General features: G+C 44.8%; 2 protein-coding genes across 4 annotated transcripts; both read left to right on the top strand.

Annotated features, from left to right (window-relative positions):
- The first annotated feature begins 13,028 nt into the window (after positions 1-13,028).
- On the top strand, positions 13,029-32,427 carry RAC2 (Rac family small GTPase 2). 3 transcript variants are annotated; one of them, XR_008597648.1, is made up of 8 exons: positions 13,051-13,182; positions 17,364-17,435; positions 18,902-19,019; positions 22,887-22,949; positions 24,622-24,781; positions 29,258-29,390; positions 30,509-30,559; positions 31,929-32,427. XR_008597648.1 is itself a non-coding variant. In XM_054989014.1 (7 exons), exons 1-6 carry the CDS (start codon positions 13,148-13,150, stop codon positions 29,386-29,388), a joined length of 579 nt encoding a protein of 192 aa, XP_054844989.1. In that variant the 5' UTR covers positions 13,029-13,147; the 3' UTR covers positions 29,389-29,390; positions 31,929-32,427. The 3 variants fall into 3 exon arrangements, 2 of the variants coding, with proteins under 2 accessions (XP_054844989.1, XP_054844988.1); XM_054989014.1 differs by lacking the exon at positions 30,509-30,559 and having other exon boundaries at positions 13,029-13,182; XM_054989013.1 differs by lacking the exon at positions 30,509-30,559 and having other exon boundaries at positions 31,933-32,427.
- Positions 32,428-50,813: 18,386 nt separating this feature from the next.
- Positions 50,814-52,043, top strand: SSTR3 (somatostatin receptor 3). Its single transcript, XM_054989158.1, has one exon. The coding sequence runs from the start codon at positions 50,814-50,816 to the stop codon at positions 52,041-52,043; it is 1,230 nt and encodes a 409-aa protein (XP_054845133.1).
- The last annotated feature ends 12,865 nt before the right edge of the window (positions 52,044-64,908 follow it).

The following is a 64,908-nucleotide window of genomic DNA, read 5'->3' as shown; positions in this document are numbered from 1 at the left end:
GTATCTCTGGGTCCATTGAACCAACGTTTCTCTGGGTCCACTGATAAAGACTACCAGAACAAGGAATGGCTTAACTCAGCTTTAAAATGCAATGCAACTAAACCATCTAATACAGCAGTCTCATACGGAGCAATCCGAAGCAAAGTGACATCCTCCAAAGCCCATTGTGAGTTTAGAAGGGTATAACTCTTCTTAGGATTATACTGTAAACCTTGTTCTAGAACTAATAACTATGATCATGTTTGAACTTAGGGCAAGCCAGTAAACTACTAGTTTCTTAACACTGTTAAACCTAAGGGAATATCTCTAAATTATCACTACAGAAAGTACATCCATGGCCTGCTCACGCATCTCTGAGGCTGGGTCCAAGTTGTCCAGTGGTGGCATGGGTCTAGGAGGCAATGGCTCTTGCCTCCTGTGCTGCCGGTGCTTGGGACCTAGCAGGACCCCCTGCAGTGTGTTGATGTCCTCCTTGTTGGGCTGGCCCAAACAGTGGCTTGGCCAGAGATCTTAAGCATATCTCCTCATGTCCTACTGCTTAAGATTGCCACTGTAGTTTTCTACAGTTTTATTTAGCATGCTGTGGGAGAAAGAATCAAGGGAACTTGGAATCCAAGAGCAACTGCTTATTAAGGAGACAGTTGCCGGGGACTGGGGCAAGGAAAGTGTGGAGGACACTGCTGTATGGAAGTTCAATTGCAATGGAAGGAACGCCGAAATTCGTTGCTGTCTGAATGCAGCCGTGGATCTCTATTTCTCTATGTTGCCAGTTAAGCAACTTGGAACGTGTATGAATAACTCACTTCTGCTTCTGCAATGCAGCAGGAAACAGGAGGAGGAGCTATGGAGAGATGACGGCGTGGAACAGAGATCCCAAGCTTATGTTGTTCCAACTTCTGTATAGATCCAGAGGAGTTAGCCGTGTTACTCTGTAGTTGCAAAATAGTAGAGTCCAGTAGCACCTTTAAGACTAACCAACTGTATTGAGGCATAAGCTTTCAAGAACTACAGTTTGCATCTGACAAAGAAAGCTGTAGTTCTCGAAAGCTTATGCTACAATAAAGTTGGCTAGTCTTAAAGGTGCTACTGGACTCTTTACTATTTGGCAACTTCTGTATATGAGACCGCAATGCAATTGCAACAGCTGTTCTGTTGTCTGGCTCCTCCATGGGCTGTTCTGTTGTCTGGTTCCCTGATGGGGAACCAGCATATATTTTCAATCCCTTGTAACGCTTCTGTAGTTAATGTCCTTTTTTCATTTCCCATGCAACATTGGGGAGATGCACATCACACATTAATCCCACAGTACATGCATTTGGCTCCATAGGTACATAAGCAGGAAGTCGAGGCCAATCCCAGCTCCCTTATGCACGTTTCTGAATGGTTGAACATGAGAACATAAGGAGTACCTTTTACCAGTTTCGACTGGTTAATCAGCTGTGCCTCTCCTAGACAGAAAAGACCTGGACCCTGGTTTGCGCACCCTTGTTAACACCACATGCTCAGACATGTCAAATCCACAGAATTCTGCGGCCAGTATGTTGACGGGAGTGGGTTTCAGGGACCATATCATTCCTGTGTGGATTCCAGTTTGCTTCCAGGCTCAGTTTGAGGGGCTGGTATTGACCTTTAAAGCCTGATATTGCTTGGGACTAGCATACCTGAAAGATCGCCTATTCCCTTACGAATCTACCCACCTGCTAAAGCCATCTTCTCTTGGTCTCGAGTCCGAGGGACCCTGTCTCTGAACATGATAGCCATTGATAGACCTATCCTCATTTATTGTATGTGCATATTTGTTTTTAGGTATATACGCAGAGCATTTTATATGTACATTTTATATGTACACTTTTACTGTGTGTGAAGTGGTCCTGAATAGGAAAGCAGGTTGAACGAGTCATCAGGATTATAAATTCTACCCTTGTCATTCTGAAGAGGGCCTTTCCATGGGTAATGGGAAAAATAAATAAATAATGTACATGGCTTTGTCTCTCATGGCAGTAATAAGCAGAGGGCTTTGGGTTCTCTTAAGGTTTGTCAGAAGCAGCTTTTCTGTTTTCTTTCTCCAGCTAGCAACATTTAACCTCTAGAAATGTTTGCACTTCAGTCTGTCTGGAAGCAGTATGTTCAGATCTGGAAGGCTTGTTGTATAGCTATAGCTGTTTTCACACTGCTTACTGGCCATGGAACATCGCACCAAGCTCCTGGAATGACAGCGTCCTCCTGGTGCAATTTTGCGTGAGAACTGCAGTTACACACAGCATCTCAGGAAGACGCTATCATTCCAGGAGCTTGGCATGATGTTCCATGGCTGGTAAGCAGTGTGAAAACGGCGTATGTGTGAGGACATTCTCTCTACTTTGAAGATCAGGTTCAGATGCGACAAGCCACACTGCAAAGCCAACCCTGAGAATGACAGAACCTGAGGAAGAAACCCTATACCAACTGATCTCTATTATTTGCAGAAAAGCATCTTAATACATCCCAGTCCTAAACAGGTTTATTTCCCCTTCTGTTTGTTGAAGGAATTGAGGCAAAATAATTGTTTAATAATTTGATTTGATTGGCATGTTTAATAATTGTTTAATAATTTGATTTGACTGGCATGTTTACCCAGAAGTAACATCTGTAGATGTTAGTGGGTCTTACTTCTAGGTAAGTGTAGGAAAGTCAAAAGCCTTACAAGAAAAAAATCTGGGGTGAGAATGCCAACTAATAAGGAAAAGTATGCTGGCTAGCTTTTGAGCTTTTAACTGGCTTAATGTGCAGAAATCAATAGATGAAGCTTTCTGTCATATATTACTGATTGTATATCAGATTGCTATTAAAGATGTGGCTATAACATAGTCAAAAACGGGCAATCCTAACCTGAAATTACTACTACATGAAGACTGGAGCTGGATTATGACATACTGAGGCCCTAAAATACGTCAAATTTAAGTGACATGTAGCATTCTAAAAAAAAGGGCGGGAGTCAATAATTTTTAGTTAATTTTTTATTTAGAGGCTGCTAATAACCTGGGATCCCTTAACTGTAGTTCACTTAGCCTGTGTGCAAAAAATTCAGCTCTGATTAACCCTCTCTCATGTGTCTCTTCTGTTCTTTTGCCCCTTTGATCCATCAGCTCCATTTCACCAGAGACTTCAAGAGGCTGTTGCAGTATCTCCTCTGATGGATTGATGGCTTGACGAGCTTTGCATTTAATTCCCCATACTTCTGGTTCTTTCCCTTTCTCTCCCCCTTCCCCAGTCTCCAAAGTTACACACAGCATCAACTTTATTTCCTGTGGGTCACAAGGCATGGTCAAGTGTCCCAAAGTGGAACCAGCGCATCAAGAATTCCTCTTCTACTTCCTGTTACTATCTTCCGCAAACTGCGGAGAAGAGAAATAGGAAATGCTAAAAATCAGCACCAGTCTTTCTGCCATCTCTTTGTTATAGGATGGTGAAACCAGAGCAACAGTGCCGCCAGCTGGAAAAACTAGTGGTTATTATTATTGCACACAATACTTGCAATATAATAATATTATAGATCTGCAACATTTAATCACCTAATCAATTATCAAAATAATTTGATCTACTAAAAAAGTGCCCCTGATTAATTAGCAGGCAGATTAGTTATTTGAGTACAGACCATAAAAACCGCAGATAGCATACAAACACCATCCTTGAAAGAGGTATGTCCTCAGAGTGCTAGCAAAGAGGGAATACCTCCTTTGAAATGATGCCTTCTGTAAGTCTAGGATTGCCAGAAGCCTGGAAAACATGTCCTGTCCCTTTAACAGAGGCTTCATGGGATGTTAATTTACTAGGTGATGTTATTTACCAGGTGATCCATAGGTCACCTTGGGGACCTTATTTGGGTGGAAAGGTGGCACATAAATGTTTTAAATAAATAAATAAATTTACCTCCGTACTATAGGTGGGTGAAGCTACCTGCCCATTTCCACACATCGAGCTTCTAGTAAGGGGATGGGGCATTCTTGGCAACTCGAATAACTTCGTACTGCATTGTTTTCTAATTTTTATATCTCAGTACCTGCATTGTTTATCATCATATATTTTATTCTTCATTATATTGCTTTTTATCATCTGCCTTGACTTTCAGTAAGAAAGGAAGAGTATAAATAAATAAATGTATGCAGGTTTAACCAATTAAAGGACTAAAATCCCTACAATGTTTTATGATTTCCTAAGCTGGGCAGCAACTATCTAATATAGTAATTTGCATGCCTACTGGCAAATAAATATTATGTGAATGAGATAAATATGAAGCGCCATACAGCCAGGGCCTGCGGCAGCCAAGCCAACATGTTTCCCACAATCCTGTGCACTTTCAGTGTATAAAGCTTGTCATTGGCTAAGAAAGCTTCATTCTGGTTCCTGTGCTCAGATTCACCATCTCTACCTATTGCATATTTAGTTCTTGATAAGCAGGAAGCATGTTTGCACTGGAGAAGTGGCAACTGGCAGGAAATCGGTACACCCACTTCTTGCATAATACAGGACAGACCAGACACCAGCCTCTTAAATTCTCTTGTGAATTCATATGAACTTAAGCTAGACAAGCAGAACAAACTGTTTCTGATCCTAAAAAGATGCTTGCCAATGTTCATTCAGGAATATATATCCTATTGCAGAGGCTCTGATTCTGGCAGTTCTAGAGACAACAGGCTCATAGCTGTGGGAGCAAATAGGGGCAATACCCCTCCAGAAATATGTCACACACACACACACACCAAAAAGCCTGGCTTTCATTTTAAAAAGTAAATCTCTAGCCCTTTTCGTTACAGAGGTGCAAGGGAAAACATGCAAGCAGATTTTGTCTGAATTCCCTGGGAAGGAATAGGGGAAGGGGAGCCACAAAATGAGTGGAGCTGAGTCCATTAACCCCTTCCTAACCCAAATCATCATCTTCTGCTGTGTCCACACATCTTTTCTGCCAGTCCTCTTTCTTGTTTTTCAGGTCTTTTATGTGATAAGTGAGAATGCTGGGCAGAGAACTTAAATGAGATTTATTTGGCACTTGACTTCTCTCTTTGCAGGGGGAAATTTGGTTATGGAGTAGGTGTGGCCATGGAAGGAGAAAGGAGAATTACAATGTCCACTCAGCCTGGTCTGTTTTTCATTAATTGCAAACAACCTTGCTGTAATTTGCCTGTGTGAAAGAATGCATACCTCTGAACCGATGCAGAATGCTTTTAACTCCCCAATCACCAGTATATAATCACTGTCAAGTTCTTGTCCTCTTACCTCCTCCAAAGACTACCTAGAGGACTGAAGAGGCAGACCACTCAGGCAGGTTTAAGTTCTACAAGTTACAACTTCTTGCTATGGAAATTTTCCTCTGCAGAGGGTTGTAAGTTGTAACATCCAGGCAGTTTTAAGCCCAACTGTCTCACACTATAGAAAAATAAGGATCTGGGGAGGTTCTAAATAAACTTGAGTAAAAAATAATCCCCTCTCTGAATGCTGAGTCTCCAAACACTCTGCACATGTGCAGAGGGCTTTCCCCCACACATTTATCTAACTGGTATTATGGAATGAATTTCTAGGAGGAGGAGAAGCAAGATCCGGGTCCAATGGCACCTTAAAGACCAACTAGATTCCTAAGAGGGATGGTGATTTGCAGGTAGGTATGACTTTGGAATCTCCCATTTTAATAATTAACAATGCCATCCTTTGAAGTCAATGGACTTAGAAGAGTGTTGCTGTGCTTAGTCTTGTACTGTAGGCTCTACTTCATTGCTGTGTCCCCCGCCCCCTCAGCGTTCCTAACCATTTTTAATCCCCCCCCCGCCCCCCGCCACATGCACATACTGCTTAATGCTCTGCATCAGATCTTAAGGGGATAATATATTGGGATACAAATCAAATTAACAAAGGACTCAGAATGTGATTACAACCAAACCACTTTTCCCTGGATAGCAAACAGTGTGCCGCATAACTGACATATGGCTTCTTCTAAAACTTCTGCCTGCTTGTGCAACTACAGCACATGTAAATTGAATATGGGAGGTAATAAATGGCATTTAAGCCTCAACTACATTTTATGCTTAGCACATGGTTAATTTCCATGATTTTTAAAAAGAAGTCTGGTAAAGAGCCCATCTCTTCAAAGTAACATGATTCTGATTACACACAGATACTGTGGGGTACATACTTAGAGGTATATGGAACACTGTACCCTAGTTAATGTGACATCCCCATGTCCCACCCCTTTGCTGAACTTCACATGCGACATCATCAGGCCCCACTCAATGATTCTCAATGACAGGGGCCCAGCAATCCAACCCCCCCCCATGTAATCATGGCCCCTCACCATAACATTTTAAGCTATTGGCTTGTTTCACTGACACCAGGCCTGAATGTTTCACCTCAACATATGCCCAGAAAGGTTCTGGGCATACATGTAGGGCATTAGCTGGAGTGGGGCAGGCATGAGAGCCAGTTTGGTGTAGTGGCTAAGAGCGCAGGACTCTAATCTGGAGGACCCGGTTTGATCCCTCACTCCTCCACTTGAAGCCAGCTGGGTGACCTTGAGCTAGCCACAGCTCTCTGGAGCTCTCTCAGCCCCACCCACCTCACAGGGTGTTTTGTTGTGGGGATAATAATGACATACTTTGTAAACCGCTCTGAGTGGGTATTAAGTTGTCCTGAAGGGCGGTATATAAATCAAAAGTTGTTGTTGTTGTTGTTGTTGTTGTTGTTGTTGTTGTTGTTGTTGTTGTTGTTATGCTGTTTACCTGCCTTGGGCAAATGATCTCCTGGCAGTCTGGCCCTCCCACCTACCCTTGTGTACAAATGACATTGCACAGTGTGTCAGTGTCACGTCCATGGCAAAACCCAGATGTGACATCAGCATATCAGTCTGCATTCTGTTTCCAGAATGTCAACCATGCACTGTTGTCACATCCACCCTTTGTCCCACCCCTAAAGCTCCTGAGAGTGCCAGGTGGTGGCCTGGCATCTCTAGGGCAGGACCAATGTGTGCTCCACCTCATCTGGAGAACTGATTCACTCCCCTAAGAAAGTATTGTGCTTTTTAAAAACATGGCATGTAAAATGTAATGAACAAGAGCCTCTTCTCAGAACAGGAAAATTTCCTCCCAAAAAAGTGGCAACTGGTGTCCCCCCTTCCCAAACAAAAGTGGTACTGCTCCAAACTCCTCCCACCCCCTGTGGGGGGTTTTTTGGGAGATAACTCACCGTAAGTGATCCGGTGGGGGGGCCTTTTATTTATTTATTTATTTTATTCATTTATGTCATTTGTAGTCTCTCTTTCTCACTGGGAGTCAAGGCAGATGACATAGTATGAGATTAGTACAGTCCATTTCAAGGACATTCCTTTTTTTTTTTTTGAAAAATTTTTTATTGGGTTAGAATCCATTATTTTTACATTTACATTCAATTTTCCCCAATTTTTCATCTCTAACCCCCTCCCTTCCCCCCCCCTTTTGTTGACTTCCAACAGCTTTCCGACCCTTTGTCCCCTTTCTCTTACTTCTATTAGATTCCTCTATCTAAAACAAATATATATTCTCCATTAATCTAAGCAGTACACCCTTAGCTATTTTTAACTTTGTATACCCAAACTGTAAGTCTTTGTTTCCATCTTAGATAAACAATTTATCCCATTTTTCAATTTCAAATATTTCTATATATCATGAACCATGTAAATCATACATTCATTTAAATCAAACAATTTGACTTATTCTCTATATATTACTCATTCCATCTTTTTGTAATAATTCTGTATACCTCTCATCACATAGTCAATCACTTTAACTCATCTATATCTTCAGACATTCAGTTTGGTACATTTTACAGATCTTACCAAAAAAAGAAAATATTGTTAGTTAATCAATCCTTATATTTAATCCTTATAGTTAATTATTTTCTATCTATATTCTGATTGTTGACCTATATATATCTATATATATATCAATCTATTAGTCTAACTGCTTATTAATTCACATTTATCACTTCTCCCCCCGGTAAAGTCCCCCCCCTCTACTTCAGTACTTCAGTAGCTCTCAAACTGCCACAGTTTTCCCCCCACCTCCCATTTCTTCTCCAGGTATTGTTTCAGCTTCTCCCAGTCTGTGTTAAACTGCCCTGAGTCCAGATCTCTCAGTTTTCTTGTCATCTTATCCATTTCAGCCATGTACAGCAATTTGTAAATCCAGTCTTCAATAGTTGGCACTTCTTGCACTTTCCATTTTTGCGCATACAAAAGTCTAGCTGCTGCTGTCATGTAAAATATCAACGTCCTGTGTTGAGCTGGAATTCCCTCCATTCCCAAATTCAGTAGCAGGAGTTCTGGGTTCTTATTAATTTGAAATTGTAAAATTTCACTCATTTCTCTTATTATTTCCCCCCAGTACTGCCTGGCTACCTCACACGACCACCACATATGATAGAGGGAGCCCTCATGCTTCTTACATTTCCAGCATTTATTAGAAGTGTTCAAACATTTCAAGGACATTCCAATTAAAAATGCCATAGGGTATATAAACGCCAATTTACAAAGATATAACATCAACAAAAATCCAATACAGAGTTGAAGAAATGCTGAAACAGAGCATAAGCAATCCCAAGACTGACATAAAACAACATGGAACTACCCAGTAGGGTCATACTTGAAGCAACAGATAGAACATACTGGTGAAGTCTATGGCCCCTATATCTTTTTGAAGACCACTTCCCTACAGTAAAGCCCTCCTATCTAAGTAAAAAGGTCCTCTTGGATAATTCAGTTGTGCATAGTTTGCAGAAGGCCAGGAGAGTGGGAGCTTTCCTGACCTCTTCAGGCAGGCCATTCCGCAGGGCAGGGGCCATCACAGAGGATGCCCGTGTACAGGGTGGCACCTGCAGGAGACCCTGTTCAGATGAGAGAAGCTACCGTGGAGGAACATAGGGAGAGAAGCTGTCCTGTAGGTATGCTGGACCAAGGTCATGAAGAGCTTTGTATGTGATAGCCAATATCTTGAACTGAGCCAGTAACGGATAGATAGCCAACGGAGTGATTGCAGGATGGAAGTAATATTTGTGCTCCTGCTCAATCCCAATAACAGCCAAGCTGCAGCATTGCACACCAACCGGAGTCCCCTCATTGACTTAGATAGGAGATCTATGTATAGTGCATTACAATAGTCAAGTCTTACTGTTACCATAGCATGGATCTAAGTGGCCAAATCAGCTGTCAAGGTAGGAAGCCTTCTTCCAGGCTAGAGTAAGTATGTTATTATCCCCACACGATTGCCCTGTGAGGTGGGTGGGGCTGAGAGAGCTTCTAGAAGCTGTGACTGACCCAAGGCCACCCAGCTGGCTTCAAGCAGAAGAGTGGGGAATCAAACCTGGCTCTCCGGATTAGAGTCCCTCGCTCTTCCGCTACACCAAACTGGCTCTGAAGCAGCATCTGCCCATTAGCAAGTGTAAGCAAAACCTTTGCCTCTTTCTCGTCTATCTAATACTTCCCTGAATATCTGCTTTTTCTCCCTTATTTCCCCACTGCCATTGTAGCCCAAGAAATCAGACAGCGAGGTGCCAAAATAAATGATCAAATGGGAAGGTTTCCAACCATTCCAAAATGCTGAACGTAATTTGGTAGAGATTGCAGCATTTACCATATTTATGAAAGAGTGTTTGGGGAGGTGGGGGCGGGGATCTTGGGTATTAAATTTCCAGTTGCACATCTCTGGTACCCACTGAGTGCCATGGTAACAAAAAACACTCATCTTACAGTTCTGCAGCTGATGGACTAGAGGAAGTTCTAAAGTGGAGTGGTATGCATATTTTTATTTTATTTATTTATAGTCTGCCTTTCTTGCTGAGACTCAAGGTACAAGTCGCTATGATCGATGGCTGGGACATTTAGGGAGACATACAATAGGGTAAGGCTTGCAGAAATTTGAAAAGAAACAGAGATCCGATGTACAGCTGAATACAATGCCGAACCAAAATGTAAAGAGATTGACAGGCCGTATTACATGATGCGGAACAGTTCACTCAACATACTGTAAGGATCTGCCAAGCAACTTTTAAAAAGACTCCACTGTAAGGAGTCAAAGCACTTTATTGAAAAGCTGCTAGTATCAGGCACTTACTCCATCATTGCCAGGAATGACATTCACATACAAGCATCAAACATATATAGGATTTCAGAGCGCGGGCAAATGAGCGCAGGCAAATTCTAAGATCCTACCCCACCCCCCCACCCCCCCGCCGGATCTAATGGCCAGCTAAGTTGAAAGGGAAAACAGCTAAGCAGGAAAACAGCAGAACTGATGCACGGGACTGTCATGGTCATGGCAGCTGGGTAGCTGGGCAGGCGCCTTTTCCCAGACTAAGGAGAGAGGCCCTGGTGCATTTCAGAGGATCAACGTGATAGCGGCAGGAACAAATGCCTCCCTTGCATAGTTTCACATCGCGGGTTCAAGAGACAAAGCGAGTCAAGTTTGCAGGCCAGTAAGAGAATAACATTCAACCATAGCTATAACCCGAAGCATTTAACTACAAGCATGATGGCAGGGGGTTGCTGGGTATGACAGGTGATGTACCTGACACATACCTGCAACAACAGAGAGTGTTGCCAGCTCCAGTTTGGGAAAGTACTGGAGATTTGGAGGGTAGAGCCAGGGGAGGGTGGGGTTTGGGGAGGGGAGAGACCTCAGAAGGGTATAATGCCATATATTTCACCCTCCAATGCAGCCATTTTCTCCAGAGTAACTGATCTCTGTGGCCTGGGGATCAGTTGTAATTCTGGGAGATCTTCAGCCACCACCTGGAGGTTGGCAACCCTGGCAGTAGACAGTACACCGTAGTATAGTCTACAGTCCCATCCCTTTACTAAAGCATCTCTCTGAACCTTCTCCTTACAGCATAAACCTATTACCTCTGTAAAAAAAAGCCCTGCTGAATAATTCGGTTTTGCATAATTTAGTTTGACAAAGATAAATAAATGAAGGCTGATGGAAAACACCTTTTGAGAAGAGACTCAGAGAAAAACTGTAGGTGAAAGATCTTGACAGCTCACAGGAAGAGAGATCTGCAGTCAGAGAATATAGATATCACAATGATACGGGCAATTTAGCAATTACTTTTTGTGAGGTGTAATAATAGTGATTACAGAGCCTTCTTCTGAGAAGCTGAGGATATTGTGGAAAGAGACGTCACCCTCAGGTTGTCTAGGGACACTCAGCCCTCCACAGGTGCAAAATTACCTGCATTCAGTTCTGTAGCCAACACCTGCTAGACCTGTAACCCCCTGTATTAACTCCCATTGTCTGATAATTACTTGGTATGATAAGAGGCAACTGTTATAATTAATCATACAATAATTTAATGTTGGCAGAGCTGAGTAATGAGTAACAGAGCAGTTCTTTGAATTATCAGATGATAGCTGCAATTATCACAAGAATAATTAATTCCTTGTTAAATAGATAGGCAGATTTTTGCTCTTAAAAGAGAGAAGTGGCACGCTTCAACCTGGGCAAGGAAGGCCTGGTTTCAACACAGTGTGGGCCTGGTGAGGCTAGAGAGCTGACCCATGGGCCTTTGCCCTCACACAGTGACTCCTTTAAACTGGGCGGGAGCACTTTGTGTGCCACACAGCTATTTTGCACAAGTGGGGCGACCTTGGTTAGTAATTATATGGGAGACCTCCAATGAAGACCAGGGTTGCAGCGGCTGGCAATGGCAAAGCACCTCTGAACATCTCTTGTTCAGTCAGTCTTGGGGAGTCAAACTAGCAGAGTGTTAATTTGTATCCCAACCACACAGCTTATCAGGGTAGATTTTAAAATGTGTTTTATTAATTAAAATATTTATATCCTGCCATTCCTTGTGGCTCAAGATGGCTTACAAATCTTAATTTAAAACATTACAATTTAAAAGCAATAAACCAATCCCCCCCCATAACCCTCCTCCTTTGCGTAGTGAGAGCAACAGAGAAAGGCTTGCAGGGATCCTACCATTTCCTTTGGTCTAATTACTCCCTATTAATTATCTGGTACATTCGGCCGTAAAATCACAAAGAGTGCCCCTGCTGATGTGTCAGGAAATGATAAAAGGAAGAGTTGTGCTGTTTGTCCTGGTTAGAATGGAGGTGTTTTATTATGGAACCTGCTAATTGAAGGATGCACCTAAAGAGTGTGTGATAGGGATGGGTGGAATGAGTCAGTTTTAATGTGCTCTTCCCTTGCCTCCAGATTCACTTCTGATAATAGATCCAGAGGACTTCGCCATGTTAGTCTGTAGTTGCAAAATAGTAGAGTCCAGTAGCATCTTTAAGACTCATCAACTTTATTGTAGCATAAGCTTTCGAGAACTACAGCTCTCTTCATCAGGGCATCTTCACTACTTCTGATAATGGCATAGTATTCATTGTGATAGTTATGAGATGTTGAAGGACAGAGTTAAGGTGCATAAGTGGTGTAAATCGAGAGAGAGAGGGTCACTCTGGATCTGAGAGAGATAAGAGCATTCAATTATGGGTTCCTCAGATGGTTCAAGAGGAAAAGGAAAATTATTCTTTTTCTTAAGAATATAAATTAAAATGTATAAACTTTCACTCCTTTTCAGTCTCCTTTTCATGGGAAATCCGTGTTCTGTGTTAGAAGGAAATGCCTCTTTTGTAAATCTTCACTGTGGCATCCGAGAGGGTACGAAGCCAAAGCCATAACTCCCCCAAGCATTATTTTCTCACTCAACTGAAGCGCCAGGAAAGAGGAGAGCCCCTTCATTCTGTGCCCCCCTCCCATCTGCTCTTCTCGTGGTGCTTCCTGGGTGGAAGCTGCATAGCCAGCTCCTTCCAAACTGTCCAAACCCTTGGAGTCACAGAATGTGATGAAAGGAAATGCTTAGCCATCTGGGGCATGCAAAGATAGAAATATCTCTCAAACCGCACGCTTGCATGCCCCTCCCCTCCAGCAAACAGTCAGGGCTGCCTGGGGGTGGGGGAAGGGACTGGTGAACGGGTTGAGAAACATGCTCTCTTCCCTTTCCTCCCAGCCCACAACCTGCTGTTCAATTCAGCTTCGGTTTTGACATAACTGTACCGCACTTTCCACCATCCGCTTTCGTGAGCCGTCATTTTTTCCCCCCAAGACTTGCTGGACCCCCTCTGCCCCGCCAGGCCGCAGACATGCAAGCCATCAAATGTGTGGTGGTGGGAGATGGGTACGTACCGTTCATTTGAGGGGAAAGGGGGAACTCTTTCTTACAAGACCTTCTTCTGATGCCCCATCAACTCTATGTTCAGAAAGGATGTACAAGTGTGAGAGGGAACTGGCTCGCATCAAGGGTGGGGACGTTAGGTTTTTTAGTATGCAGCATGAACTTAGCCATTTTCAGCTAGACAAATTCTAGCCCAGATGGGTTGTTATTTCTGTGTTGCATCTTCCGGCATAGCTATTGATGATGGAGTCAGGGACTTTGTGTATAAGAGTGTAAACTGCCAGCTGCTGAGTTGGAGATGGTGTCTTTCTTTAAGACTTCTTGGGCAGGGTGTGTGCAGTATCAGTTGTGTGGAATGCTTCCCTGATCCAGAACATTTAGAAAATGGATGCAGTCAATGTGCTGATGGGTGACAGTCCTAGGATTATGCAGCCTTTTCTCAAATTAATTTGGCTTGAAGACATGACTTTTGTGCTTGTGGTCTCATGTTTGGGTCATGCTTTCTCTGCATTGATTATTTGAGGGAAGGAATGCATGTGACTATTCCCAGATAAAGCTTTGTATGGGAAGGTCAGAAAATATTTACTTTCAAGAGGCCCGGATCTTTTGAGCCACAGAGGTCCAAGACACCTGTGATCTCTGGGATGTAAGGAGAGTGATCTTTGTAACCTTCAATAAATGAGGGATTGGCAACTAGAGGCTAAGCGTGCCCATCAGAGCGATGGCATTTAGCCCCACAGCTCAGGAGAGAAAGGGGGGCATGGAGTGGCTTTTAGAGTTGCCAAGACACTGCCATGTAGGGAAAGGAGAAGAAGGTTTTGGCTCACCACTCAGATACCCGCCAGTATGGTGTAATGGTGAGAGTGTCAGACTAGGATCTGGGAGACCCAGGTTTGAATCCCTGCTCTGCCGTGGAAGCTTGCTGGGTAACCCTGGGCCAGTCTCAGCCTAGTCTACCTCACAGGGTTGTCATGAGGATGAGATGGTGGAGAGGAAAACATTATAAGTCACTTTGGGGATCCGTTGGAAAGAAAGCGAGAGAATCATTTTCTTAAAATGGCCACCCAGTTGATGACATACGCAGATGTCACCAACCATAGCTCATTGACTAAAGCACTACAAAATGGGAGCCGTCTTTGGCTGGAGTTATTTATACGGAGCTTAAGAACAAGCAAACTTTTGCGATGCCAAGCTCTCTTGCACAAAGTACCGTCTGCCCCCTTCTTCCTGAGGAAGAGCTCTGGGTAGCTCAAAATAGTATTTATTTTCCATAAATAGAATATGGCATTAGAAAACCCTGCTATGGGCAAGACTTGCAGTCCTTTGTGTGAGTTTACATACATGTAAGAAGAACTATGAGTCTGATGAGGCTCGTTTTTTAGTAAATATGCATAGGGCTGCAGACGTACCTTTAGGTCAGGGTCTGTACAGGAAAATGCCGAAGGCAGCACTGCAACAGCGAGGAGGAGAAGGAGAAGCAAGAAGGCTGGCTTTGAGCTGAGCCTCCAGGGGTTAAGTTGGTCCCCTTTGTTCTGCAACGGTGTCACAAGGGCCAGTCAGTATCTGAAGAGCAGATGATGGCGTTGGGAGACTCTGAACCCTGGCAGGCCCTTCTTCTTAAATGTGGCCAGGGAAGAAGTCTATAAGCATGTGTAAATGTGCATGCACACGCACACACACACACACACTCACAATTCAAATAAGAGGAAGCACCACGGGAGCATTATTTCATGCAGGTGGAAGTGGGCAGGGAGAAGAAGCAAAACAACACCTACCCAAATCAATTTCTGTTATTTGCCGGAAAAGTATAATATGCATCTGAATGGCAGCCCAATAGGCTTGCCCACCTATTAACTGTGTTCACCCACCCTCCGTGAATCTTCCTGATTTGACTGGCATGTTTACCTGATGCTGTTGGGTCATACTTGCAGGTGTTTAGGAGGCAAGAACTGAAACTGGACCGCCAGCTCATCAGAAACAATGTCCTAGCCTGCTCTTGTGCTTTTTGCAGGAGTTTAATGTGCAATAATCATTAGGTGAAACTTTTTATTCCCTGCTAAGATCTGCATATCAAACTGCTAACGTTCAGGGCCCTGCTGAAAAGGTGCCTTTCATAATTTGAAGTGGCTTGTACTTGATATGTAATCTTTAATCCCACCCTTCCTCCAAAGAGCTCAGGTAGCACACATTGTTCTTCTCTTCTGTTTTATCTTCACAACAGTCCTGTGAGAGAGTGACTGACCTTATTTAATGAGCTTCAAAGCTAAGTGGTAGAAAAGAGCAAGAGTCCAGTAGCACCTATTAGACTAACCAAATTTGTGGTAGGGTATGAGCTTTCGTGAGTCACAGCTCACTTCTTCAGATACTAGATAGCTAAGCGGGGATTTGAACCTGGATCTCCCAGCTCCTATGTGATGCTCAGGCCACTATACCACATTGGCTCTCTAATGGAATCTTACCATTGTCATACGTCTTCCATCCATCCCTGCCAATTCCACTGTGCTGTTCCGGTCATTGTTTAATTTGTTTTTAATGATGGAAGCAGAGAGGCTCTTCAGGACTTCAACAAGCTTACAAATTCTCCTATACAGCCACCTGGTCTATTTGTGGGCAGAACTTAGTCGTCCATTAGACATTTGCAAATTACTGCAGTGCTGACCACTTTCTAATATCAACTTACCAAAAATAAAGGGAATATGATTGCTTTCCCCAACATTCGTTTTGAATGATAGCACTTACCGAAGGTGCTCCCAGGGGATGGGGAGATGGGAACTACTTTTAATTGTAGCTTCTTGATAACAGCAGCTACCACATGGCTATCCATCACAGATCACAATGGCTAATTTCATGGGATGAAACGCTGTCTGAATTGGGGCCTGACTTGCTTTCATCCATCACAGGACACAATGACACAGGGTTACACAGCACTAGTATAATTTGATTGGCAATTTTCTGTTTCTCTGAGTGTGGCCATTTGGGTGGTGGCCAATATCAGGCAATCAAGGCTATCAAATAGACACAGGAGGACAGTCTCTTCCCCTCTCTGTGTCTTCATGATGACCTGTCAGGAATGAGTCCAGCCTGACAGGGGATAAGATGCAGAGGTTAACTTATCACCTGTCATGTGACAGCTACCTGTTAAAACTCATCATGTGACTTCACCCTCACGTTACAAGCTTGTCATGTCTGCTGTGTGCCACAAGAGAGGTGAGGGTGACTTGAGAAACTACCCAGAGAAAAGTGAAGGATGATGAAACTTGGAATTCCTGTTTGGAAATGCCAAAATTGGTGTCATCTAAAATTGAAAAAAAAAATCCTTTGAGCAGTGTTGCTCTTGGGTGACGTTCCAGCCAACTTAACTGAGAAAGAGGAGTATTATGAACAGTTCTTGACATGTTGGTTTAAGCATCCTTTTCATATATGACTGCAGTGGCTCAGGAGGAGGTGCTTCCCTTTGGCCTCGTCCCATGTTGTCATGATAATAACTGCAAGTTCAGAACCACGCAGGTGAGGCCAACTGCATGAGCACTTGCTGTCAGATTGGTGCCCTCTCTTCCAGTTGCAATCAGGTGGAAGGGATTTGCACATGGTTCTGGGCTTGCAAATATTTAATGGGGAAGCATGGGAAGAACTCATGGGAAATTGGCATCCACCATTCTGCTCTAACAGCATAAGGTATGTCTGGATTTAGGAATGTCATCTCTGGTCACTTTGGGGGGTTCCTGCCACAGGCTATCTACTCAACAGCATACAAGCCCGGTGATAATTCAAGATGTGTAGCCATGTTAATCTGCGCAGCAAAATAAAGCAAGAATCCAGTGGATCTTCAGATCTGATGAAGTGTTCTGAACTTCTGATTCATGAAAGCTTAAGTGGAAGAAATTCTGTTAAACCTCTAAGATGCCACTGGATTCGTGCTTTGTTTTAGTTTAAAACTAGGACATTTTCACTTGTAAAGCTGGTAACACTGGCCAGCATTGTGTTTGTGTTTGGGGAAAACACTGATTTTCTTAGGAAAAGATGACTGATAAATACAGTGAGCAAAAGAATGAATGAAGATGATGTCTTTTCTTGCTCTCTTGCTAGCACTGGGTACCTAGAACTTGTGGGAGATTCCTGCTTTCATTCTGTCCTTCCATCCTGTTGTACCTGAGCAGTACCATGTGTCTTTCTCTTTTCTTCAGAGCTGTGGGTAAAACCTGCCTCCTAATCAGCTATACCACCAATGCCTTCCCAGGAGAATACATCCCCACTGTGTGAGTATGATGCAAGGAAGAGTAGAGGATTTTGAGCATGTGAATGAATGAATTGATTTGACAACCTATTTTTTCCCAAACAGAATTTACCTTTGTTGTATAAAGAATTAGGGTGATGGCGAGGCCTGATAAGACAAGAAAATGCAGTCTTGTTCTCCTTATGTGAACCCCAATGGGAAATACATGGATTGGGATAAGCAAGAAAGTTCTGTCTATGCTGCAGTCTATGCCTATTGTAATGATATAGTTAGATATGCAACTGTGATCAGGGAAATGATTTAATGTAAATTAGGTGTATCCCTAGGTGTGCTGGCTTACTACATGCTGGGGGCTTTTATGTGGGGAGGGGGCAGTAAAAATATAAGTTATACCCAGTTTACCTGCAAAGAGTTGCAGCTCAGTATTCTACCACCTCAGTCTGAATTCTACATAAGTGTGTACAGCAACTACGGGCCAAACCACAAGTGACAAAAGGCACAGGTTGGACACTTGTCAGCTTCTCTCAAGTTTTGATGGGAAATGTAGGCAGCTTGGCGGAATGTTGGACAAGTGACAGTTGAAAAGTCCATTGGACAGCAGTTGGAGAGCCAAGCTGCAAGATCAGGATGCCTACATTTCCCATCAAAACTTGAGGGAAGCTGACAAGTGTCCAACCTGTGTCATTCGTCACTTGTAGCTTGGCCCTGAGAGATATTAGTACTGAATCACAGGGATATTACTGCAAACACTACAATCTGAGAGGCTCTTTGTGATCACAGGACAGTTATTTCTGTCCATTTTAGAGAGCAACTAGTGTAGACATGTGACTACAGTCAGATTTGCAGAGGTGAAAGGGCGCAGAAAGTTATCAAGCCAATTTCCAAGCCAGAAGCAGGGACAGCTTGTGGCCAAGAAACAAGCCTAGCTGCCCAGCTTGGACTAGGCCACAGTGAAGATGATGACAGGCACAAGATTGCTCATTATAACGTCCTCTCCCCTCACTGGCACCTGGGTCTGAGCTGAGAATCCCCTGCAGGGATGTCAGTGCTTATGAGACTCGGCTCAACTTGCTCCTGGCTACCGTTGTCCCACTGGGAATTTTCAGAGTAAGTTAAAGGGCCAGTCTGGCCTTGGGCAGAAGCTTCTGCACTTTACTTTCTCCCTCCCTGCATACATATGGTAAGAACATATAACCAAGACCCAGTACTATTCTGGAAGATGGCTCAGGATGTCAGCATCACTGCAGAAATCACGTGCTGAACTAGAAATGGTATACCCACACACACCCGGCAATAACTGAGTGGACATGCCCTTGATCAACAGTTATTTGCCATTTAAAGGGCATAGAAATATAATGTAAATGTGCCATTTAAAGGGTATTTATCCTTCCTTCTACTGTGTGTGAGGAAAACAGTGTGTGACAGAGAGGCTTCCATCCATATGCCTCATATTCAGATTTTAGGAACTGACACTTACCTGTATTACAGATTTGATAATTACTCCGCCAATGTGATGGTTGACAGCAAACCTGTAAATCTTGGGTTATGGGATACAGCTGGCCAGGAGGATTATGACCGCTTGAGGCCACTCTCCTATCCTCAGACGGTGGGTCCCTTAATTTGAGGAATTTCCTTTTTGGCTGCTTGTACGTGTTTTTCATGGGATTTTGACTCCTGTCTACATGTTCAGTGTACTGTGTACTATGATGGGATGTAAGAGCTGTTTGGTTCATTTATCCATCTCTAATATGCCTAGAGACCACCCCTGCCCCCCAGTTCCTCATCTCCACTTCATAAATTATATTGGAACAACTTCTCTTCCTCGGAAAAGCTATTCTCATGTTAGAGATTCATTACCCTTGACTGTGGGGACTAGAAAGTATCTGGACTTCAATTTTATTTAACAATAGAGAACCGAGAGAAAAAAACCACAAGAAGAGCAAAAAGACAGGATCCCAAGTTGATTGCCTTTGAACAGTGATGGCTGGCAACAATTTTATGCCCAAGGCAAAGAAAAAGGCACCTTCCATGATGGTAAAAACATACATTAAATAATCAGTAATTTGCTGCCCTTTAATGGTATCCCAAACTCTGCCTCCATAGGCAACCTGCTTCACCCTACCAAAAAGTAGGGCCAGCCCTGCCTTTGAAGAGCAATAACATCAGCCTCTATTGCCCCAAGCAAGATGTTGATCAAAATGCCTCGGGCTTTTCAGGATTTTTATTCTGCACGAACAACACTTATTCAAGAACAACATGAGTCTTGGCTCATGTTTTTCATTTTGGGGTGCTGTCACCTTTTCCCCTCTGCAGATGCAGAGGAGGCCAGAACATCTCTGCTTTTAACCACAGAGCGGAAGAGACAATTTCAGTGGGCGTAGCTCTTTTTTTTTTTTCATGACAAGCTCCACTAGTTAAAAGTTTCGACTGTGAATGGCATAGTGCTAAGGCCAGCAGGAATCAGAGGACAAGAAAAAAGGGAAGTTGTCAGTTCTTCAGACTGAGATCTAATGTTAGGGGATTTCATGTGTACTCAGAAATACCAAGTGAGGAAACAGAGACATCTTGCATTAATAAAGCAAAGTATCATTTCTTACAGTTAGTATCATTTCTTACAGATTATCTTAAATCGGAATCCACAGTTCGGAAAGGAGAAGTAGAAAGTGACAAACATGTTAGTGTGTGTGTATTTAAAAATCACACAGAATCCCATGTGTTCAGTATAAATACGTGTGTAGAAATAGCTCAGGTTACAACTTTTAAGTACACTGACAAAAGGCTGAAACTGCTTCTACCTGTTCCTACCCTGGTCCTACATTAGGACAAACATGGAATCCTGTCCGCTAACATAAGGGTAGGAGGAGGATAGAAAAAAGGACAAAAGCAGAGATGAAATGAGAGTGACTTCCAATGCAAACCTAAGCTACTTCACTCTAAACCCATTGAAATCAATGGGCTTACTCTGGAGTAGACATGAGCACGAACAGAAATAAAACAAACATGGTGTTTGTTGTTCATTGCCATCCACGAACAATGAACAACGAACATTGACGAACATGACCTGTTAATGAACATGTTCATTGTTCGTGGGGTCCAGCAGGCCCTCCTCCAGCCATCAAGATCCCTACCACACCACTCCCAGAAACCCTACCTGAGCAGGCAGCAGGAAAGGTACCAATAATAAATAATAGCTTGGCTCCAGAGCCAAGCAGTAGCTCTGGAACTTGAAGAGGTAGATCCCTATCCCACCACACACAAAGAAAATTCAAGCTCCAATGCACTCTCCCTCTCTCTCTCTCAAAATGCCATCAGCAACTGTCTGTCCTTCACTGTCTGCAAAACCAGAGCTGGGAGTCCCCCTCCCCCCTGCTCTTTGCTTCCTTGTAACAAATTTGGAGCTCCATACTTGAAAGGAAGACGTGCCTATCAAGCTAAATTGGGCTTAGATTGGGGTTTCCAGGGCAACAGCAGAAGTTCAGACAGAGTTCAGGCAGTCCCTGCCTCTGGTTGCCAAGGGAATTAATTGCAGGTGCCAGATTGTCTGGCTTGATGAACAGCAACGAACAATGCTTGCAACAACCACCTGTTTGTTTAGAATGGGGCCTCATGAACAGCTTGTTCGCGAACAGCTGATTGGGCTGTTCGTGGCTTTTTAAAGTTTGTATTGCTGTTCGTGCCCATCTCTAGTCTGGAGTAACTCTGTTTAGGATTGATTGGTATATTTATAGCAGGCCTGCATAACTGGGGACTCACCAAACTGGCCACAACCCACCGACTATGTATTGCAGTCTGCCAGGTAGTTGACTGACTCCACCCCACTCAGTGTTTGCAATCTCAGGCAGTAAAGCTGGGAAATTCACTGAGACAGTGATAGGCTTCCATATGGGCAAAATTCAGCTTGGTTGGTCACATCTAAATGTAATGGACATGCTGTCTGAGTTGTGACTTGGCCACCCCAAGGAACAGCTAAGAAAGGGAAACATGATGCTAACTCCATAAATCCTAGAACTTTGGCAGAGACCCAGGTCACCTAGTCCAGCTCCCAACCCAATGCAAGAAATCTGGACTAGAGCATTCCCAACCACTTCTGCTTTTTCAGCGAAGAAGAGTCCAGCTAAAATCTGTCCTCCTATATGTTAAGCCAAATAGATCTTACTTTGCCTTGTAGACCAGCAGCGAATGAGTCCTCATCCCCTTCCATGTGACAGCCCTTCGGGTATTTGAAAAACATGATTATGTCAACCCTCCATTTTTTCTTCTATAGAGTAAAAATATTGAGTGGGAGCAGGACAGGAATATGAGTCCAGGTGGCTTCTAAAGATTTCTCTGTGTGGAACAGCAGGTTGGGAGAGCCTGACCCTTTGAGCGGAAATACACATTGCAAATTACCTGGGGATTTTATGCAGGCTGTTCTTGCTCAGTGCACGTACATGCTGGGAGCAAATTGGGAGCTACCTTTGTGTGATTGCATCTGCAAGTGATTCCAGAGGGCAAAGCACCAATTCAGCTCTGCTTTCACTGCAAGAACAAGTACTATAGGCTCCTTTGACTTACCAATTTGCATTTCTTTAAGGTGTGAGAAAGTGTCAAGTTCTGCATTTCAATGAATGGAGGTGGAAGTGGAGGAAACTGGGGATTCGGCAGTTGTAAACAGCCTGGGGTACTTTTAGCAGTTGAGGAGGAACTGATATCGAATGCCAGAATGTATTCATGTGGAACAAATTGAAGTGTGACTATGTGAGTGAGTGCATGGGAAGCTGGAGGTGGAGCACATGAAATGAGGTTCACTTGAGTGTCCCTAGGTACTTCATAACATGTATTTCCTTCCACCCTTTGTCACCTAGAGTTTTTTGCCATTCTCCGCCACACTGTTGACTTTGTCTTTACACTGACGCAAAGTCTTTAATTCCCATTGAAACTTGAGCTGTTTTGCTGTATTGCTCAGTCTCTTTGATATTTCAGTGCAGTCTCTCATGTTTAATGTATTATTTCTTGTATTTGCCATTGCTAAAGGACATGCTAAAGTTAAGCAGTTTTAAGCCCCATTAATTTCCGTAAAGCAGATTATTGATGTTCCCATTGAAATCGATGAGAGTGAAAAGCGTTTCACTGGATCATGGCCTAAATTTGTAATCCACTGAAGAACTACCTGAGTGTATCAGTGTTCGCTTGGCATTGGGTTTAACAACTATACGTATTATGTTTGATTTATGTGATTGGATGCAGAGTTTATGGTTAAGAAAGGGTTTGTATTTCTATCTTGTTATTACGGGTATTAATAATACTAACTTCATATGCAGGGTTGTTGTCAAGAGGGCCTCTAAGCCACAAAGTGTGTGAAGTGCTTTGAGACTTGGTCAAAGCTTTGCATAAATACAAGTTATTATGGTGTCGTAAATTACATTTCATAATTCTGGAGCAGCACGACCTCACAATGTGATTTCCAAATGTCTTTTTTGTCTAATTCATGCAGGACGTCTTCCTCATCTGCTTCTCTCTTGTCAGCCCTGCATCTTACGAAAATGTTCGTGCCAAGGTGAGAGCATCCTGCTGTTTGTGCAATGAAGGGGAAAGTACATCACAGTCGAAGGGCCTTGCTTACGGTGGCAACCAGCAGGAGAAACTTTCCAAGGAAGCTTATCTGGTAACATGGTGACATCTCTTCCAAGGCACACCAGAAGTGACATTGTATGAGGCTAATACTAGTGTGTTGTCCTTCACAGAGATGCCACTTCTAGGTGGCACAGGAAGTGATGTCGTCACATCACCAGTGCCCAGTGATTCCCTACCCCCCATTTCCTCGGGGAGCTGAAGCTGCTTTCTACTGTAAGCCATGGCCATGAGCAGAAAGGGGCTGGCTTGTGTCCGGAAGGGACAGAGCTCCCATGGCACATCTGATACAAAATGTTCCTGTTGCTTACCCTACAAGCACATGCTGAAGGACTTTGTAATGTATAACAAGGCCTTGTAGATTGTCACTCTGAGGAGCAGCTACAGCACGAAAATCGTACCGGTATAATTTAGACAGATTGAACCGATGGTTTGGAATTACACGTGTGACCCTCAGGCTCATGTTCTCCCTTCTCACCTCACCCCCTCCCAAACTTTTTTCATGGCAAACCATAATCTAGGAGTGGCAAATTATGGTTTGCATTTGCCATTCAAACCAGACTGCCGTTTTTGTTTGGAGATGAAGTACCTAATAATATCCTCTGAGTGAATTTGCTCCCCCGGTTTTACTTTTTCAGGCTGTATTGTTGTAAACAGTATCCCCAGCATACAGCTAGTTACTGCTTACAGCTTACTTTCTGTAAATGAAAAGGCACCAAGGGTAGAAAACAACACTTGAGATCTATGCACTGTGCCATTGGGTAGTTGTTCTACCCCATATTGGGGTAAAGGGAGTAAACACATTGCCCAAAGTACAAAACATTAAAAATAATTAATTTTAGATGCTTGTAGATGTTTTTCTTTAAAACTCATGGAAGTTTGCTAGGTCATTGTCAGAAGCATAATTTGTTCATTTTTTTAAAGTATAGCAATGGTGTGAATTTTTCATAGGGAAACCAGATCTCCTGCTTCAGCGGGAGACCTCCCACCTCCTGTAGCTCTGCTTGCTACCACTTAGTTAGTTGGTAGTGAGAAAATGCTGAGGGAAAGGGTGGGGGTGATCAGCATCACACTGACACCATGATGTTGCTTACAGCATGATTTTAAAGTGACACCATTGTGTTGGGTGATGTTCTAGCATTTGTCCAAAATTCTATGGTTAAACCATAGAGTTTTGGATGAATGCTAGAGTATCACCCCTACGTGATGACATCACTTCTGGATTGTGCCAGAAGTGACATCACTGGATCACTAGCAATGCCATGATGTCACAGGTGAGCCCTCCCCCCAATAAATCACCCACAGGAGATCAGCCTCAGGCTGTGATAGATAAAAATGGATCCTCCATATTCTGGAGCAGGGTGTCTCTGATTTGTAGGTACTAGGCATGAAATATAATCTCTATCAGGCCTTGTTTGTGAGCTTCTGTTTTCTTGTTGCTGGGAGACAGAATCCTAGCAGTGGCCTGACCAAAGAGCAGTTCTTATCTTCCAGAAAGCATTAGCTAGGTAGACTACACTGATATAAAGGGCAGGCCATTTTCATTTTTATGTCAGAATTTTTGTCTCACTGCTTCAAAATCTCAAACTTTTCTCTAGTGGTTTCCGGAAGTACGACATCACTGTCCTAGCACCCCCATGATCCTTGTGGGCACTAAACTAGATCTCCGAGATGACAAGGACACCATAGAGAAGCTCAAGGAGAAGAAGTTGGCGCCCATTACTTACCCACAAGGCCTTGCGCTGGCCAAAGAGATTGGTATGTGACTATGTGGGAGGGGGAGGATGGCGAAAATGTCTAAATTCCCCTGTTTCCATTACAACTGTGGTATCCCATCTCACTCAAACAGAGCACATGCCACCAGCATCCCTCCTACTCCTTCGGGCTTGCAAATGCGCGGCTCCCTGCAGTAGTGCAAGGAGGCTGGTTTTGTTTGGTTTGCTGGCTTGGGAATGTTGCAGGCGATGATCCAGCCCAGAGATCTCCTCCATTTTCCTCCCCTCAACTGGCCTGCACTTCAGCCTTGAGTCTTAGTATAGAAGTGTATTCTGTTGTTTTGGCAGAAACTTGAGCATTCTTATATGACAACAGAGGAGCTGCGACATCACATAGGGAGGTGAATGCGTATCAGCTACATTGGGGAGGGGAGCGGAGAGGAAGCTGCTGCTCAGCTCACACAAATCCACGGTCTTTCACCTCAAGTGGCAAGCAGACCCTGACAGAGTCCCACCTGCTGCCTGCAAAGTTCTTTTGACTGCTCCTTACTGACTCTATTTCCCTAACACTGTGAGAACTAAGGCTCCAATTCCTAGTTGCCTTCCTCCATCCCTTCCATGGCTCTCTGCATCCATAACAAGAGGAAGAACTGGGCCTGTGAAATCTGTCAGTTGAAACCCTTTGCTGCAACCACAGTTTCCTTTTCCTGCCATGTGATCTGAGTCTAGCTAGAAATGGTTGCAGCTCTGCTGAAGCCCTTTTGTTGAGGATCTTTTCTGCGTTGTGCAGGCACTCGTTTTCCCTGTGTGGAATAGGTTGTCCTTCCTTTTTCAGCACAGTTCCCAGATCTAAATGGGAAGGGGGGCTGTGGGATACATGAGTGAGAAGGTACTGTGTTTTCAGATAGTAGTTGGGTGGTTGCCTCTAATGGCAGGTTTGGGAGCGGGGGGCAGGGGGGGGCGAGGTGGGGTAGCAGTGCTTCTTGTCCCATTCACTGCCAGCCAGCTGTCAATTTGCCACATGCTCACTGTTGTCCCTGTCTAGGAGTCAGAAGAGATAACTAACCCACCTTATCTGCTTGCACCCTTTAAAAGTGGTGGCAGAGTTTGGCTACCCTTTCTGGTTGCTTGTTGCCAGGACAACCAAAATGGTGGAAGAACTCTAGAGATAGGAAGAAATCTTGCGAGAGTTCAGGAAGCCCTATAGAGCATATGAGGCTTGCCACACTATTTTTAAAGAAAATAGATAAGGGGGGGGGGGGGTTATCTCCTCTGATTCTCAGATGGGAGCAGCAACAGGAACAGTAAAGCATGGGGGGGGGGCGGTGAGAGCATAGAGACTACTGCAGCAAAAACCTTCGAGCTACCATTGGAGAGTTCTTGGAAATACGTGTGTACCTGCTGTTTGTCTCCTATTTAGTCAACTTGATGTCCTCCCCATAGTCTGGTTAAGATTTTAAAATGTGCGATCTCATTGGTCTTTAGATGTAGATTGTGATGCATGACTGCAACTTTTTAAAGAGGAGGAGCTGCTAGGGGAGATATTCTGATGGGTAATATTTTGAGACAGGCATCTGTTAACTACTTTGTTATACAAGAGACTACATAGATATATTTAGGACTATCATTATTATTAACGAAATTTTTACACCCACCTTTCTGCCTTCTCAGGGCCATGAAGGCAGTTAGCAAATTTAAAATATACAAATTAAAAAATCATCTTACAAGCCATTAAAACCAACACATAAATACATTGTTAAAATAATTTAAAACCAGAATTTAAAATGAATACAAAAGATAAAAACAACTAGGGAGAGATAGGAAGGCTCACTGAAGGAATGCCAAGCAAAACAAAAAAGTCTTTAATGTCTGGTGGAAGATGGCAACAGAAGGGGACAGGCGATCATCCCCAGGGAGGGAGTTCCACAGTTTTGGTGCCACTACTGAGAAGGTCGTCTCCCAGGTTGCCACCTACCTAATCTTGGAAGGTGGGGCACCCGAAACAGGAACTTGGGAAATGACCATAGTGTTCGGGGAGGTTCATAAGGCAGTAGGCAGTTCTTCAGGTATGTTTGTCCCAAATCATATAGGATTTTAAAGGTCAGCACCAACACCTTGAATTGTGTCCAGAAACAGATTGGGAGCCAGCCGAGATGGACCCAGACTGGAGCAATATGGTCCCTATGACCCACTCCAGTCAATATCCTGACTGCAGCATTCTGCATCAATTAAAGTTTCCAAACAGTTTTCAAGGGCATCCCCACATAGAGTGCATTGCAGTAATCCAATCTAACCAGGGCGTGCACTACAATGGCCAGATCTTTCCTGCCCAGGAAAGGTAACAACTGGCTAACCACTCAGTATAGCTCCATATCTCACTAGCCTGTTATTTGCCTTCTCCTGAAACTTAGTTTAAACTTTCAGTAAAGGGATTGTTCACTTTAATACGAGAGAATGCCTATTTGATAGTGATTGTCATGCACCACCACATCAAAATATATGATGTGTGCAAAACTGTCTTCTTTCTGACTAGCTAGTTTTGCAAGTGCAAGTGGAGATGAACATGGTGTGCCATTAGATGTATAACACTACCATTTATATTATGGAATTGTATAGTAGAGAGAGAAATGCTCTATGTACCTTTGCTTAATTTTTTTAATTGGTTCTTAAATTAGTTCTGCACTAGCTGGCAAGTCAGTGCCTGAATTAAGAGTTGTTCATTTTTGTATGAGATCTTTCTTTTTGGCCTGAACAAACATTTAAGAATGTTTTATTATACCATCTCCTCCTGAATTTGTCCTAATCTGTGTAATATTCCACCCAATGGATAGATAGCTGTCTACTGCCGTATCTTAAGGAAAATTTGTATTTTATTTATTTAGAAAATGTACATGCAAAACAAGTCATAAAAAGTCACAGCATGAAAACAAGCCAGAGGCATAAAAACAGAGTAAATCAATATTCAGCAGCTTAAAATGATATTCTTTAAAAAGTCCTTGGAGTAGTAGGCTTTTAAACATCTTTAAAATATGTGATCCTTCAGCTAAAAGCTTAGGTAAAAGGAAATATTTTGGCCTGGCACCTAAAGGTGAGCAAGAGGGAGGGCAATTCAGAGGTGAGGTGCCACCACTGAAAAAGCCTTGCTTCTGGTTGCTGCTCCTAGTACAGTTCCCAGGCAAATCAAAGTAAGTTTTAGAAGAGATCAGCCTTAAAGTAGTTGTTAGAAACAGTACTTTATTTAAATAAAAACAACTTCAATTTTCCATTCATATTTTAAAGTCTTTTAAAAATAGCATGTATTTAGGGATGTTATCCAATTGATTGCAAACATTAACATAAGTTATCTAAGTGAGACTTTGATATTATAGCTGAAGCCACGCAATAGGGGCTGTGAGTCAAGGACTTCTAGGAAACTAGTAACAAAGCTCATTGGCGGGGTGGGGGGGGTGGGGGGTGGAATCCTGGATAGGTAAAGGGAGGGTAGGCATTGCTGCCTGCTCCATGTCTAATCCAAGCAGATGAAGGGGGGCAGGCATTGCCTCCTGCACCGTGCTTCATCCCAGCCAGGTGAAGCTGGGGGGTGGGCATTGCCACCTGCTCCACTCCTGATTCCAGCCGGGTGAAGAGGGGTTGGAAATTGCCTCCTGCTCTGTGCCTGATCTCAGCTGGGTGAAGGTGGGGGTGGGCATTGCCACATGCTTCACTCCTGATCCCAGCCAGGTGAAGGTGGGGTCCAAGCACTGCCACCTGCTCCATGCCTGATCCCGGCCAGGTGAAGGGGAGCGAGCATTGTCTCCTGCTCTGTACCTGATTCTATCTCGGTGAAGGGGGACAGGCATTGCCACCTGCTTCGCTCCTGGTCCCAGCTGGTTGATGGGGGTGGGTGGGCATTGCCACCTGCTCTGCTCCTGATCCCAGCTGGGTTAAGGGGGGTGGGCATTGCCACCTGCTTTGCTCCTGATCCCAGTTGGATGAAGGCAGGGAATGGGCATTGCCACCTGCTCCTCACCTGATCCCAGCTGGCTGAAGGAGGGAGGGCTTTGCCACGTAGTCTGCTCCTGATCGCAGCATAGTGAAGCTGGGGGGCAGGCATTGCCACCTGCTCTGCTCCTGATCGCAGCTGGGTGAAGGTGGGAGGCAGGCATTGCCACCTGCTCCGCTCCTTATCGCAGCTGATCCCACCTGGGTGAAGGTGGGGGGCGGACATTGCCACTTCCTCTGCAGCGAGGTGATCCCAGCCTGGACTTCCTTCCGCAGCATGCTCTCGGAGGGTCCGGCTGCCTCTTCTGGGCTTCCCTCCATGGCAACGCCCTCTGAAGGTGCACCAGGGTAGGAAGTGAGTTGTCTGGAACACAGTTTGCCTTTTATGTAGAAGGGTTTGCTTCTTTTGGATTGCAAAATGTCTGCAGGCTTACATAGACTCTCAGGAATGACCCAGGTGAGAAACTGCTGTTGCAAGGCCTCAAGGGAATCTTCTGCAGTCCCTGCTCCTCTAGGTAATGGCTTTTTGTACTTGCAGATGCAGTGAAATACCTTGAATGCTCAGCACTGACACAGCGCGGCCTGAAAACGGTCTTTGACGAGGCAATACGGGCAGTTCTTTGTCCACAACCCACAAAGACAAAGAAAAGGGGATGCAGGATCCTCTAAGGGTAAGTAGAATCTGCATCTGAAATTTGGTCTATGCCAGTCAGATTCTTCACCGCAGAACCTCAAAACCTATAAAGCTGACCTCTTCAGCCACACAGTGCTTCCAGTTTTCTTAATGCTGCATTTGCCCGGGCTCCTTTTTACCACTGTTATTTGGGGGACTCTACAATGGAAGAGTTTCCTTCGTAGGCTTCCCTAAAGATGTCCTGGAATAGCTGATATGGTTTGATGATCCAGTTGTAGAGGTTTGAAACTTCTTCTAACCCTTCCCAAATGATTAAAATCAGCTGGTAAGATTTACTTCTTTTACACCTCGCCTTTCTCCCCAATGAGGATTCAAAATAGCTGACATTGTTCTCTTCTCCTCCATTTTACCCTCACAACAACCTTGTGAAGTAGGCTAAGTTGAGATTATGTGCCTGGCCCCAGTGAGTCACCACGGCAAAATGGGGATTCGAACCTGGACCTCCTAGATCCTTGTCCAATACTCTGACCACTACCCCACAGTGGCTCACAAGCAACCATGTGGTGGCGTCACCATGTGCCCAGACTGCAATTTTACCCACATATTTCCTATATCATTACAGTGAGTAAAAAATATATGAGTCGAGGTGCAAGTTGAGCATGCTGTAGAACATGTGCTATCCCTCGCCAGACTGCACAGATACCCTCAAGTCACGTTATCTGCACTCCATTTAATATGGTCATATGAATGAGACTTCAGTTAAATGTATATGAGTGATTACAGGAATCAAGATTCAGTCCTCTAATAATTAGAAATGTACATTTTAAATAGTTTCAGAAGCATCATCTGTTTCTATTATATTCATCATTATTCTCATATGTTTTCCCCCCATATCTGTTGGTTTCAGTAGAAAATATTTCCAGTTGCAATTCCTCCTCCCCCGCATCCAATTTGTCTGAAATATTCAAGGCTTTTACCCCTCACCCACAAGGTCCTCCTTCCATTATTTGAGACAGATAGAAAAAAGGGTCCTCATTTCATAGGCAATTAAAAGCAAAACACAGTTCCCGCTGCAAATTGTTTTCCATCCCATGTGGATAAAATTCTTAGGATTTAGGATGCCTCAACTAAAGAATCTTTCCCGTCAAATTTCAGACAAGAGCAAAGATCCCAAGTGGTTAAAGGAAAAACATAAGGCAATTAAAGGTAAAAGACATGGAAACTAATGGCATTTGGTGGTATTTCCATTTGCTTTTGATACCCTAGTGAATATAACAAATTGCCTTTTTCTAGTTCATTTTTAACAGCCTGGAAATAACAGCACATTCCTACTAATAATGGGTCATCAAAACATAGCAGATCATACGACTGTCAGTAGTTAGCTAATCAACCTGTGTAGACTGGGAGAATAATGAAAGTATAGGCTGAGGCCTGAGGCAGAAAACTTATGTCAGAGCTATACTTTTCCAAACTACTGGTAGGGGCTCATGAGGTTTAATGCTCTTCCATACAAGAATGTTCCCTATACAGAAAACTAACATCCCAAGGAGAAGTTTAGGCTAGAATCTCTTCTCCCTTCCATCTTTGTGAAGGGAATTTCTTAGTATGGAGGAACAGTTTCCATCTACAGTCTGAAGTGCTGTAGCCCAGACATAGTTTTACTCAGGGCTTTTTTTCTGGGAAAAGAGGTGGTGGAACTCAGTGGGTTGTCCTCGGAGAAAATGTTCACATGGCTGGTGGCCCTGCCCCCTGATCTCCAGACAGAGGGGAGTTTAGATTGCCCTCTGCGCCGCTCTAAACTCCCCTCTGTCTGGAGATCAGGGGGCGGGGCCACCAGCCATGTGACCATTTTCAAGAGGTTCCAGAACTCTGGGCCAAGCTACACATGACAAATGACACTTGAACGGCAAGTGTATTTCTTCCTGTTCACTTGCCCTCCACTCAATCCACTTGCCGTTCAAGTGTCATTCGTCATGTGTAGCTTGGCCCTAAGTTCCACTGCATTCCAGCTGAAAAAAAGCCCTGGTTCTACTATATCAGTGGGAACTAGTTATAGAGAAGGATAGGGGTGGAAAGCTGAACTGTTCTGAAATTTAAAGCTGACTTTAAGCAGTTGCTAAGAAGCATGTGGCTGGCAGAATCAGATTTGGGGGGGTTCAGCATGGTGGCGTTACTGTGAAATTAAGGCCCCCTGCTGAATGTTCACTTTATATCACCACAATATCTTTTTCAAGCTTACTATGAAACATAGTAACCCTCTAGTTCTCTCTTCTCTGGGAGAAAGTTTTCCTGGACCTTTCCAGTTAGGGTTGTAAGTTCCTGAGATCTCCCAGAAATACAACTGATCTCCAGCTGATAGAGATCAGTTCCCCTGGAGAAAATGGCTGCTTTGGAAGGTGGGCTCAATGGAATTATACCCCACTGAAGTCCCTCCCCAAGCCCCTCCCTCTCCAGCTTCCAATCCCCAAATCTTGGAGCTGGGGACCCTATTTCCACTGCACAAGAGAGGTGGGGTTATAGCATAGAACACCTTGTTATGAACATTCTCAACACATCAACTCTTTTTGTTTATCAGACAGATTTCAAACTCTTCCCTCTTGCCTCCTGGATGGAACTTTCTCTGGGCTTTGCTGGTGAGACACGCTGAAGGTTTTGTTGCTGTTCTCCTGTACCTTTGAAAGCCGAACTAGACAAGATGCTGGAAGATTGAGAGTCGAAGCTTCCTGCATCAGAGGCAACGAAGTCTATATCTGGCAAAGGGAGCTTTGACTCTCAAAATCTTGTACCCCGAACAGGTTGTCTATATGTTTCCCTCAACAGATCAAACAGTGGATCTGAGGGGCAGTTTGAGGTCAGGAAAGTGGCTGGTGGAACATGTGGACCCTGTCTGAATTGGGGACCTCCCCCTCCCCCAAATGCTATTTACCAATTTTAAAAAAATCCCTTTTGGAGACCCATTCATTGATTTCCTGCTGTCTCATCTAGTTGACCTCTCAGCACGTTGTTCTTTGAAATCTCTCTGTCCTGGATCATAATTAATATATAGCACATAAGGTTCAATAAATGCACTCTGTTCCCACCACCAGTGTCTTGTGGCTGCTTCTGTAGAACTTTGATACAGAAAGGGATTTCCCAGGGCTGGATTGCTCAGGGGCATATCTGCTACCTAGCTAGAAAGCCTAAGGGCCAAGCTACACATGACGAATGACACTTGAACGGCAAGTGTATTTCTCCCTGTTCACTTGCCCTCCACTCAATCCACTTGCCGTTCAAGTGTCATTCGTCATGTGTAGCTTGGCCCTTAGATAAGGCATCAAGACTTCTTGTGAAATGTGAGGAATCAAGCCCAGAGAAGACCTTGAACACAGGACACTGGGTACGCTCAGCAGGAATCTGGCTTGGGTGCTACTATTGAGCCCTGGCCCAGGGAAGTAATTGGAAGCCAGCAAAGCTCATAAACACACTTAACAGGCCAGAACAGGTGCCATAGCAGGGCCTAGGCCAGGCTTATTTTTGTGGTTTAAAGGAAATTACTCCGGAGCCCCTGCCATTTCTGCTTTGAACATCCCTACTTCCCACAATTTCCACTGATAGCTGCAGAATCTAATATAGAGTGAATGCAGATCTTATTAAGTGTGAAGTGGGCCTGTACACTGCGTGAAAATCATAATGTTGTTTTTCTGGGACCTTTTAACCTTGCCCTTAATTGGCTATCAGTTTTAAAGCCCCTAAACCTACTGAGATTCTGGACTCTCTGAGGTTAGGCTCCTCTGGAGCATGTGTTGCTGTAACTTCACCATGCGTGCATTCTAAAAGCAAATGGCCTTCAGTCAGAAACATCAGCCAATAGACTCCCTGGCTCCATCATGATGTGTGATGATGTCATAAGGCACATGTTTGGGTAGAACTTGACAATTACAGCCTGATACTCTAGTAAGCACCCATGTGTTCCCACAGCCTAGGAGAGCTTGTACAACTCTGTCCTACAAAGCTGTGTGAGGACTGGGAAAAGGTTGGGCTCAAAAGCCTTCCTTGTGTGTTCCTAGGAAGTGCCAGCTGCAATGTCTCCTTGCACTCTTTGTATTGTGTTGACCAAACTGGGGTCCTTGTGAGAAAGGAGCATTCAAGGAACATCTACATTACCTATTTAAACTTTTCTCCAAACCTGCTGTGGCTCTTCTCCTGCCCTTCCCCCCCAAACACTAGGAACCCTAGTAATGCTATATTTATGGCAGTGATGAAAATTCACCATTAGTCACTCACCCACTTGAGGTGAGTAACAGTTCCTGCCTGACCTGCCACTCACTGTGCCCTGTGATATACAAGTGTGTGTGAGAGAGAGAGAGAAAGAGAGAGAAGATGGGTGGGATGGTACTTCTAGGGTTGCCGACCTCCAGGTGGGATCTGGAGATCTCTCAGAATTACAACTGATCTCCAGGTGATGGAGTTGCCCTGGACAACTTGGCTGTTTTGGAGGGTGGGCTGTATGGCATTATAACTAGCTGAGGTCCCTCCCCTCATCAGACCCTGTCCTCCCAGGCTCCACCCCCCCCCCCCAAATCTCCAGGAATTTCCCAGCCTGGAGCTGGCAACCCTATGCACAGCTACTTTCCATCAGTGCCAAACAGCATAAATTGATAGAGGCCACATAAGCTCAGATCAATGGCTAGGCAATCAACTGTGTGGTTAGTATGGCCTGCCTGATGAATAGGGGATTAGAGACTGGAGCACTTTGAAGAGGAAAACGTTTTTGCTACAGCTGTCAGTCTCCTCCAGGATATAGACAAGGAATTTTGCACATCTCCAATCATATTCCAGTCTCATACACAGGGTGTGTGTGAGAGAGAGACTAATTCGCATATGAGGAACAGGAGACAAGAATGGAACGCTGCACAGAGCAAGAAGGGAGAGCGAATGAGTCACCAGTCAAGACTAATAGCCTACGGGTTGCTAAAATAAAACTGATGAGAGCTGTCCCTGTGGCGCAACAGAATCGGCAGCTTCGGATACCTGTGTTAGTGACTCATTATAGGGGCTCCCACAGCAGTGAATGCTGCTAAAGAGCAAGAGAGCAGAGCGCGGTTAGATGATGTTTGGCCGGCTGTCACGATGCCATCAGCATCCACTTCTTGGGCACCATTTCTTACAGGCTGCTTTGTTGCCTGATCCAGGTTGATAGAAGGCTCAACGGTCAGCAGAACTTTCCCCTGCAATAAAAACCAAAAAAGAGAGAGGGGAAGGGGATGTGTGGAAGAGAAGCAATTCCTGAATCTCAAGCAGAACCATCCCTTCAAGGTGTTCTCACTGCAGTAATCGATTTATAGCCAATCTGCCAGTGTTAGTAGCCTAGAGTCCAAGCTGTGTCCCCTGTGGAAAAAATGGAACAGTCAATAAAACAGTGTCATTTTTTTCTGTGATCTAAAGTGAGTCTGGAAAATAACAGCATGTCATCTGTAGCAGCTGCTGAACTGTTAGCATGGAGGACTGGGCCCCTTCTATCTGTTGGATCAAATCTTTGCAGCTACTGTTTACGGCAAAGCTGACCCAGGGATATTGGCTGTATCATTTTTTTGTCATGCTATACTGATACAACGCCAAATATCTTTGGGCCCTGGGTTCCAGTTCCCATACATTTCTGAAGCTTTGATGCAGATCAGCTCTACTGAATTAATTTGCTTATTTAGAATATTTCTATGCAGCCTCTTCAGAGTCCTGCTCAAGGCAATTTACAATTAAAACCCACAATATTAAAACATGCTATTATAACACAAGCCATTGCTTGTAAGCAGCATAAAAACTACCATAAAACAGAAGCCGGCCATTAAAAAGCTGCTAAGAGAAAACCCTCATGAAAAGCTTGGGTTAAAAGATATATTTTATGCTGGCACCTAAAAGGAAGTAAAGTAGGCACCAAGCGAGCCTCAAGGGGAAGGACATTCCAGAGGTGAGGTGCCACCGCAGAAAAAGCCCTGTCTCTAGTCACTACCAGCCTCACCTCTGAAGGAGGGGGCACAGAGCACAAGACTTGAGAGGCAGATCTTAACTGGTGAGCTAGATAGGATGGGAGGAGATGGCCCTTCAAGCTGTGTACATGGGTTTTTAGATATTTATTACAGCCTGAATTGATCATGGCACCCGTTGTTTGTATTGTTTTTATGTTTTTAAAGATATGTATATGGTTTTAATTGCATCTTTTTACCTGCCCAGAGCCCGTTTGCCAGGAAAGCAGGGTATACATTTGATAAAATAAATGAAATAAGTAAGTACTCTGGCCCCAAGCTATTAAGGGTCTTAAAGATAAGAACCAGTACTTTGAATTGTGCCCAGAACAGTTAGGCATAGTGACTCCCTTCCCTGATCCCTGCATGCTGGAAACTAAAAATCAAAAACAAAAACAAGAGAGCTTTATACCTGCCATGCCATTCCTTGTGCATAGTATCTGAAGCATTTAATGCATGGAATGATGCTGCATTAGTGTGCCATGCATCACCACAACAGTTTGCTTACTCTTAATGAGAGGCAAGTGCTAGGCAGTTATGAGAACCATATTTATGGCTAGTGAAGTGCCAGAGTCCCTGGATTACATTCTGGGTGAATTAAAAGCTAAGGGGTTGGGTTGGGTTGGGTCTGAATTGTTTCTCAGTTCAAACCTGAATTTCTGCCTTAGTTCAGTCCTGGATTCCTCCATGGGTTGCTTTTGGGCAACTGACTAGCACTCAGCTTTAGTTCTCTCTCTGTAAGATGGAAATCAGCAGTCTGTTTCACAGAATTAGTGTAAGGGTGGATAAGATAAGGAATGCAGCTGAAGATATGATCGGTTCTATGAGTCTCTCTACACAAGACATCTGACAGGTTCTTCATGTGTTGGGAGATGCAATGTTAGCCAGGAAATGTAGTTTTGAAAAAAAGAGCTGGTGGAGATTGCTCCAGAGAGGATGAATTCTCTCACAGCCCTCTGCTGAGGCTCAGTTAATTCAAAGTTTTAAGCAGCAAGAGCAGCAGGGCAAAAGCTCCAAAAGGGGAGACATTCCAGCACGCCAGGGGTGGCAGAGGGCTGTGAGAGAATCCATCCTCTCTGGAGCGATCTTCACCAGCTCCAGCTTTTAAAACTACATTTCCTGGCTAACATTGCATCTCCTGACACTTGACGAATACATGCCCAGGCTGTTATATACTGTTATCCAGGAGTTTTGTGCAATTTTGCGCAAAACTCCCGGATAACAGCATCTTCCTGGCACAATTTTGCATGAGAAGACAGTGTCTTCCAGGTCTTTCGCGCGATGTTCCACAGGCAGGCAAGACGTGTGGAAACGGCCATAACCTCAAACTCATTTTAATAAAGTAGGAGTCTAGTGGTACCTTAGAAACTAACAAGATTTGTTCCAGCAAGTCAGAGTTCACTTCATGAAATAAACACACGCATTTCACACATCTGATGAAGTGAGCGCTGACTCACAAAATCTGATTCTTTTATACATTTTGTTAGTCTTTAAGGAGCCTTTGTACTCTGGTTTTATTCTGTAGAAATGATCACACTTATTAACAATGTGAAGTAAACTAGTTTAAGTGTTGTTACGAAGTTTGCAGGGATGGTTGCTTTAGACAAGTAGAAAGAAGCCAGGGACCCCTCTATTCAAGTGGAATTGCATTCAAGGGCAGCAAACTGAACTCAGCCCCTGAAATTCTATTGAGGAAGGAGGGAAGTGGCAGCTTCGCAGGTTCTCAGCCACTGAGTAATGGGGCATGCAAACTGTGAGCACAGTAAGCAAACACAGTGGAGTGAAAGACAGCAGGGAAGGGAGCAGGAGGTGAAGGCCAAATTCAGAGAGAGAAGAAGAAGAGAAGATGCTGAAAGACAAAAAGGTGGGTGCATTTGCTCACTAGGTAAATGCCAAGGGCACAGCAAGAAAGCACTCTAAGAACACAAAGCAAGCTTAGAAACAGAAACGTCTAGCTGACTTGGTACATTCATTGGAGCTGTTTAGAGATGGTACAGAGTACCAGTGACTTATTGGTAACTGAGATTCTTGGGATACAAGAGTACAACTCAATCTGATTCTGGTAGGCCTCTTCTAAAAATCCTGGTCGCCCCAATGTTCCCCTAAGCCAACAGGCATTACTGACTCCAAGATTGACCTAGTTTGTAAAAGTCTTGGAAGGAGGGGCTTATTCTCTGACATCTTGTGATAGTAGTGCTTAGCTTGAGGGCAGTGGCATCTTGTCCAAGATACTGGCCATTTTCACACTGCTTACCGGCCACGGAACATCACGCCAAGCTCCCGGAATGACAGCGTCTTCCTGGTGCAAAATCGTGCCAGGAAGACGCTGTCATTCCGGGAGCTTGGTGCAATGTTCCGTGACCAGTAAGCAGTGTGAAAATGGCCACTGTCACCTTAGAGTAATTGTGTACAGGACTCATTGCCAACAATGGGGAGGATCCAGCCATCCTCCAAGGGCCCTTTCTCCAACTTAACTGGCTCTTCCTCCAATAGAAGAGCTGCTTAAATAGGAGGAAGGCTCCTTAGGCTGGAGAAAGGCTTCCAGCTTTGCTCAGCTGAGTGGTAGGATGGGGTAGAATCCACCCCATCATCTTGGAGGTATACATGCATGCGCACATGCACATGCATTCTACTTTAGGAGAAGACTGATTATGCAGCGGTGTGTGCATGCGTATGTCTGCACACACGTGCATGTGAAGTTGAGGTCGCAGCTGAGAAAGAGATGGGCTCAACAATTTTGTCGTGGGAAGTGAGATGATTCAGAACAGCTCTGCAAATGATTGCATATTTTACATGCAATGTGAAAAGCAGACTTGAAAAGACATGTCCTCCCATGGGCACAAGGATCATATGAAACAGACCCAAATAAGTACAGCCTACGTACATGTATCCAACAGAGCTGACTTGGGAGAGTCACCTTGCCTTTGAAGCGGAATATCAGAATCTTTTCACAAGTGCAACAACACTTTTTCCCTTGCAGCAAATTGAACATAAATTTACTTCTGCTCTATAATGTACAAGGCCATTACACATCTGCTTCTCCACATGGCTCCATTACACAAGGCAAAAAGCTGGAGCCAATCACGGCTCAATGCAATCCATTCTCATGGTGTATATGTGGGATTTTTAAAAAGACAAGTTGTCAACTTCACATGTTACAGGACACAAGCTATTTTTAATGTGTCTCCTGTGACCTATTAAGCTGTCTTTATAACCTATAAAGCTGTAACTCATAATGCTGGTTACCAGAGTATGTTGTTAATGCAAGATTTACATACAATGCATAAATTAACACATGAAACTCCCTGTCACAAGATGGAATGATGTCCATTCCATTAGGTGGCTTTGAAACCTGATTAGACACATTCACAGAGGAAATGTCTATCAACAACAATTAGCCATGAAACCAACATCCAGGTTTCCAAGCAGTGTTTTTCAGTGTACCAGAAGCCAAAAACAACCAAGCATTAGGGAGCGGTGGTGATCAGCTTCATGCCTGCTGGTGGGTTTCCATTGGCACTTGGCTGGCCATTGATCTAAACAAAGTGCCAGGCCAGACAGACGGGGGCTTATTAAAAATGCAGAGTTTCTTCTATTTATTCCCCTTCCCAATGCTGAAACTGCAAAATATTTGCATTTAGGGATCACTTGGGAAAACACAGTCCTCCTGAGGCACAGAGATACATAAACTGGTTATGCAACATCCAATTAACAAAGGCCAAGTCAAATTTTATGAATTAAAGAATGCTGAGCTGCGATTTACAGAGGCACAAATGAGGAAGTGGAGAAACATCTACACTTGTTCTGAATGCAAAACATCTATACCTGTTCCGGTTTTTTTTAAAAAAAACTTCAAAGGAGCCACATTCAATGGTATTGGCTCCACGAAATCCAGCATGTATGGGGGAAGTTCAGCTCTGTCCCCCTCCAAACCCACATCTTTCCTTGCTTTTTACAGCACACCAGAGCTGCCTCCACATTGCTCCCTTCCCCTTTCCTCTGCACTCACCTCTTTCCTTTTCCCTTTCCTGCTCACCATCTGTCACCATTGCGCTTTAACACTCTCTCATTTCCCCCCTTTCTCCCTCTTCCTCCCCCTCATTTTCTCCCTCCCTCCTTCCTCTCCCTCTCTCCCTCTCTCTCTCTCTCTCCTGCTTTCTTTCTATCATAAGCACTATATCACTCCCCCTCATTCCTTTCCCCCATTCTCTCTCTCTCTGTGTGAACCGTTCATTCTTTCTTTCCCTCTCTCTCTCTCTCTCTCAGGCTCACCCCATACCTCCCCACCCCCTGCTCCCCTCCAAGCCTTGGATTGGCTGGCAGTGGGACCGTCCCCAGGAGTCCCTGGTCTACAGCCTTGATCTACCTAACCCTGTGAGACAAGCAGCCCTCACTACAGCAGCAGGAGAGCTTGGAAGGGGCAGTCTGGGCTCCCCTCAGCAAGACTGGCAGACAGCCGTCTTACCTGCAGCAGCAGGGCAGGTGGGAGCAGGCCAGCAGCAGCCAGATGTGTGGGCACAGAGGGAATGCAGAGGGGGATCTCCGTTGGAGCAGCAGCAGGAGGAAAGAGACTCCGGGATCTCAAAGGGGGGGAAATGGGCAAGAAGGAAGGCATTTCAGACCCCTGTCAAAGACTCTGGATTCAAGCTACCCAAGGACTTGCTCCTGTTTTTAAAGAGGAAAGAACAAGAATATGAAACATTGTCCTGAGGAGTGAAGAAAAATAGCCTTTCCTTTGATAGGTAAGTGTTGGGCAAACACGCCTCCTCTTCTTGGCTACTCCCACACATTCTACTGCATGCAAAAGTTTACTTTGTCATCCTGCAAAGCTCTTTGCTGTATCGCCTTTGCGGCATCACTTCTAGTCTCCAAGAGATCAGTAGGTTTTTTAAAAACAGGCATGAGGAAGGGGGGAAAGACATAAGCCTTGGATTAAGATGGGAAGGGGAGGCAAGTGGCCAAATGGAATGGCTTGGATGAAACCCGTGTCTCTTTTGGAGTACCTGAGCTGCATTGCCATTGTTTGGTTTTCTTCATGTCTGTTTGCTACACCCACCTGTTGTCTTCCATGACAAACACTGGGTTGCAACCTGCAACTGTTTCCTTCACAAAAGTTCCACCTTTGTCAATAGGATTGATGTGGAGTAGCTGATTGGCAGACTGCAGTCTGGGATTGCAAACCATTTGGAGCAGACAGAGTTTGTAGCATGGTAGAACTGGGGTGGGGGGGCACACTATAGTGCAATCTCATCAGATTTCAGAAGCTAAGCGGGGTTGGATAGGGGACCACCAAGGAAGACTCTGCAGAGGCAGGCACTGGCAAACCACTTCTGCTTCTCACTTGCCTTGAAAGCACCTTGTTGAGGTTGCCTATAAATTGGTTGCAACTAGATGGCACATACATATCTATGTAGAATGGTGGTTTGGAACTAGAGCTTGCCAGCATCTCTGCAACTAAAAAAAGAGAGCGAAGGGTCTTCTGAGCAGTGTGGAAGAGATAACATGAAGATTTGGGAGATGGATTAGAGAAAATTACAGCATTGTGTAGTGGTTAGAGTGTCACACGATTCATATCTGGAAGACCCAGATTCAAATCCCCACTCTGCCATGAAGCTAACTGGATGATCTTGGGCCAATAACACTCTGTCGGCCTAACCTACCCCTCACAAGGTTGTTGTTGTGAGGATAAAATGGAGGAATGGAAAGCTGGATATAAATATCTAAATAAGCAATGGAGATCCCAGTTTGGTTATAAACCTTCACTTCACCCGCATGTGTGTGAATCCCACAGAGATCTTATGAGGTCTTTGATTCTGCTTGGAGATTTTTAACACAATGCTGGTTTTCAATTTAATCAAAATGACTGGGATGGTGGAGGTCCTTGTGGATTTTGCAGCCTCATCACTAGGCAAATTTTGAATAAATAAATGCATGAAGATACATAGAGGCCAACAGTGTACGGTATTCTTACTGCCAAGATTCTATCCTTTCTTCTCTTGCCCTTCGCTGTGCTGGTAAAATGGTTAGAGTGGGATTTAATTTCCTAAAGAGCTCTTGACTTGTTTTGAACTGCTATACAAAATGGAGTCTAATAACGGAGGGTTCTTAAGCATGGGTTTATCTCAAGTACTTACAGACAACACTAGACAGTGAGGTTCTGCTGGGCTAGATGCTGTACGGGCACACTTCATGCCCCAAGGAGACTACAGAGTGAGGGTGTGCCTGCAACTCATTGTCTGAGTTGATTGGAAGCATCCATAGAACACACCTGCTCTGCCTCCTTTCAGACTTTTGCCACATACTAATTTTATTTTTGTTTTTATGATAAATGCAGTTGTTGCCAATTTTCTGCATGGAATCCAAATGTTTTTTCCTCAAGGCTGTTTTTCTATATTGCTGTTGCAGAGATATTATATATTTTTTTCTAGCACTCAGAAAACAATACTTTGTCTCTGGGAAAATGCAATCCTTCCCCAGCTAAATCAATACACTGCAATTAGGACTGCTTTCTGGAATATGGATGTGTGTATCACAGACCAATAATGGAGGGCAGCTCTAACATCACCAGTGGCGAGAGTGCACCATTCCTCATCTTTGCTGTCTACATTTTACTAACTTAAAAAGCATCATAACATTCTGGCGGCGGGGGTGGGGGCTTGCATACATGTCTTTAGGGACTGTGTACTTCAATTGTGTAGGCCACTTGGTTGCCAGCCTCGAGGTGGTGGCTGGAGATCTCCCAGAATTATAACTGATCTCCATGTGACTAAGGTCAGTTCCCCTGGAGAAAATGGCTGCCTTGGGGGGTGGACTCTATGGCATAATACCATTCTGAGGCCCCTCCCCAAATCCTGCTCTCTCCAGGCTCCACTTCCAAAATCTCCAGGAATTTCCCAACCTGGACCTGGCAACCCTAAACTTACCCGGGGCTCATTTTCAAAAGTAAAATGCACACACAAAAAATTAAACATTAAAAAAAGAACAACAATAAAACCCAAGACTACTTCCGTCCCACCATGTTGTCCTCTATATTTCAAGAACTGTTTACCAAAACTTTTAGAAGGAACATTGCTGCTAATAGTGCAACACTAACAATGACATTTGCATTATGAGAGAGAGAGAGAGAGAGAGAGAGAGAGAGAGAGATTAAAGGCAAGTGAAATGTCATCATGAGTTGGGTGTTTTGGTGGAGTGGGGGGAATCTTTCCAGGTGCATCATGATTTTCCCACACAGTTCAGTGTGGGAAACTGTGGGCTAAGCTACAAGTGACGAATGACACAGGTTGGACACTTGTCAGCTTCCCTCAAGTTTTGATGGGAAATGTAGGCAGCTTGGCGGAATGTTGGACAAGTGACAGTTGAAAAGTCCATTGGATGGCAGTTGGAGAGCCAAGCTGCAAGACTAGGATGCCTACATTTCCCATCAAAACTTGAGGGAAGCTGACAAGTGTCCAACATGTGTCATTTGTCACTTGTAGCTTGGCCCTGTGTGGTGGTTAAGAGTGCCCTCAAGTTCTAGCTGACTTACAGCGACCCCTAGTAGGGTTTTCAGGGCAAAAGACTAACAGAGGTAGTTTGCCATTGCCTGCCTCTGCAACTCTGGTCTTCATTGGAGGTCCCCCATCCAATTACTAACCAAGGTCGACCCCGAGATCTGATGAGATTAGGCTCACCTGAGCTATCCATGTCAGGGCTTCCTAAACTGTAGCTCCTGAAATGAGTTGCCAACTCTGGCTTGGGAAATTCCTGGAAATTTGGTGTTTCTAGAGAGGGTGGAATTTGGGGAGGGGAGCTCTGCAGAGATGTGATGCCATAGACACCCTCACTGAAGCTGCCACTCCCTCCAAGGGAACTGAAATCTGTAATATTTTTAGAGATTTATTTATTTGTGCATTCTCAGTTTAAGTGGGTCACCACCATACCAAGTAAATTTGGACTTGTGGGTCAGCATACCAAAAAAGGAAACACTGATTTAGTCCTTCCTCTTTCCCAAGTACCATTTCTGGTAGTTCCGAAGTTCCCTTTATTAATCAGTCTCCAAATCTGAAAGGTCAGACCAAGAATCCATAACTAAAATTGTCTCTGAATTTCAACGGCATCCTTACTCATGTCACTCTTGAACTGCTCTTATAATTAAGAATGTTTTTTAAGTGAAAGCTACCTCCAATAGGCATGTTGAAAAAAGTTGCTATACACTCAGCAAGAGAACAGCAAGTTCCCTGCTGTAGACACTTGCATGGCAACAAGGCAAGGGGGTGAAAATCCTGCCCTCAAGATGAACATCTTTCATTCCAGAGGAGAGGTTTGCATGTTTTTCCTGCTCTCTTTTTATTGCACTCATTGAAACAAAAATCTCCATAAAGAAAAAAAAAATAGACTAAATTGCACAAGCAAGATAACTAGGGTTGCCAACCTTTAACTGAAGCCTGGAGATCTTCTAGTATTACAGTTGATCTCCAGATGACAGAGATCAATTCCCCTGAAGAAAATGGCTGCTTTGGAGGGAGGACTCTATGGCATTATACCCTGCTGAGGCACATCCTCTCCCCAAATCCCACCCTTCCAGAGCTCCACCCCCAAATCTCCAGGATTTTCCCAACCCAGAACTGACAATCTTAAACATAATTGAAAGCCAGCATGGTGCAGTGGTCAGAGCAGGCGATCCCAACGTGATGCCTGTGGGCACAATTGTGCCCGCTGACATCTTTCCCAGTGTCTGCCTAGTGTTTTTAGAAAGTAGGTGGGGCCCAGTGGGGCTTTTGTGCAGCAGGGCTTCTGGGAGGCTATTGGAGATTTGATTGGCTGTGCAGCTTTTTAAAAACCTTGCTTTGGCAAATGTTGCTTCTACAGCACAAGGACCTTCACTGTGTGACTGAAGGTCAGCTGCAGCATCCTTTTTTCTGCCTCCTGGAGAAGCCACTTTATGGCAGTCATTTTGTTACTGCACCCACTACATTGTGTCAGATTAGGATCTGGGAGACCTAAGTTTGAATCCTCACTCTGCCTTGAAAGCTTGATGGATGACTTTGGGCCATTCACACACACACTCAGCCTAACCTACCTCACAGGGTTGTTGTAGGGATAAAATAGAGGAGAGATGAATGATGTAAGCCACCTTGGGTACCCACTGGGGACTAAATAGGGACCCTATTCCCCCAGTGGCGTTGGGGAATCCCCCACTCCCATCTTTTGCACACACACACACACACCCCATCACCACTTACCTGGCAGGCAGGGGGAAAGGTGGGGAACAGGCCTCCTGGGCGCACCCCTGGGGGCCGGCGCAATGATGTCACTGACATCATTGTGCTGCCCAAAGAGTGCTCCCATGCTTTGCAGTGGGCCGATTGGGATCCCAACCTACCATGGTGACATCACTTCCTGGAAATGATGTAACTGTGTCACTACGGGGCAGTGTGTGCCCATCCCAGTGCACCAGAAAGGTAAGCACTGGATCTGCACCCTCCTGCTGGGAGGTAAGGAGACCTGGCTACCCTAGGACAAAAGGGGGGGAGGGAGTAATAAAATAAATAAACTAATTGCCATGAAAGCAGAATCAATTAGTGACATACATTTAGCTCCTACTAGGTTTTCATGATTTGAAATAAACTCAGAAGTTTGGATCTGTTGAAATGTGCAATTCTTTATTTTAGTGTTTTTGTTTAATGAGGGCTGAGGATGTCGGTGTCCCATAGATTATAAGCATGGTAGAAACCAACAATCATTCTCCCATATCACCAGAGAGCCATCATAGAGAAGTGGTTAGAGGGTCAGACAAGAATCTGGGAGATCCAGGTTCAAACTGCTACTCTGCCATGGAAGCTCATTGAGTAACCTTTGACTTGTCACTCTGTCAGCCTAACCTACCTCACAGGGTTGTTGTTTTTGTGAGGAGAAAATGATGGAGGGAAAACAAGGTTGTAAGACACTTTGGGTCTCCGTTGGGGAGGAAATCAGGATATAAATGTCCAAATAAACAGATACAACCAAACTGCCCCACGATAACCCAACCTCTGCAGCCACAAGATTTCCTTTTAATATAGAAGCACATGAAAGAACACACATTTCAACACAGTCTGCTAAAGCTAAAGCAAATAAGTAAATTGACATCCCAGAACCAGAGTAACTTCCAAGGGCAGACAAAAGGCATCATAAGCTATTGCAGGGATACAGCAACACCAGATAAGATCAAGGATTGGTGGTATCCACATGGGAATGGGTTTGTCGGTTTCCCCATTGCTGCTGCATCTGCCAATATAGCGCAGCAGCAATGGGGCTTCCCAGGGCAAATTTTCCTGCCTTTTCCTTGCCCCATCCCCTGCAGCAAACATTTCCCACCTGCCACTGAAGGGGTTAAAGAAAAACTGGAAATTAGCTTGCTGTTACAATGTTATAACACTCTATCATGTTCTCTGCATTCCCAGCTTTCATTTTTTTAAAAACAATTGTCTCTAGCCCCTTTTTTTGCACAGTTATGTCCTTCTCCCTTATATCTCTGCAATTACAGGAGCTAGAGATTTATTTTAGGGGAAAAAATGAAAGCTGGGAATTCAGAGGATATGACGAAAGATTGTTGTAACATTGCAATGATATGTCAATTTCTTTTTTGAAAAAGTCCTCCTGGTTGGGTGGAGAAATGACTGCTGTGGGGGGATTGGGGCAAGGAAAATGGTGCCAATGTGATCAAGACTGGGAAGATCCAGATATCCTAACCACATGAGTGCCAGTCCATTTTTTTACTTCAATTCCAGCAAAGTAGGTTTGAGAAAGATCACTGAAAAGATGGGGAAAGCCTTGGAGGTTCACAGAAGCAGCACAATGCAATAGGGAAGTGAGAAAAACCTCACTTGCCAACAGGACCCAAGCTGAGACAAATAAACTGGCAGCCAGTAACAAGCCCCACTGCAATCCCAGTCCCCAATGCAGAGACCAACATTGCTGCTTCGACGCTCAAGACCTGCTATATCTTGAGAGTGCACTACAGTCATAATGGTCATCTGAATGGCCATGTTAGAAGATTTTCTTCAATAAGCCATATTAAGGGGAAGTGATGATATTGCCCGGCTTCCACTTGCCAAAGATAGGCTACCTTGGTGCAAAATGATGTTTGTTTCATGCTATTTAAAGAGACCTTATAAACTTGGAATGTTCAGAACCAGACTCGAGAGACATCACGTTTCTGAATCTTAAATCTCTGCAGTATTGCAGTAACCTTGTGATCTTCACAGAACAGCGATCACACCTGCATCCTACTTATTTACAGTTTTCTATCAACGCCCTCTCCCTGCAGCACCTTCAAAGCAGTGGTCTTCAACCCATGGGTAAAGACCCTCTGGTGGGTTACATAGGGGCTCTTTATATGTGTGTGAAATGCAAGTTGGATTAGGGGAACCCCCAACTCAATTCGTGTTTAATGTGTGACTTAAAGCTTACCTTTAAAATGAGGCTGGGGGAGGGAGGGTAAGCTCCTGTTCATAGATTAAGCATCTTCTTTCCCTCCCTTTCACCCGCACACTTTCACTAGCAAAATGCTGTGGAGGGGAAGGTGCGGCTTGATTTCTGTTTCTATTGTAGCCCTTCTAGGCTTCCACAGAAATAGGATATATTCCTTAATCATCCTATTCCTGGTCATAAATGATACTATCTTCTGTACATTTGTTTGCCCCTTATTTTAAAAATGAAAATCAGTTCATACTATTGGCTATTCTCACAGTGCTGACAATCTTTACCAAAATTTCTGCCTTTAATACTCCTTTCTTAAAGAGCTCTTAGATTGCCAGGATGGAGTGGTTACAGGTGCTGGAAAGGAACTGTTTTGGGAAACAATGTGGGAAGAAACTGAATCATGGGAGACTGAAACTAAGACTCAGGAGACAGTTTCCTAGTAAAGAAACCCTTCATTATCCAAACCTTTGCTATTCAAAACCCCTCATTACCTGAATCCACTGTATGATTTTCAAGTACTGCTATACCACTATAACCCCGTATTAAGAGCACTTCCATTTTTTCCAGTTGTCTGATTTTATTCCCCAAGTCATTTGAATAAATGATCGCTACACGGCAAAATCACTAATCTTCCAACAAAATCCCATCATAGTTGTCTCCTGGTACTAGATTAAGCAAAGCCCAGAACTCTTTGTCTTGTTCATGTTGAAGAAAGGGACTGCTAATTAGCTTTCCTTGCCATTCTGATTCCTTTCAGTATTAATTGTTATGGTTTTATCCACAGCAAGGATGCATAATTGCTTATCTTGGGGGCATGGCTGGTACTGGAGGGTGCAAGGTGATACAGTTGCTGCAGTCTAGATGCTGAAAGGAAGTCCCTCATGGAGGATAAAGGCCTAAACAATTTTTTCTGGAAAAGGAATCATATGGTCTTCGTTCCCCCTTTACTAGATTTGTTATTGCCTTCAGCTGAAAGTTGTTTAAGAGTCTTAAGCCCTCCTCCTCAAATCCTGAAACTAGCCCTGTGACCTGTCTGGAGGTTGGACAAAACTGATCCCGGACACGTGAGGTTTGTTGAGAGAGAGATACAGAGAGATGGTGCACAGTACAGAGATATGCGGAGGTGCCTTCTTTCAAACTTTGAACCATAGTTCAAATTTTGGACTTGCCTATCGATTCAAAGGAGAAACAACTATTGATAGATTCCATTAATGAACCCGTAAGATCCCTGCCCTAGGACTGCCCACCCCCAACCCTTGCCAGGGGATTGCAGAGGTTGCTTCCCTGAGGGGGCTGGAAAAACTGTCCGCACTGTGGAAGTGGCAATGAGTAGGGTTATAGAGTTGCCAAAATCTAGGTGGGGCCAGGAGATCTCCCAGAATTAAACTGATCTCCAGATGACAGAGATCAGTTCCCTTGGAGAAAATGGCTGCTTTGGAGGGTGGACTCTGTCACGTTATACCTTGCTGAGATCCCTCCCCAAACTCCATTCTCCCAAGGCTATACCCCAAATCTCCAGGAATTTCCCAGCCTGGAGTTGGAAACCTTAAGCAGGGTGGAGGTGAGCAGGGATGGAATCTGCCCTCTGCCCCCACGTTCACTGCTGTCCCCACCCCACTTCTCCATCACATTGCCACTGGGTCTCCATGGCCTGGCAACCTCCTCCCTTTTCTTTTGCACAACTGAGCTTTGGTTACATGGACACTGCAGCTCCGCTACAAATTGGGGCGGGGGGGGGGGGAGCCTGTAAAAGGGCTGGAGAGGGGGATAGAAATGCACAGCTTAGCTCTGCCATTTTAAAGGCAGAGCTTAGCTCCACCCCCTTCTCTGGATTGGCTGCAGGTAGAATGTCCACATGCCTGAACCACCCCATTGAGCGTCCAAAGATGAATTGGGCTGCACCTGTCTATTAACCCACACAAATGTGGTCCAGTGTTCAAATGTGGAGAGGTAGTTACTCTTCTTTTTTCCTGCTAACCCAGTCCCTGGAAACATTCCTTCAATTTTGTCCGTGATGACTGCAAAAGTTTCTCACAGCTGGGAACGTGGCAGCTGTTCCTGTTACTTTGTTCAGCAAACAGCTACCATATTCTGAATCTTACATGGTTATAATGCCAACTAAAGAGAGCAGGATAATAATCCCTTTCCACATATTAATGTATCTTAGAGAATTAAGCCTAAGATTAGCAGGGGACCCAACTCTATGACATACAAAGCATAATGATTAATCCAGCTCGGGTCTAGGGTGTCATAGTAACTAGCTAAAGGCTACAGGCTAAATGACCTAGCAACAATTCGTTCAGTGATAATACAGTAACAACCAATCCATGTCCACCTGAATGAGCTTGCTTAGAGCTTAGTTTAGAGACGCTGCCCCAAGTTCTCCTCCTAAAGGCATTTGGGGGGAATATATTCCTCTATCTGGTTTTGCATTAAGAATCACGGTAGGGTTGCCAGCTTCAAGTTGAGAAATTCCTGGAGATCTGGGGGGTGAAACCTGGAGAAAGTGGGGTTTGGGGAGGGAAAGGACCTTGGCATGGCATAATTCCATAGAGTCCACCCCAAAAGTAGCCATTTTCTCCAGGTGAGCTGATCTTTGTGGCCTGGAGACCAGGTGTAATTCCGGGAGATCTCCAGCCACTACCTGGAGGCTGGCAGCCCTAAATCACGGACACTGAAGAATGGGGTAAAATGGGCTGATAATAAATTTGAATTGGATTCCCAGCTGAGCTATTGCTGGGGACGGGGTACAGGGATCATATCACGCTGTGCTGACTTCCCATTTGTTTCCAGGCACTATTCAAAGTGCTGGTTGTTAGTAAATGTTTTTTAAAAGTGCCAGTTCTTGCCATTAAGGCCCTAAGCAACTTGGAGACAGGATACTTGAAGAATCGCACCTCTTGTGCTTTCCAGCCTGAGAGTTAAGAACTGCTTCCCAAGGCTTGTGCTCTGTGGTCTCAGCTCCAGAGGGTACAGTACAGGGCAACTAGAGACCGGGCTTTTCAGTGGTGGCACCATGTTCTTAGCATGCCCTTTCCCTTGAGGCTCACCTGGCACTATGTTGTTCTCTTTTTGTCGCCAGGCCAAAACACTTCTGGTCATCCAGACTTTTATCTAAGGATTTTCGCATAGAGTCTTGGAATAAGGAAAGCCAACACCTCCAGATGGTTAATAAAAAGGCCAAGTTTATTTATTTTATATTGATAAAAGGGATCTACAGTACCTGCAGGCCCAACCCAATTCCAAACCTAGACACAGTGCAGGCCATTGGTGGGATGCAGAAGATTCAGCCCTCTTGTTTGTACATCCCTGGATTTACAGGCCTTTACGGCATTGTTTTCACTTCTGAACCACCTTAAGCAGGACAGTAGAAAGGAGGCATGTAATTTACCCAAAGAAAAATGAATAAATCTAGTACCAAGACCACGGAGGGTGTTATGCTGACCATCAGATTTCATATTACTCCCATTTTCTTTAGCAGTCCAATAGTCCAATCTGATTACTCATGACTACCTATACATTTGTGATACAGTGGAGAAGAGGGTCTGCCCCACCAGCGTGCACAGTCTTGCTGATCTTGCTTACTGCTATTTCCATTTTATCTTCTCTTTCTAGCTTCTCTAAGGGATTAGTCACTCTTTCTAATTCACAGCTATGCCAAGGTCAGCAACAGGCAGCCTCTGGGCCAAATTCCAAATTTCTAGGGGGTGCCACTGGGCCCGTGAGTTGCCTGACCTAGAGGCAGACAGTACTTCTAATGAGCATAATCTGTGGCAATAGTATCTGGCAGCAGGCTGTTTAGGGCCCTCCACCTCCACCTACTGTTGCTTTGTCAGAGAGTTTCGAGCAAAAGTGCAGTGTGTGCCTGGAATCTGAACTCATGTCTTCACTTCTTGTTCTGTCTCTAGTTATACCTTCAACTGTGAATTATGAAGAATGAATGTCTCTTTTTTTCTGTTTTTCCCAGTTGTAGAGACTCAACCAATCCAGTGGGATAATCATTCCACTGTTCTGCCATGGACAGTTTCAACTTCTCGACCGCTTCTTGGGAAAAGAACTCAACAGTCACCGGGACCGCCTTCTTTTCAGGCAACTTGTCTTTAGTTGCCAGTATTGGTCTGGATGTCAGTGGCATCCTCATCCCTCTGGTCTACCTCATCGTCTGTGTGGTAGGGCTAGCTGGAAACTCCCTGGTTATCTATGTGGTTTTGTGCCATTCAGTGAGTGAATCAGTGACTAATGTCTACATCCTCAACCTGGCACTGGCAGATGAACTCTTCATGCTTGGTCTACCCTTCTTGGCTGCCCAAAATGCATTGTCCTATTGGCCTTTTGGCTCGTTCATGTGCCGGCTAGTGATGGCTGTGGACGCCATAAACCAGTTTACTAGTATTTTCTGCCTGACTGTGATGAGCATTGACCGTTACTTGGCAGTAGTGCATCCAGGGAAGTCATCAAAATGGAGGACAGCACGTGTGGCCAAGGTGGTCAGTGCCACAGTGTGGGTGCTCTCTTCAGTGGTGGTGCTGCCAGTGGTGGTGTTCTCAGACGTTCCTCTGGGCATGAGCACATGCCACATCCAGTGGCCAGAGCCAGCTTCAGTATGGAAAACTGGCTTCATTGTCTACACAGCTGCGCTCGGCTTCTTTGGGCCATTGCTGATAATCTGTCTCTGCTATTTACTCATTGTTGTCAAGGTTCGATCCTCAGGCAGAAAGGTACAAGCTCTGACAGCCAAGCGCAAGCGCTCTGAACGGAGAGTCACACGCATGGTGGTAGCTGTGGTGGCCGTCTTTGTATTATGTTGGCTGCCATTCTATGTGCTCAACATTGTCAATGTAATTTGGTCTTTACCTGAGGAGCCGTCGCTTTTTGGTATATACTTCCTGGTTGTGGTGCTGCCCTATGCTAACAGCTGTGCCAATCCTATCATCTATGGTTTCCTCTCCTATCGCTTCAAGCAGGGTTTCCGCAGGGCCATCCTGAGGCCCTCCCGCCGTGTGCAGAACCAAGAAGTAGCAGCAGCAGCAACAACACCAGACAAAATGGAAGAAGAGGAAGAGGAGGAGGAGGAGGAGGAGGAAATGGAAGCAGGGGCGACTGAGGTCAGCAAGATTACCCAGAATGGCAATGGCAGACCGGAATGTGCGCCAAGCAGTGGAGCAGGAGGCAGTGAACAGAAACAACTCCCTGAGGATCCTCTTAGTTGTGAGAAACCCAGCATTGTAAACACCAGCTACTTGTAGTGACTAGAAAGGGGCTTCTGTTTGTTTCTGAACTATTCTGGGTTTGACTCATGAGACGTAACAAACAGTGGAGGCATTTGTGGTTCAAGGCTTTCCTCAAAGAAGCCTACAGAATGATAAACCGCTGTATTCAAACCCAGAAGCAAGAACTGATACACCCAGTTCCATAGCAACGATTGCTGGTTAGAGCAGACGCTTCTGGGTTTGGTTTGGGGGAGAGCCAGTGTAGTGTTGTCTAGTGGCTAGAGAGACAGACTAGGATCTGGGTGACCCAGATTCAATTCCCTGCTTTGCCCTGGAAGCTCACTGGGTGACCTTGGGCCAGTCACAAACTCTCAGCCTAACCTACCTCACAGGATTTGTTGTGAGGAAAAACTGGAGGAGAGGAGAGTGATGTAAGCTGCTGTAGGTCCCCATTGCGGGGAAAGGAGGGGTATAAATGAAAGGGGGAGGGGTACCTGTTCAGCTGACATCATGTTAATCAGACTTCCTTAGTTAGTGTACTCCTTTTAGTATACTTTCCAACATTTCCCAGATGAAAATACAGATGTTGGTGTATTTAGTCTCACAATGAAGGTCCCATTCACACCATTATTGTGTGTATGAAGTGCTGTCAAGCTGCAGTTGACTCGTGGTGACCCCCCCACCCCCCCATTGGGTTTTCCGAGCTAGGTACAGAGATGGTTTGGTGTTGCCTGCTTGTGTATAGCAACCTTGGGCTTCCTTGGTAGTCTCCCATCCAACTGACTGACCCTACTTAACTTCGAAGATCTGAGGAGGTCAGGCTAGCCTTTGCCATCCGGATCAGGGTCACGCCGTTATTACATACTGCTAATGGCTGTTCTCTACAGCATTGCATTCTATATTCATTTATCCTGCAGAAGCCTTGCCCGTATTGGCAGCTGAAGAAAGATGTGTTAATAATGTGGCCACAGCAGATCCCCTTTTCAAAATCCTTAATAGAATTACTATCTTACAATGAGAATAAGTTGCAAGAAACCCATTCACCATTGTTTGCTATCTGGACTGTGGGAGAAGGGAAGCGAGAGAAGGGAGACAAGTGCGCATGTGCTCTGGCTAAAAATAATAATAAGACAAAACCTCCCCCAGAGGAAGGACAGGAACATAACAGTGACTAAGGAAAAGAACCAGAAAAGAGGGAGACTTGCTCATAAAGAGGGAGTGTTGAATCATATGAGAGGTAGAAGGCTGTGAGCCTCCCAAGAAAATGCAAACCTGGAAGTTCTTGGTTAAAAGCTCGCTTCAGCCATGAAAGTACTAGTGTAGCTGTTAGAGGTTAAACAAGGACAGGGGAAACCCAGATTGAAATTTCCCCTCAGGCGGGAAGCTCCCCAAGTGAACATGTGCCTGTCACTCTTTCTCAGCTTAACCTACCTCACAAGGTTGTTGAGAGGATGAAATGGAGAAGAGGAAAACCATTGAAGTTGCCAACTGGCTTGAAGAAAAATATCCTGTCACTTTAATAGAGGCTCAATGTGTGGAAATGGGCGGTTGAAGTTTTTCATGGCGTGGGGTAACTAACAACACCTGGTAAATATCCCATTAAGCCTCTCAAGCCACTCCACTCATCTTTGGAGGCCTTGCTTTGGGTGCCCCTGTCATTGGAAGCTAGATGGGTGGCAGCCCGAGACAGGGCCTTCTCAGTCACAGCACCAAAACTTTGGCACTCCTTCCCCAGGGAGATGTGTCTGTTGGTGTTTTCTGCCAGCCAGTGAAGACTTTTCTGTTTGATTTTGTGTACCGCCAGCAAACTCTTATTAGCCTTCCTCTCTGGTTGTGTTTGTTTTTATGTCTGTGTGTTTTTATTATATAGCTAAATATTTATATATGAATTTTAAATGTTGTTTTAATGTTTTAAAGGTTCTAATGCCTAACATTAGCCATTTTCATACGGCTTACCGGCCTCCGGAACATTGTGCAAAACTCCTGGCAGACAGTGTCTTCTCACGTGAAATCATGCCAGGAAGACACTGGCCCTTTCCAGACGGCTTACCTGCACCCGGGACGTCGCTCCATGTTTCAGATCGTGCCGGGGAAAACGATCCAAAACGTAGCGCGACATCCCGGGTGCAGGTAAGCCGTCTGGAAACGGCCACTGTTATCCAGGAGTTTTGCATGAAATCGCGCAAGAAGATGCTGTCTGCTGGGAGTTTTGTGCAACATTCCGGAGGCTGGTAAGCCATGTGAAAATGGCCATTGGTTGCCTTGGGGCCCTATTTGAGTGGAAAGGCAGCATATAAATGTTTTAAATAAATAAATATTAGAGGACAGCATATTTTTCTCCAGGCCAGTTGGTAAGCTTAAGAACGATGTACATTGCCCGAGCTTCTTGGAGGGAGGGCAGAATAAAAAAGGTGCAAGATGGTATTATCATCCCTATATGGCAGACTGGGGTGCTGAGCCTGGAAGAAAGGTGGCTTGTCTATTATCCCGTCAGCCTCAGTGCACCAGCCACACTATAGGGAGGTAAAACTGCTAATCTATTCTGCACAGGGCTGCCAGCTCCAGGCTGGACAATTCCTGGAGACTTGGGGGCAGAGCCTGGGAGGACAGTGTTTGGGGAGGGGAGGCACCTCAGTGAGGTATAATGCCATATAGTCCAAAAGAGCCATTTTCTCCAGGGGAACTAATCTTTATAACCTGGAGACCAGTTGAAATTCTGGGAGATTTCCAGCTACCATCTGGAGGTTGGCAGCCCTGACCCTGAAGGATTGCTATGAGGAATACTGGCTGAAATACTATGAGTAAAGTGCTTTGAATGTTCTGAAATACTATATACAGGGCTTTTTTTCAGCAGGAACGCAGTGGAACGGAGTTCCGGAACCTCTTGAAAATGATCACATGGCCAGTGGCCCCGTCCCCTGATCTCCAGACAGAGGGGAGTTTAGATTGCCCTCTGCGCCGCTCAGTGGCACGGAGGGCAAACTAAACTCCCCTCTGTCTGGAGATCAGGGGGCAGGGCCACCAGCCATGTGACCATTTTCTCCGAGGGCAACCCACTGAGTTCCACCACCTCTTTTCCCAGAAAAAAAGCCCTGACTATATAGATACAGAAGTGTTACCGGTATCCTTACTACAGTTTTACCTCAATTTCAATGTACAGAATATGTTAGGGCTTGGTTATTTCAGTAAAACATTCCTTTAAAAGTAAGGGTTTGTGTTCAAAGTGTGCCCTTGCAATAAGCCGTAAAGAAGGAAGCAAGAAGAGTTTGTTTTATGAAGCATCCTTCCCCACCCCTCCCTCACATACACACTGACAAGTAACCACTTCCTCAGGAAGGAAATGTAAAAAAATATTTTTCCTCCAGAAGTATCAAACCACTTAGATTACTGCATTTGATGAGTATATCCAAAAAAATTATTATTCTTTGGAATTTCCTCCCACATATAAAGCTGGCTTCTGTCTAGGTATTTTGATGAGGGTGGGTGGGGTGTGTGACTTATTATTGAAGATGCATTCTCAAAACACAGGTCCTTTGCACCTGGAATGAATTTAAAGCATTGAAAAAACCTGCTTTGTTTCCTACGCTTACATAACTGCACCCAAATAAATTGGAGATAAAATGTCACAAAACTTGAAAAGACCAGGCGTATGTAGAGATGATGATTGGAAGGAGTTTGCTGGTGGCAGCTGCTTATGAAGTCTTAGGACCAGAGTAAACATTTTGAAGATCCTAGTCTAATAGTTTGGATCAGACGTGTGAGTGTGGAAGCTGGTGGGAAGGACACAGAGACAAAGGTTTTGGGGTGCTTGCTTAAAATATGCCGTTGTTTGGCTCATCGATTATTTCAACATATTCAGGAGCATCTGCACAATACAGGCTTAAACAGGTCTAATGGCCTTTGCCCAAGAATCCAGATCACAAACCTTTTATTAGGACCAGCCCAATTATACATAACAATTTGTGAGCTTTCAAGTTCACTAGAACTCCTCTTCAGGCTACAAACCTGGGAACAGTAGTTTCAAGGGGTGGGGGTACTAGGGATCTCCCACTCAGTACCCTCATAAAGCTATGTTGCAGCTACACATTGTGGCTATTTTTAAGATGTAGCCATCATTTGCAACAGGATTGTCTTGACCCCATAGGACAGTCCAGTTGCAAATGACTGATATAATGCAATGTCCAACAGTGTGTTAATGCAGCCAATATATTGGGATGGAGAGATTCTCCGGGGGAAGCCCTGATGCTTAAATTAGGCCAGAGGGTACATGACATCAAAAAGGTCCCTAGGTCTCTAGTATCCTGTGGAGAAATGCTTTTTATTTGTAGGTTTGGACTGTCACTGTATCAAAACCTTCACCTTCGGTTTAAAAAGCTGAAAACAGGTAGGAAGGCAGAGGAGAAGCCAAATGCTTTCTAAACTGCGCCCAGCCTGGGTCTTTAGTTATGCAGAGGCCTCACCTGGCAGAAGAGAAATCAGTATTCAGTTAAGATTTTCTGCTACAAGCTGACCCTTCCAGATGGAGGAAGGGGACAGAGACTTGGAGGCCTAAAATGCCAGAGAGGATTCATAGTGTAGTGTTCAGGAAAAGCCTCTCTGACCTGTCCCTTTGAACTGCCCATTGGGTGGGCAAGGAGAAGGGTCTCTTTGGTTGATTTCATCTGGAAGATGAAAGAACTCACTCTTGGCTCCTTGCAGGTGGCGGCCACTGGCCATGTGCAGGCTGGAGTCCTGACCTAGGACTGGAAAGATACAGGAATTTCTCAATAAACTGGAACCTTCTAAGTCAGAGAGCTCACCTAAACAGAAGATCTAACTAAGGCAAGTACAAAGTAAGGGACAGAGGAACTGTTTTCCCCCCACATTTTGGGGGATTCCTTGCTAAAACCTGTTGCTATGGTTAAAAGTATGTGTGAACCTTTTTTCCTTTTAAAAAAATAAATGCTTTTAAAAAAATACTTAAATGTCGGAAGCTGTTCTCTGTACCGCATAGATTTCCACTGCTTGACAAGACTATTTAAAACGTGTCACAGGGAGGGGGTGGTCTGTTGGCAATTTGCCGATCCCCTAGTGGTGCACAAGTATTGCAGGCTGTCCCTGCAGTAACCAGGCACTGGGTAGCAGGCGATTGGGCACAAGGCAGGGCCTCATAGCAGCAAGCCTACACAGGGGAGTGGGGAGTCCTGGCCCTCCCCAAGGGCAGTTCTGTCAATGGCCAAGTGATTCCCTCAATGGCCAAGAGAGAAGGGCTTTTTTGCATGGGCGATTTTTGCTATGTTTGGCTCCATACTTCTTTGGATTTTCTTTCGAATTCTGGATGATTAACTCCCCCTCCAGACTTCAGTGCGGCATTTCAAGGGTTCTCTTATGAGTTTTCTTCCTGCATTTTGTTCTGCATGGCTTGAGGGTTGAAGGGGTACCAGGTGGATGGCAAATGTGAGGTGGAGACTTGGACTGCCAGTGGTTAATCCCCAGACATCTCAGAGGGCAAGAAGAAGCAGTGCTCACAGGTCACTGGGGCTGTTCCACCACATACCCCAAATCCAAAGACACTCATAGGGTTGGATCCAGCTAGCCTTTTCCCTTAGTGTTGCTCAATTCCCTTTCTTATTACAGCCTCCATCCAACTTGGCTTTTGTCCTTGCAAATCCAGTGATCCACAACTCCTTCTCTTTTTCACCAACAGAAAATGTGGTTGGATCCAACCCATGGGGTCAGGCTTATCATTCCGTAGTACTAACAATGGCTCCTCCACTACTTGCTGATGCTTCCAGCTGCTGCTGAGCTGGCTGGTGTGGCAGGAAACTGGTGTGTGTGTGTGGGGGGGAGAACAGGCAGCATTCTGACACACTGATGTCACTCCCCATGCACCCAGAAGGGATGTCAGAGGATGCCAAGGATGCTCTGGGATTTGGACTAAACTCTATGGCTCAACCTAGAGATGTGCTGCCAGTGAGCACCACCCCCAACACAGCAAACCCCTCTGCTCCCAATTGCCGGGGGGGGGGGGGAACGGGACCTGCCAACCCTACATGGGGTGGGGCCTAGTGATGTCATGGAGCAGCGTCTGGTGATGTCACATTGAATAGCAGCACTAAGGCAGTTTTTCCACACATCTCTAGGAACTGTACAACACAGTATTTACAAAAGTTCATAGACACAATCAGGTGGTTTTGACTAGTCACCAAAATATTTTTTAAAAAATTTAAAAAACATGGAAATTAACTATGCACTAAATATGAAGTGTAGTCAAGCTGTTAAGGCCAGGTCATTGGTTCCCATCTCCCAGGTACACATGCAGCAGCTACCACAAACAGACATGTACAGAACAAAGCCATCAAGTGTGTGGGCTAGTTGATGGCCACGCTGAGCAGGACCCAAAATGGGCCAGAATCTGGCGACTGGCGACCCTCATGCTGGGAATCCATGTTTAGATCCTCAGACATGTAACTGAGCTGCAAAAAGCAACTGCCGAAGCAGAGGCTATGTGGATTGGGGCTACGGTGCTAGGGAAGGGGGGTTAACATCCTTCTCCAGTGTCATTTCTCAGATCAGAAACATCTCCTCTGCTAGTGGCTTTAAGTCCTGGGAAGGAAAACTGAGAGCTAAGCTACAAGAGACGAATTACATGAGGAGGAGCACATGAGGAGAGTCAATGTTAGCTGGGAAGCTGAGTTAGAGATCGGAAGGCTTTGTCAATTTCCCCTCTCTACAAAGCCAGGGAGATCTGCTCAGAAGTTTTGTTAATTTCCTCTTCCCCTCTTAGAAGAGGAGGTGAAATTGACAGAGCCTTGGGAGGCAAAGAGGAAATTAACAAACCCTCTCAGCAGCCCTCTCCCTGGCTCTGTAGAGATGGGAAATTGACAAAGCCTTCCAATCTCTTTTAAAACTCAGTTTCCCGGCTAACATCAGTTTCCCTTCATGCGCTCCTCCTCATGTAATTCATCACTTGTAGCTTGGCTCTGAAAGGTGCTGATATGGTGCCCGTCTTTGGGAGGAGGAAAGATTCTGATTGGGGAAACAGTCCAAGGGGAAGAGTAAACTCTCTTTCACTAGTGTCAGAGACCTGATCCATATCCACACACACACCCCTCCAAACACACAAACACCACATTTTGTAACTCAGTTTCATATCTGGGGATATGCAACCACATACATGTGGTTTGGCTTGTAACGGAATAAAAATATCATGCAACTTTTCATAGCTGCATGATAAGGAAAACCTCAACAGATTAAGAGATATGCAAACAGAGAGAGAGAGGGGGAGGGAGAACTAGTTCTTTTGCTACTTTGAAATCCCTACAGCTGTTTTGCCTGAACTGGGCCTTTCCAATTAGTCTCAAGTTTTGCTGCTGGCAATGTCTGGTGGCTCCTTTTTCTGTCACTGCATTTCTCCATAGCAAGACAGCCTGTGGCATTTCTACCTGCCACGCCACTGTTAGCAGCTTCAGGTGCAGTTTACTGCTTTGGGTACAAGAATGTTTATGCATGACAAAGTACGTGGAGGAGTGGCTGTGTGAGCATAACTACATTGTCTTCAACCTCTTATTCTGTTTCTGCAAGTACTTGTATGTGCTTTTCCTGCATCCCCTTGAACTTTTCCATACATGCCATTGCTAAAATAAAGACCAGTCCAAAAATCTGTGTGTTATTCTGGGCACTGTTCTCTAGAAGCAGCTTTGCGAAACAGAAAGGGGGAAATTCGAGTAGGGAAGATACCAATGTAGATACATACCAGGAAGAAAGTAGGTTTGAATTGATAAAGATTTAGGGGGGGGGGGCAGGATGTACAGAGGAATACTGCTCCTCAAACAATTTCATATGTTGCTAGTTACAGGAGCCCCGTGGCGCAGATTGGTAAGCTGCAGTACTGCAGCCCAAGCTCTGCTCACAACCTGAATTCGATCCTGGCAGAAGCTGAGTTCAGGTAGCCCGCTCAAAGTTGACTCAGCCTTCCCTCCTTCTGAGGTCAGTAAAATGAGTACCCAGTTTCCTGGGGGTAAAGTGTAGATGACTGGGGAAGGCAAGGGCAAACCACCCCGTAACAAAAAGTCTGCCAAGAAAACGTTGTGATGCAACGTCCCCCCATGGGTCAGTAATGACTCGGTGCTTGTGCAGGGGTTTACCTTTACCTTTACACTAGCCTCTGTTTAACTGTTAGAAAGGATGCAATTGGTCACTTCCAAAAATGGCCATTTTTTTTTCTAGGCATATGTACACAAAATTATTTATTTACTTGATTTATACCCCACTCTTCTCCTCAGTGGAGGCTCAAAGTGACTTACCTCATCCTCCTCACCTCCATTTTATACTCACAACAATCCATTGAGGTAGGTTGGGCTGAAAGCATATGATTGCTTCCATGGCAGAGTGGAGACTCGAACATGGATCTCCCAGATCCTTGCCCGACAGTCAAACTACACTGCATCTAACTAATTACTAGATACTTTATACTTCTTCGCCTGATACATAAAAGGTAAAAGGACAAACTGACCCCATCCTTTTAATGTACATCTGTTGGGGATGGCAAGGGGATAATACTACTAGTATTAATGAGTGACCTTCTAGGTATTGGTTTGCAACAGAGAAGATAACCAATGTTGAACTAGGTAGATCATTGCTAGGTGCAACATACAGATAATCCCAAATCACATGGAATTCCCCCTCCCCACATCTGAGAATGGACCGTGCACTTCCCATGCACACTGGTTTTAATACATGCCCTGTTTAAACATTCCTCATCCCTAGATCCTTTCCAGTCGGGCTTCCGTCCGGGACATGGGACGGAGACATTGCTGGTCGCCTTGATGGACGATCTCTGTAGACAGCTGGACCAAGGCGGGTCGGCACTGCTGATATTATTAGATCTATCAGCAGCATTCGACACGGTCAATCATGACCTGTTGGTCCACCGCCTTGCCGATGTGGGGATTCGAGGGACAGCTCTGCAGTGGTTTGTCTCTTTTCTCCACGGTTGGGGACAGAGGGTGGCACTAGGGGAGAAGTTGTCATCCCGCCACCCATTGGTGTGCGGTGTCCCTCAAGGGGCAATACTTTCCCCTCTGCTATTTAATGTATATATGCACCCCCTCGCCCAGCTGGTATGGAGTTTCGGACTTGGGTGCCATCAATACGCAGATGACACCCAATTGTATCTGATGATGGACGGACGGCCTGGCTCTGCCCCAGATGTCCTGGAACGTGCCTTCGGAGCTGTGACTGGATGATTGAAGCAGAGTCGGCTGAGATTGAATCCCTTGAAGACGGAGGTCCTGCATGTGGGTCTAGGGTCCATGGGTGTGGGACTCCGGCTCCCTGCTCTCAATGGAGCGCTACTTATGCCGGTGTCGAGAGTGAGGAACCTGGGGGTGGTCCTGGATGCTTCCTTGTCTATGGAGGCACAGGTTGCAGCGGTTGTTAGATCCTCTTCTATCTAAGACAGGCTCGACAACTTGTCCCCTACCTATCGACCCATGACCTCACAACAGTGATCCAGGCAATGGTCACCTCCAGATTAGACTACTGCAACTATGCAGGGCTTCCCTTGGGCTTGATCCGGAAACTGCAGCTGGTTCAGAATGCAGCTGCACGGGTGGTTGCCGGAGCACCAGTTATGGCTCATGTAACACCTATCCTCCGTCAGCTGCACTGGTTACCGGTTGAGTACTGGGTCCGGTTCAAGGTTTTGGTGTTGACCTATAAAGCCCTATGCGGACTGGGCCCAGCATACCTTCGGGACCGCCTCTCCCCATATGTTCCCCGGAGGTCGCTTCGATCAGCCACTAAGAACTTGCTGATGGTCCTTGGCCCCAGGGAGGTCCGCCTGGCCTCTACCAGAGCCAGGGCCTTCTCAGTTCTGGCTCTGACCTGGTGGAACTCTCTGTCTGAGGAAACTAAGGCCCGGCAGGATTTGTTATCTTTCCGCCGGGCCTGCAAGACGGAGATGTTCCACCGGGCATTTGGTGGGGGCTAGGCTGTCCTCTTGCTTGCCATACCACTGAAGACCCTCCACCACCCATGCATTTTAATATTTAATATTCTACACCCGCCAATTTTAATGGTTTTTATACGATGTTTTAATGTTTTTATAATGTTTTTACTGTTTTTAATTTGTTGTCAAACTGCCCTGAGCCCGTCTGACGGGGAGGGCAGTCTAAAAATGTAATTAAATAAATAAATAAATAAAAATAAATAAACATTACATCCATGCATGGATATCTGTTCAGGGGCATTGGAAGCTAGGCTGGCCTGTCTAGTGGATGGGACATAAGGCTGCCCACAGGCCTGGAGGAAAATGTCCTGTCACTTTAATTAAGGCTTAAGGCAATCCCATCAGATTTCAAAAGCTAAGCAGGGTCAGCCTTGGTTAGTAATTGAATGGGAGATGTCCAAGGAAGATGAGGGTCACTATGCAGAGGCAAACAATGGCAAACCACCTCTTAGTCTCTTGTCTTGAAAACCCCAGCAGGGGTCACCATAAGTCAATTATGACTTATGACGGCACTTCCCACCTCCAATGGTAAGGTATTGCCCAGATTGATGGAGTCCAGGATCTGAGACTGTCAGGAAGAGGCTCCAGCCCTGCAACAGCAATGTAGAGAGATGGACCTTCACTCTGGGTAATCCAGGCAGAAGGAAATCATCCCTCACTGTTTCATGAATCTGAATCCAGATGACAGCAACTGACACATGCTGTTAAACTGACACATGCTGTTAAACCAACATCCTCTAGAACAGGAATGAATAACATTTCAACAGCAGAAGCAACCAGGGATCAAGGTGCTGGAGATATAAATAGCTCCCATCCCTCATTCATTCTGTCAGGTTGTTCAGGGATCTGTCCTTCATCTATATCTTGGCAGAACTTGGGTATTTTGTCAAGTCAATAAAGTACACAATAATTCCACTAAGATAGTTTCAGGTGGGTAGTCATGTTGGTCTGTATAGGAGCAAGATTTGGGTCCAGTAGAACCTTAAAGACCCATCACATTTCCAGGGTATGAGCTTTCGAGAGTCAAAGCTCTCTTTGTCGGATAAAGAGAACTTTGACTACTGGACCTGAATAATTTCATTGCTTGTTGATTCCGGAACTTGATTTTCTAGTCGACTGCTCAAGGTGGGAAAGGGCATGGGAAAGGGTGGGGCCTTTTTTCTAATTCACATGATGCTGATGACGTCATTAGGCTGGGAGAGAGCTTTAAGGCAGTCTACATTACAGATGGAAGAGTTGAAACCCAGAGAGAGAGAGAGAGAGAGAGAGAGAGAGAGAGAGAGAGAGAGAGAGAGAGAGAGAGAGAGAGAGAGAGAGAGAGATGTCTAAAGCCATCCAATGAATTCATGACTGAGCCAGTTTTTGAAATGGAGACCTGTGGCTCACTTCTTAATTACTCTCTGAGTTCTTAATTATTCTCCTGTACCAGCTTAACTAACAGGCATTCTAGTCTGAATAAAACAGGAGTCCAGTGGCACCTTAAAGGGTAACAAAATTGATTCCAGCACAAGTCAGAGCTTTCTTCATCATATGCATATTCTAGATTGGTTCTTTAATCTCAAGCATTTTCAGTGCTGGAAACACACATTTATCTAACCAGCAGAAGGAAAAAAACATGGTAGACTCACCAGTTCTCCTGACCAACTGGAACAACTAGGTGAGGCATGGAATCTACTTCAAATGATCGTAAAGAATTGCTAGTTCGTACTCTTAGGGATCCTAATCTCAGGAAAATGGTTGCACAGTAAGGTATCAACGGCTCCTTAAAAACATATTGTATTTACCTGAAATGAAGACTAGGGTTTTTGTCGATTGTACTGTGCAAGTTCCTAGTATGTATGGTTTTTTAAAGAGTGTGTTGAATATAACCTTGGGGGAGGGATCATCTCCATGGCCCACAACCTACTTTGTCACAAGTCTGAAATGGTCTCCAAAGCAAATCCATTAATAACAGCAGTCAGTGTAGGTATATGACTATGCTAAAAACAAATTAATATAGAACCCAGACAGATGAGTGCAAGGTGTTGTAAAAGAAGCCGTGTCTCCTCCCCGGGACCCCTCTTCTTGTATGAAACTAAAGACCCCCTGACAACTGCCAGAGGCCTAAATCCAGTTTGTTGTCAAAGATGCGGGCCGCTGCACCAGTATGCTCCCCTACAGGAGTAGCCCACCTGCTGGAACGCTCCCAAGAACACACACATCAAAAGCCTTTTGTACTTTACCTCCAGGAGCTCCCTCACAACTAAGAAGGACTCTCAATGGTTAATAACATAAAGTTATAGAAGTTGACTCTTCACTCAGCCTGCCCTGGTAATTCAAATTCTGAGCCTAAGGAAATATCACGAAGCTGCTGCTCAGCCTTTGCTGGACCAGCCCAAGCTGGGCCCCCTCCCCAGTAATTCAATCACTCCACTTAGAATTATCCCTCTTGCTCCCACACCCTGTCCTGAATTCTGTACACCACACTTTTGATCTAATCCCACTGGGAATTTAAACTCTTTTGTTCCCAATCCTATAAAAGGAACGTCTCAAGCCTCTCCAAATGCGTAGTTGCTTCTGTACCTGAGTCTCCTTCCCCAACTTTGAAGTTGTCTTGCTTCCCAGAAGGGAACCTTGCCCTTTTGCTGAATCACTGAATCCCTCACCTTGGATCCTCAACTTCTTAGCTGGCTTAGGTTTGGATTTTTTTCTGTCGTCTTGGACTATCGTTTTTTCTCTCCTGCCCTGGATCGCAGCCCAACAGACTCTTATCTTAAAATAAGGCAACATATGTTTTTCTCTCCTTTTACCATTACATTTCCCCATTCATTCCAATTAGGCAACAACCAAGGTTAGCATTGTTAGGACTGTGTTACTGTATTGCAATGCTGCCTCATGTTTTTTGCTCTCTTGCATTTCATTCTTCTAGTC

This window comes from Eublepharis macularius, chromosome 9 (genome assembly GCF_028583425.1).
Source record: "Eublepharis macularius isolate TG4126 chromosome 9, MPM_Emac_v1.0, whole genome shotgun sequence".
NCBI lineage: Eukaryota > Metazoa > Chordata > Lepidosauria > Squamata > Eublepharidae > Eublepharis > Eublepharis macularius.
This window is presented reverse-complemented; position numbering and strand designations above follow the sequence as displayed.

Coding starts and splice junctions, on each gene's coding strand:
- RAC2 (XM_054989014.1), top strand. CDS start 13,148: ATGCAAGCCATCAAATGTGTGGTGGTGGGAGATGG. Junction 17,436..18,901: donor GGAGAATACATCCCCACTGT/GTGAGTATGATG, acceptor CCTGTATTACAG/ATTTGATAATTACTCCGCCA. Junction 24,782..29,257: donor TGCGCTGGCCAAAGAGATTG/GTATGTGACTAT, acceptor TTGTACTTGCAG/ATGCAGTGAAATACCTTGAA.
- SSTR3 (XM_054989158.1), top strand. CDS start 50,814: ATGGACAGTTTCAACTTCTCGACCGCTTCTTGGGAAAAGAACTCAACA.